This window comes from Loxodonta africana, chromosome 5 (assembly GCF_030014295.1).
Source record: "Loxodonta africana isolate mLoxAfr1 chromosome 5, mLoxAfr1.hap2, whole genome shotgun sequence".
Classification (NCBI taxonomy): Eukaryota; Metazoa; Chordata; class Mammalia; order Proboscidea; family Elephantidae; genus Loxodonta; species Loxodonta africana.
The window spans coordinates 148,784,507-148,856,595 of NC_087346.1; positions in this window are offsets into that span (position 1 = coordinate 148,784,507).

Sequence of the window (72,089 nt, forward strand, 5' to 3'; positions counted from 1 at the left end):
ACTGAAGCTGTCTGAGGAGTCAGAACTATGTCTTATCTACCTGGACATTCTCAGATCCTAGCACAATGCCAAGGAGTCCTTGGGTGGTGCAGCTTCTAACCTGTTCAGCTGCTAACGTGTTCAGCTGCTAACCAAAAGATTGGAAGTTCAAGTTCACCCAGAGGCACCTTTAAAGAAAGCCCTGGTAATCTACTGAAAAAATTAGCCATTGAAAACCCCAAGGAGTACAGTCTGTTTTGACACACATGAGGTCACCATAAGTTCGAGTTGACTCCAACAGCAACTGGTTTAGCACAGTACCTACCTAGAACATGATAGATAAGGAAATAGATATTTGTTTAACGGTTAATCAAGATGGAAGTACAGCAGGGAGCAAGCAACCCCATCTGGCTAAAATGAGCAGAGAAGGCTTTGTCCTGGCAGGAGGACACAAGCTAAGCATCTGGTACAGAATGTCTTCTTGCTGAAAAGTGACACATCCCAGAAAGCAAAGTCTGTGCTAGAGGCAAGAGCTCCTTGTCAGCACGCCTAGTATAGAAGCAAAGACTCAGAGAATCCTATCGAGGGTCAGCCCCAGATACTGGAGGTTGATATAGAAACTCAACCACTGGAACTGGTTCTTCAGCAGACGGATGAGGCAGAAAAGTGGTGGCCTCCAGGGAGAGCCCTACCCAAAACCCAGCGCTGTCGTCGATTCCGACTCAAGCAGCAATTAGGAAAAATAAGGGCAAGTCCTCACTAAGCTCAATTCAGTATTGATTCATTCATTCACTCACCAGTTATACCACAAACATTTATGGAGCATTTTGTGGGCACTGGGCTGGGTCCTAGAATGCAGAATTCAAAGACCAGGCCTCTAATCTAGAGAAACCCATGATCAAGCAAACTGCTATGTGCAAGGTGGAATGCTAAGAAAACAAGGGTGTTGACAACAAAATCCAGCCATAAGCAGCTTTGCTGGATTCTTCCATTTTCTCCTCCAAAGCTTATCACTTTCTTTGTCCATCCTGTTGTGTTCTGGCATGCTGAACCCTTTGGACTACATCATTAGGCTCCTTTGTTCACTGACTTTCAGTTGGGTTTGGCCAGTGGGATGCACCAGCAGCAGACTGGAAGAGAGAAGCGAGTAAAGGTGCAGCATTTATTACCATACCCAAGGGCTCCCATGGCTGGTTATATCAAAGATGTGTTGTTGTTGATCACTGTCATAGAGTCAGCCCTCTACTCATGGTGAAGTCATGTGCAACTGAAGGAAACACTGCCTGGTCCTACACCATCCCCATGATGGTGGCAGATCAGATCATTGGCTGATTTTCAGCAGATCACCAGGCCTTTCTTCCTAGTCCATCTTAGTCTGGAAGATCTGCTGAAATCTGTTCAACATCATAGCAACACACAAGCCTCCACTGACAGGAGGTGGATGTGCTTGAGGTGTATTAGCCAGGAATTGAATCCAGGTCTCCAGCGTGGAAGATGAGACTCCTACCACTGAATCACCAATGCCTCACATGTCAAAGATGAGAGGTCATTCCTTATAGATTTCTCTGTCTCTGGGTTCTCCTTCCTCTCTCAAGCCTTTGAAGCCAACAGGTGGCAACTGAAATTCATTGTTGTTGTTTGGTGCTATCGACTCGGTTCTGACTCATAGCCACCCTATGTACAGTGAAACAAAACACTGGCGGGTCCTGCGCCATCCTCAAAATCATCGTTATGCTTGAGCCCATTGTTGCAGCCACCGTGTCAATCTATCTCGTCGAGGGTTTTCCTCTTTTTTGCTGACCCCCCACTTTACCAAGCATGATGTCCTTCTGCAGGGACTGATCCCTCCTGACAACATGTCCAAAATATGTGAGACGTAGTTCATAGCCCTGTGGTATTGTTCTATTCCTTGCTGTTTCCCTAATCCCTGCTCACAGCTTTGTAAATAGTCCTCTATTAAATTCTTCTCAAATTTTCCTGATATGAGCATGCCATCTGTTTCTTGCTGGGACCCTGCCTGATACGATGAACTCCTAGAGGAGATGTGACAAGAACATTGATAAACAGAGGATGCAATGAGGAATCCCTTTGGATTTGTGAATGAATACATATGGCCCCCCACTGGGAAACAAGAGCCTGGGAAAGAGTCCAAACTAGATGCCTTGGGATTATTTGTATTTGTCCCCGGGAGGCTGGAGTAGTACAGGGGCTGATTGAGGCATGTGAGAGTCTGTTCCTGAAGGATAGACGATTCAAAAGAAGGGTTTGGAAAGGTTTCTTTCTGCCAGAGAAATGCCTCAGGCACAGTGACCTTGAGGTTTGCTGAGAGTTGACATCAGTGTGGGCTTAATGAGCCTGCATAACCCTTCAAGGTCAGTCTCCCATTCCCATGCCACCCTTGGGCCCTAAAATAAAGCAAAGATCAGTGTGGTGAGCCACAAGTACTAAAAGAAAAGGGAAATAAGATTGTCTCCTGAGAGCTGTAGTGTATTTACACAAATAAAAGGCCAAAAGAGAACTCTGCCAAGTCACCTTAAAGAGACAAAACCATTTCCATTCCTATAAAAGTTGACTGCAACTGAGTTATCTAGAGATTATCTAGAAGATGTTCACAATGTGAGTACTACCGCATTAGAAAGATGGATGCATTGGGCTTTCCTAATATGCCTTCAAGCATTCCTATCACACAACTCATACCCCTCTTTTCAATTTCGTCTCCTTAAAAAAACCTTAGGAGTATTATTTGGTTTCCCATGTAGTTTTCCTGATCTGGTATATGGTACCTAACAAGTATATTTCATGGTGAAAATCAATACACTTCACATCAGTTATTATGCATCAGTCTTCTGTAAACATCCCTCAATCTCTTCGTGCCTAATTGGATTGCTTGAGCAAAATTCACAACTTTACCTTTAAACCATTTTCAACATTGTTAGCATGAGTCAGCCTCCCCAAGCCCAGTAAACTATGGGAGCACTTCGTGCACCTGAACTCAAAAGCCCAGGTCAAACCCCTGCCCTGGAAAGAAGGCATAAATGACAGCATTGCCCAGAGACCCCTTGTCAGCCTACCATCCCATTGGCCCCTGGACCTACCAAGAGACACACCGGTACTTTGAGTGGGTCCACTGCAAACTAAAATCTTGGTTGTTTGAACAGCTGTTCCCCCAGGTCTCCCTCATGCTCTTCTTGCCCAGTTGGATTCATTGCTTGACCAAAGTTCACGACTTTACCTTAATCCATTTTCAATTTCATGTGTTGACTTTGGCCCATTGTTCTTGACTAATTCTGTCAGTCACTCTTTTTGCTACATCTGTAAGACTAATCTACAAATTTGACAAGTATGCCTGACTCAAGTGATTGATACCTACCCATTCCTGTCAAGTCGATTCTGACTCATAGTGACCCTATAGGACAGAGTAGAAGTACCCTATAGGGTTTCCAAGAAGCGATTGGTGAATTCAAACTGCTGATCTTTGGTGAGCAGCTGAATTCCTAACCACTGTACCACCAGGGCTCTAAAGTTATTGATAGAAATGTTAAATAGGCTCTTCAACCCCATCCTGGTTACTCTCCTTTTAAAATTCTGATCTGTCATTTTCCCTTTGAAGTATAAAGCCCAGAAATGAAATTTATATTACAGGCGTGATCTGTGTAAAATAGGGCATGACTCTCACCTCCTTCATTTAAATTCTGTGCTTCTATTAATATTGAATATACCATGAACTATCAAAAGAACAAACAAATCTGTCTTGGAAGAAGTACAACCAAAATGCTGCTTAGAAGCAAGGATAGTGAGGCTTTGTCTCACATACTTTGGACATGTTATCAGAAGAGATCAGTCCCTGGAGAAGGACATCATGCTTAGTAAAGTAGAGGATCAGCAAAAAAAAGCAAGACCCTCAACAAGATGGATTGACACAGTGGCTGCAACAATGGGATCAAGCATTACAATGATTGTGAGGATGGCATGGGATGGGGCAGCGTTTCATTCTGTTGTACATAAGGTCACTATAAGTCAGAACTGACTCAACAGCACCTAACGACAACAACAATTAATACTCCAATACCAGTTGCTGTCTTGATTCTGACTCATGGCGACCTCATGTGTTGCAGAGTAGAACTGTGCTCCAAAGGAATTTCAAGGCTGTGAACATTTGGAAGGAGATTGCCAGGCTTTTCTTCAGAGGTGCCTTCAGGTAGATTTGAATCTCCCACCTTTAAGTTAGTAGTTGCACATTTAACCGTTTGCATGTCCCCAGGGAATCCTATTAATAAAGGCTAAGATGAAATATCTTCTTATTATGTAAGTCTTATATTACTGCCAATTAAAGTGCCTCAATCATTATTTATTCTGCCGATGTTAAGTCATGTCACTATCCTGTTGGTTTTCTCTTGGACTCAAATCCAGGATAGTTGATTCCTGTTACAATCTACCTTATGCCCCTCAGACTAGGGGGCATTACTTTTCAGTGGTAGAATCCTTGCCTTCCATGGACAAGAATATGCACAGACCATCACTCACTCCAACCTGCTGAGATCTGTTAGGAATCTGGAACAATGGGTCAGACTCGTAGAACCTCTCATTACTCGACCTTTGTCTGACTGTCTAACACCATCCTGTCCTTACTTTGGTCTCCACGTTTAGTTCCAGAAATATAAATGGCTTCTGGGTATGCCCAAACCCTCTTCTCTCATGTCTCCTGACTTGCACATCTACAACTTCTTTGATACAGGAAAAGTCTCAGATTACACAAAGGTATCATTCCAGGCTCTGGCCTACTTCATGCAGGCACCAATCAACACGAGAGAAGCCTCAGCAGTGAAAGGGCATTCTCTTGAGTCATGTAGCCAGGAGGCAGAGGTGCAAATCCTGGTTCTCACACCTGCAAGGCCATCACGGGGCAGTGGAGATGGCATAAGGGGCAGCAGTGCAAGGATACCCCCAGGAGTCTTTCTGATGCTCTTTAGCTGCGGCAGAGGTTGTTCATGACTCCCCAGCATCCATCCTCCCCTTCTTTTAAGTGCAGGCCCCAGTGTTTAACTGAGCCTATATGACCACCGAAATAAAGTTTGCATTCACGGTCTGGGATAAAGACTACATTTCCAGCTCCCTTGCAAGTAGGAGTGGTCATGGGATAACATTCCAACTAGTGAGATGCAAGGGGACATGTTATGAGGGACTTTCAGGGAGGTTTCTTAAAGGAGGTTTCTTTAAGATGAGTGATCTTCTGTCCTCCCCTGCTTCCACCTGCAGCCTGCCTGGAATGTAAATGCAATGACTGGCTGTCCAGCAGCCATTTTAGCACCATGGACTAAACTTGAGGTTAGAAGCTGCCTGTAAGAATAGTGGAGGAAGAAAAATAGAAGCCTAGCCTTGGAGCCACCAACAGGTCCTAGACTGCCTTCACACTAGCTTGTTTCATGTGACAAGGATATAAGTTTCTATTGGTTTAAACCACATTTCAAGGGTCACTTTCTCCTGTGTTCTGCTGAAGTGCTAATCCTAGCATCTTGACTTTGGAGAAGGTACTGACACTCTGACCCTCAGTTTCTTCAACCTCAAAATAAGACTGACAATATGATATGGAGAGGAAAACACATTTAATAACCCTCTCCCCTTAATTCACCCAGCCCACTTCCTCTGAGCACCTATCACATGCCAGGCATTGGCAAGGCACAGAAACATGAAGATGATGGGGCACTAGAACTCAGTCTGCACGTTTTGTTTTATGACCATCTTCCATAATTCAGTCATTCTCTTTCTTTCTTTTCTTTTTTCTATCTTCCTTGATTTATTCAATGATTTTTTTTAATATAAAAAGTAAGTTTATGTAGACAGGAGAGGCATATTTTACTTCTTCAGTGACATAGGACAAACATACAGTTGAATATAAATTAAAGGCCTGCGTGTACACCAAAGCCAGGTCCTTTGGGTGGTTCAAAGAGGTAAAACCACTAACTGGCTCACAAGAGAAGCATCCACTCCTTGACCCAGGTTTTGGAATTTTGCCAGCCTCCAGCTCATCCATAGTTTCTTCAATATGCTTAGGTGTCAGATCCTCATAGTAGATGTCATTTATTTGAACCATTGATGTGTCTACACAGGCACCTAAACATTCTACCTCGATAAGAATGAAAAGTTGGTCAGGTGTGGTCTTCCCAACATTTATTCCAAGCTTCCTCTAAATGGCCTCCAGCTCCATTTTGCACAGCTGTATCATGCAAATTCCATATGTCTTCCCCACTAGGTGGTGAGGCCACAGTACCACAAAGAAGAAAATGGCAGGCCAAAGCGTTCTTCAACAAATATTTTTTTAAAACCAGTAGTCATCGAGTCAACTTTGACTCATGCAGACCCCATGTGTGTCAGAGTTTTTCCTCCATAGGGTTTTCAATGGGTGTGCTCCATAGGGTTTTCAATAGGTGATTTTTCAGAAGTAGATCAGCAGGACTTTCTTCCAAGGCTCATCTGGGTGGACTTGAACCCTCAGCCTTTCAACTAGCAACCAAGAGCATTAACCATTTGTACTACTCAGGGACTCCATCAAATATTTATTAAGCATCCTAGAGCTAAGCGCCAGTCCTAGAGCTAGTAAAAATACCAAAACCTTTGCCGTCAAGTTGATTCCCATTCATAGTGGCCCTATAGGACAAAGTAGAATTGCTCCATAGGATTTCTAAGGAGTGGCTGATAGATTAGAACTGCTAACCTTTTGATTAACAACCAAGCTCTTAACCACTGTACCACCAGGACTGCTTCCTAGAGCTAACCCAACCCAGTGCCATCGAGTCTATTCCGACTCATAGCGACCCTATAGAACAGAGTAGAACTGCCCTATAGAGTTTCCAAGGAGCACCTGGTGGATTCCAACTGCCGACCCTTTGGTTAGGAGCCATAGCACTTAATCACTACAGCACCAGGGTTTCCCCTACAACCAGGGTGACCTTATTTAGCAAATAAAATTAAAGGGCTATCTTTTTTTTTTTTAAGTTTAATTATGTCCATACTACTATATGGGACATATTTAGTTAAAAAGTTCATTTTCATTGATCTTAAAGTCATATTTAACTGAGCATCCTGTATTTTATTTGACAACCTACCTGGGGCTACCGTGGTGAACAAGACCGACAAGGCCTCATCCTTCCAGGAGCACCTTCCTGGTGGGTGTGACAGTGAGTAAACCACACACAGCTAAATAGCATAATTGAAGCTATGGATGAATGGCACGAAGAAAATCAGGCAGCTACCATGTGGCTGGAGAGGTAGCTCTTTAGGTTGTCAAGGAAGTCCCTGTGGAGTTGCACCAGATATCTGGGTGTTGAAATGGAGCCAGGGAAGCCAGAGTGGATCAGTGCAGGAAGAGGGGTCAGGAAGCATCAAGACCCTTAAGGGGGACACATCTGAATGTTCATGAAGTCCCAGGGGTTGGTGATGAGAAGGGAAAGGTGGGCAGAGGCCAGCTCACGTAGAGCCTGTGGGTGAGAGAAAGACAATGGGTTTTATTTTAAGAGCAGTGAGCATCCATCAGAGGGTTGTCATGAAATTATCTGATTTATTTTTATTGATTTTTTTAGCAACCTCTTTGACTGCTCTGCGGGGTTGAAATAGGCCAGGAGGGGTGAAAGCACACCCAGGAGAAGAGTGAGGAGGCTTTTCAGTGATACAACTGACTGATGGAGGCTTTGCCAGGGAACAGCAGAGGAGCAGGTGAGAGGGGCCTAATCAGGTATATGTGTTGGAGGCAGAGCAGACAGAACTAGGAAACATGTAAATGGTGCTCTTGTGTCCCAAGATGGAGAATAGTATTCCAGGGCAGCTTTGTCTATAGGGTGGGGGTGGGAGATTAAGGAGTCTGTTTTAGCCACATGTCTTCTATTAGGCACACCAAACCAAACTCTTTGCTATTCCGACTCATAGCAATCCTACAGGACAGTATAGAACTGCCACATGGGGTTTCCAAGGGGCAGCTAGTAGATTTGAATGGCCAACCTATGGTGAGCAACCAAGCTCTTAACCACTGCACCACCAGGGCTTCAACTGAGGCCTAGAAAGGTTAAAACAGCTGGACTCAAACCCAATCCTGGCTAGATCCAGTTCCCTTCACTAGATCACATTATCTTAAACCTCTCTACCCTGCAGAGGAGTTTATGGATGGTATAAACAGTTAATGCACTTGGCTGCTAACTGAAAGGTTGGAGGATAGAGTTCACCAAAAGGCATCTCAGAAGAAAGGCCTGGTGATCTACTACCAAAAAACAAGTCCTTGAAAACCCTGTGGATCACAGTTCTTCTCTGATATACATGGGGTCACCATGAGTCAGAATCGAGTTGATGGCAACTGGTTTTGCACCCTGCAGATATGAAGCTTGCATAGGTGAGGCAAGCACCAAATGAGATAGTGGATTTTAAAATATAATGATTATTGTATTTGTTTCCTAGGGCTGCCATAACTAAGAACCACAAACCAGGTGGCTTAAAATAGCAGAAATTTATTCTTTCACAGTGCTTGAGGTTAGAAGGCCAAAATCAAGGCATCAGCAGGGTCCTGCTCTCCTAGAAGGCTCTAAAGGAGGAATTCTTCCTTGTCTCTTGTAGCTTTTGGTGGTCCCAGGTATTCCTGGACCTTGTGGCAGCATAACTCCAACCTCAGCTTCTATCATCACATGGTGTTCTCCCTGTGCATTTGCCTGTCTGTGTCTCTTCTCTTCTTATAGCGATACCAGTCATAAAGAGATTACCACGCACTCAAATGACTAAGGTGCACCTGACCCAAACCATGGTGTTTTCAATGGCCTCATATGCATTCAAAAGCTGGACAATGAATAAGGCAGAACGAAGAACTGACGCCTTTGAATCATGGTGTTGGCTAAGAATATTGAATATACCATGGACTGCCAGAAGAATGAACAAATCTGTCTTGGAAGAAGTACAGCCAGAATGCTCCTTAGAAGCAAGGATGGCAAGACTTCATCTCACATACCTTGAACATGTTATCAGGAGGGACCAGTCCCTGGAGAAGGACATCACGCTTGGTAAAGTACAGAGTCAGTGAAAAAGAGGAAGACCCTCAACAAGATGGATTGACACAGAGGCTGCAACAATGGACTCAAACATAGCAATGATTGTGAGGATGGCACAGGACTGGGCAGTGTTTCGTTCTGTTGTACATAGGGTTGCTGTGAGTTGCAACCAATTCGATGGCACCTAAAACAACAACAACTAGGAGTACCTACATAAACCTGATTTTCAAATAAGGTCACTTTCAGAGATATTGGGAACTAAGACTTGAATATATCTTTTAAGGGAACGTAATTCGACTCACAACAATCATTAATGAGGGGCAAGGTCTGAAGACAGGCCAGGATATGCAGCCCACAGGTTCCAGGGAGGAAGTGAGGCATGCATAACTCTACCCTGGACCTGGGCCCCACTGCACACCAAGGTCCGCTAAATTTCCCCAAGACAGGCTCATTCTAAAGTCGGTTTTTCACCATCACCTCTGAACCATTTACACCACCATTGCTAAATAATTTACCTACGCATAAACAAAATGGGTCCCCAGGCTGCTCAAGAACCATAAAGCTGGTACATAATTTACAGAGTGCTGCTCCACCTCTCCAGGCAGGGAGAAAAATGAGGGTTTGGACACCGGCCAAGGTCTAGGAGAACATCAGCTGGAATGGCAAGGAAAAGTAGTTCTATCAAAGGGCACATCTGAGAAGCAAAGGCTGAATCCTGGATTCCCAAGGCCAAAGCAAGACAGGTAAATGTGGGGGTCAGGCTGCCTCTGTGCAGGAGTTGGAGCTGGGGGAGGGAATACATAGTTAGCATGTGTGTTGGAAGTTGGAGGAAAACATTATTAATGCCACACTCTTCTTTATAGCCAACAACCTGAGATCTAATCTCAAAGCAGCATTGCCTCTGGAGAGACGCATATTTAGCAAATACCCAAGCATTTTAAGGCAGACCAGTGGTAACAATGTGGGTTTGGTACAAGAATAATAAACTCAAAACCAAACCTGTTGCCACTGAGTTGATGCTGATTCTTAGAACCCCTATAGGATAGAGCAGAACTGCCCCATAGTGTTTCCAAGGCTGTAAATCTTTACCGAAGCAGACTGCCACATCTTTCTCCCCTGAAGCAGCTAGTGGGTTCAAACCTCTAACCTTTTGATTAGCAACCAAGCACTTAACCACTGCACCACCAGGACTCCTTTTCTGTGCCTGGAATGCCTGCTTCCCCACCCCTTGTGCTCCTGACAAATTTATGCTCCTTTTTCAAGAGTCATCTCAAGGGTCACTCTCTCCAGGAAGCCTATTCTCATAAACCACTACGTTATAACTCTCATTCCATTGTAAATGTTGGTCTTCGCACTGGACTGTGAGCTCCTTGGGGACAGGGACACTATTTGTTTAAATCTATAGTTACAGTGGAAACCCTGGTGGCGTAGTGGTTAAGTGCTACGGCGGCTAACCAAAGGGTCGGCACCTGGAATCTGCCAGGCTCTCCTTGGAAACTCTATGGGGCAGTTCTCCTGTGTCCTATAGGGTCGCTATGAGTTGGAATCAACTCAACAGCACTGTGTTTGGTTTTGGGTATAGTTACAGTAGGCAGTTCAATCCTAGCATATCAATAAATGTTTGTAGAATTAATGGATGAAACAAACGAGGAACACTTTGCCTTACAAGATCTTTCCCCAGCATTGCTTCTTTAAAGATTACCATTCATACCAGAAGAGGAAGGCAAAATGTGAATGAAAGGATCAAATGCGCCAGAGATTACTCCACATCTGCAAGACTAGTTCTGCAACTTGATCCAAGTGTACTTGTACTTCCCATTTCTGACCACCTGTTGGCTTCAGCCCTTTTAAGTTTGGCATTTGGTTGATGCTATAATGACCTGGCTCTGAATTGGGTAGTTGGCTTCTTGAGTAAGACAAAGATATTTTCAGCTTGAGTTTTTAGCCTTGCCACTTAGAAGCTGTGTGACTTCAGTTAATAATTTAATGCCTTTGAGTTTCAGCTTATTTGTAAAATAAGCATGTTGATGTCACTTTGAGGGCTCAGGTGAGCCTGACCCAAGCCATGGTATTTTCAATTGCCTGATATGCATGCAAAAGCTGGACAATGAATAAGGAAGACAAACAAGATTTGATGCCTTTGAATTATGATACTGGTGAAGAATACTGAATATATCTTGGGCTACCAGAAGAACAAACAAGTCTATCTTGGAAGAAGTAAGCCAGCACACCCCTTAGAAGCAAGGAAGGTGAGATTTCATCTCAGGTACTTTGGGCATATTGTCAGGAATGATCAGACCCTGGAGAAGGACATCATGCTTGGTAAGGTGGAGGGTCAGCAAAAAAGAGGAAGACCCACAATGAGATGAACTGGCACAGTGGCTGAAACAATGGGCTTAAACATAATGATTGAGAGGATGGCACAGGACAGGGTAGTATTTTGTTCTGTTGTACATAGGGTTGCTATGAATCAGAACTGACTTGATGGGACTTAACAACAATAGTATAGGGATATTAATAGTACTACCACATTGTGATAATGTGAATATTAAATTACTTAATGCATGTAAATCTTTCAGCACAGTGCCTGGTACTTAGTATTCATTGAATAAGTGTTGGCTATTATTATTGTTCTTACTTTACTACAAGATGTGTAGTTTATCCCGTCACTGTACCTGCTTTATATTTCCCCTGCTAGCACGAGATGTCTTTAAGATGCCTTGGGACTTGCCATCTTTATACCCAATACCCAGTGAGTAGCCCCTGAATGTGTCTGGCAACCCCAGGCTCCATCCATATAGTGATAAACTATTTCCTGCCCCTACAAATTTCTCAAGCGCAGGAGTAAAGATTTGAATCATCTTAAATTATTTTTGGGTTGCCAATTTGTGCTGCTTTGAACACTACTACCCACAAGAGGCTGGACCACAAAAAGTCTTGACTTATACTTGGGTTACTTCTGCTTGATCCTCCCCACACATCGGTCAGTTTGTCACACCATGGGGGCCTGTGTGTTGCTGTGATGCTGGAAGGTATGCCACCAGTATTCAAATACCAGCACGGTCACCCATAGTGGACAGGTTTTAGTTAAAATGTAAATAGCATCCACTATAAGCCTGGTGCAGTTGTTAAGTGTTTGGCTGCTATCCAAAAGGTTACCAGACACTCCTTGGAAACCCTATAGGGCAGTTCTGTTCTGTCCTATAGGGTCACCACGGGTTGGAGTTGACTCGATGGTAACGAGTTTGGTTTTTTGGTTTTACATGCCTGGCACATTAGTATTTTACATTTAGTCCTCAAAACAACCCATGAGGTACCATTTCACATATGAGGAAATTAAGGCACAGAGAGGTATCCTTTGTATGCAGGTTGGGCTTGGTATGCTGTATTCAGGAGGGTTTCTTGTTGGGGTTATAAAATAAGTTCACACCCTTGGATAAAGAAAGACTTCACCAAGTCTAAAGAGTCAATTTTCCCAGTTTTAGCTGTTGAGGAAAGACAGGTTTTCATATAGAAAACCAAGCCTTCTAAGGCAAAGAGAAAGAATGCTTGTCTTCTTCTGAGCTTCACTTTCTTCAGCATCTATACATGCCTGAAAGAAGGTGGAAAAAAAAAAATTGGCCTTTGCCTGGAGGAAGTGTGTGGTTGGAGGCAAAGCAGAGAGACAGCCTGTAGGGAACCTGAGGTTGGTGCTAGTTAGCGGGTATCTTATAAAACAAACTGTCTAGTGGTACACTGCTCTCTGAGGTTAATTCCTTTCTATTATCTGAGAGCCCTGTTGAACATTCTTGCCTCCCTTTGCTGTACCATAGGGAATGAGTGAGTGGTTATAGGTCTGCCTTAGACACATGTATGAAAGTTTGTTGTTGTTAGTTGCTGCTGAGTTGGCTCCAATTCAAGGTGACCATGTGTATAACAGAACAAAACATTGCCCAGAACTGCGCCATCTTCATGATCGTTGGTATGTTTGAGTCTATTGTTTTGGGTATTATGTCAATCCATCTCATTGAGGGTTTCCGTCATTTTCACCAACCCTGTACTTTACCAAACATGTGTTCTTTTCCAGAGATTGGTATTTACTGATGATGTGTTTAAAGTAATCGAGTCAAGGTCTCATTGTTCTCATTTCTAAGGAGCATTCTGGTTTTACGAAAGTAAGATCCACAATCTCTTAGGTTGGCTTTGTTGGCAATGGCAATAATGAGAGGTCAAGGGGAAGGTGTGTCTCAGGAATGAGAAAGTAGCCTCTCCTACTCATGAGACTTTCTCCATCCATTGCTACCCAAGGTGTACTAGATTCATTAAAGGAGTTGGTACATTTTTTTTACCTGCCCAAAGATGAATGAAGCTCCTAGGAGGATGAAAACAGAGGCCCCTTTTAGCCGAAGCTGGTGGCTGTTCCAGGTCAGGCAGCTGTAGACCCAAGGGAAGAAAGAAAAATAAATTAAACTCCTTCATCTGGAAAATAAATACCAAATGGCAAGTGATAGGGCGCATTGCATGAGTGAGTAAGGGAGGTTTAATTCTCTAATTATTGCCTCTAGTTTCCCCTGTGGAGATAAATAGCAAGTTGGTGGAAAGAGATAATCAGGGCATAAAATACTGTCTTCTTTGCTTTCTCTACTTAATAAAATAATAAAAATATTACCAGTTCCAGTAAAAGGGAGAAAAAAATGTTTGGGATAATATTTTTTTCTAACCTCAGTTTAAAACCAGAGATTCACTGGGTGTCTACTATGATGCTTTGTTTAACACTGGTACCACAGAATTCAATACAATGACTTCTGTTCAGAAAGCACTAACTCTGACCTCCCCTGAAAGTTCCCCATAACACGTACCCACACACTTTGAAGAAAGTTAGAGTTCAAATGGATTTTTAGAAGTTGTCTTTTTTTACAATCTTGACCATGATTTCACTAGTATCACCTATGTTATAATTGAAAGACTGTGTTTATTAAGTAAACTATATTTAAACAATAATTAGTTCAGCTCCCCATTTTGTATTTAAAATTTCCAGTAAGAGTTTGTTTCAAGGATAAACTATGTGCTTATATTGAGTTGATTGAATTCAGTCAAAATATATGCATTCATTCAATAATCATGTATACAGAGTGCTGTTGTATGTCAGGCATTGTTTGGGGTTTTTGAAATATGCAGTGAATAAAACATTAAAAATTCAGATCCTCAAGGAGCATAATTTCTAGTGGGAAAGTAAAGTCAAAATAAACAAATAATAACGCAATAATGAATAAATTATATGGTATATTATAAGTTGATAAATGCTATGGAAAAATGGGAAACAAGGTAAGAGAGGCAGTCATGGAGATAAGGGTGAAGATAGGGAGGGCAAGCTGTATTTTAAAATAGAAAGATCAGAGTAGAACTCATGAAGAAGGTAGTAGTTAAAAGAGGTGAAGGAGCGAGCCATGCAGATATCAAGGCAGTGAGCATTCCAAACAAAGAAATGACCAGAACTTCAGAGTGGCAGAGCTCAAGCTTCAGTCATTATCCTTCAGTGCCTATAAAAAAATTATCAGCTGGCAAAAACACCTTCAGAAAAAAATCAACAAATGCTCCATGCTGGATGAAGAGAGGCTGTAAAGCTGAGCATTATCCTCCCTCAGGAAGAGAAGAGATAAAGAGGAATTGATTGAGGGTGTTTTAGCCCAGTCCTTTCATTTGATCTTGGGAGGACTCAGAGCCTGCAGGAGGGCAGGTTGCCTACAGCTGACATTCTGGCAACAAAATTCCCCTGAGAATGCTTTATCTGAAGGATAAACCCCCCAGGGATGATTTTGAGACCCAAACTGGCTTGTTATTCCTCAGGGGCTTGGGCCTGTTTTCCTCTATGAAATCCCACTGTGAGCCTCCACATTCTCTGCTAGTTATCTCCCTACAAAGTTTCTTCTGGAAGAGTCTCTGGCTCCTCAGCCCCCAACCCCCATCCTTTCTTAGTGTCACAGAAGATATGCACAAGGACCCTTTGCTACCTCTTGTGGGGAAACACATAGGGCACTCACAGCAGACATGGTTCTTCAGAGGACTGAGTTATAGCCTAGGTATCTGCTTCATTATCCAAGTCTTCTGTCTGTGAAGCTGCCAGATGGCCTCTGACCATCTTCTCTTATCCCTGTCATATCCTCTGGGACCTGATCCCCGCTCAACTCAGCATTGTCTTCTCTCTCCACGTCCCCCTCTCCCCTGAGCTCCCATTTTTTCTGAATTCCAAGCAGCTGCCCAAACCTCTCACATTCTCTCATGCATCCTAAAAAAGCTGGTCTCAGACATGTTGCTGTTGTTAGCTACCACCAAATTGGCCTCGGACTCATGGCAATGCCATGAACAGTGGAATGAAATGCTCCCTAGTCCTGTGGCATCACCATGATCAATTGCAGGTGAGACGAATGTGATCCACAGTGTTCTCATTGACTGATTTTTGGAAATAGATCATCAGGTCTTTCTTCCTAGTTTATGTTAGCCTGGAAGCTCCCCTGAAACCTATTCAGCGTCATAGCAATACGCGAGTCTCCACTGACAGAGAGGTGATGGCTGTGATGAGGTGTAATACTAGGAATCAAACCTTTTCATATTTGCAGAACGTTTACCTGCAGAAAAAGCTGAGAGCTGTGGGGAGCAGCCACCTCTTCTGGGAATCCTTCCTTGATCATCACCTCCCCACGTGACCAGTCCTGAGTGAGGTTCTCCTGTCTGGGCTCTCACAGAGCTCTGTCCTTGCTTCTATCAAGTCCTGAGCACACATGATTTAACATCCTGGTGACTTGTCTATCATCCCTACAAGATAAGAATATCCTCAATGATAAGGACAGACATTAGACAAACAACCGAAACAGTGAGAACAGGAAGAATGTTTAATGAACATCTTCTCGAGGAAGAATAGTTACGAATTTTACTCGACCTTCTTTCTTATCTGTGGGCCAAATTGTGTTCCCCAAAAAGATACGTTAAAGTCCTAACTCCCAAACTTGTAAATATGAGCTTATTTGGGAACAGGGTGTTGGCGAATGTAATCAAGTTAAGATGAAGTCATACTGTGTTAGAAAAACCAGTTGCCACCAAGGTGATTCCAACTCATGGCAACCCCGTGTGTGTCAGGGTAGAACTGTGCTCCGTAGGATTTTTAATGGCTGGTTTTTCAGTTTGGCTAGTGTGGTGCAATAGATCACTTTTGTGTGGCCTTTCTAGCCATGGTCTTATAACTCCCACCCAAGTGGTTGGGCAGAACTGTGCAGCTATGGTAATTATGGCCCACCAAAGTGACTGGTCAGTTTTGTCCTCCCACTGGGCTTGAAATGAGCCACCCCAGAGGCAAGAAAGATAAGATCCCACCACCACAGAGGAAGAACACCCAGGAGCCAACACGTTTTTGGACCCAGGATCCCTGCACTGAGAAGCTTCTAGAACCAGGAGATCGAGAGAGATGGAGAGAGAGAAGGAGCAGCAGAGATCCGGCAGCAGGAGAGACCACTCAGTGGGTTTCCAGGCTCACAGATCAAGAAAGCTGAGTAACTTTGGACAGAGGCAGAGGGCCAGGGAGAGGCATGGCTACAAGCACAGCTGGGATGAGGCTGTCCTGATAGAAGAACTATACCCTGAGTGTCCCTGAACCTGAATTGTAATCTGTTACTTCCCTAAAAAAAAAAAAAAAAATCCCTAATAAACCCCATAATTGTGAGTGTGATCTGTGAGTTCTGTGTGGCCATTGCAATGAATTATCAAACTCAGCAGAGAAGTAGAGAGTGCCGTGGGAGGGACAGTTGGTGTCAGAATTGGTAAAGATGGCGGAGAAAGAGACATGTCTGATCTCCACCTCATAGGAATCAGCTTTGGGCTGTTGATCTTGATTCTCCTTCCCCCTTGTGAAGTTAGAGGAGGTCAGACACAGCCCTCTTGCCATTTTTACAGCTAGACTATGATTCTCAGTGATTTCACATGTGTTCCTTCCATAATGTAATTACTTTCCATTTTGCGATCTCATGAGAGCAGCCAACCAGTCAAAAGAGGAATTTTCTTGGGGGTGTGGCTGGCCTCAGATATAAAAACAGATGTTTTGAGAAAGCTCACTTTCTCCCTGTCTCTGGACCCTGAACTCTTATTGTTGCATGACCTCTGGTTCATGGAATATAAGCCTGCAGAAGTCTCCAGACTGCTGCCTGACCTTCAGATTTTGAATTGGCCAGCCCCTGCAGCCCTGTGAGCCAGCAGAGGCCTCTATCCTGCCACCTGATCTGCAGATTGTGGGTTCCTCAGACACCACAGCCATGTGAGCCAGCAGATGTCTTCACCTTACCACCTGACCCACAAATTTGGGACTTACCAACCCCCAAAATTGTGTGAGACTTTTCCGTGAGGTTGTTGTCATTGTTGTTAGGTGCCTTTGAGTCAGTTCCGACTGATAGTGATCCTGTGTACAACAGAATGAAACACTGCCCAGTCCAGTGCCATCCTCATAATCATTGTTATGCTTGAGGCCATTGTTGTAGCCACTCTGTCAATCCATCTCATTGAGGGTCTTCCTCTTTCTCGCTGACCCTCTACTTTACCAAGCATGATGTCCTTCTCCAGGGACTGATCGCTCCTGAAAACATCTCCAAAGTATGTGAGACATGATTTTGCCGTCCTTGCTTCTAAGGCATATTCTGGCTGTACTTCTTCCAAAAAAGATTTGTTCATTATTTGGGCACTAAACCCACTACCCACTGCCGTTGAGTCAATTCGGACTCATAGGCAGTCCATGGTATATTCAATATTCTTCACCAACACCACAATGCAAAGGCTTCAATTCTTCTTCGGTCTTCCTTACTCATTGTCCAGCTTTCACATGCATATGATGTGATTGAAAATACTATGGCTTGAGTCAGGTGCTCCTTAGTCTTCAAGATGACGTCTTTGCTCTTCAACACTTTCAAGAGCTCCTTTGCAGCAGATTTACCTAATGCAATGTGTCTCTTGATATCTTGACTGCTGCTTTCATGGCTGTTGATTGTGGATCCAAGTAAAATGAAATTCTTGACAACTTCAATCATTTCTCCATTTATCATGATGTTGCTTATTGGTCCAGTAGTTAGGATTTTTGTTTTCTTTATATTGAGGTTTAATCCATGTTGAAAGCTGTGGTCTTTGATCTTCATCAGTAAGTGCTTCAAGTCCTCTGCACTTTCAGCAAGCAAAGTAGTGTCATTTGCATAATGAAGGTTGTTAATGAGTCTTCCTCCAATCCTGATGCCCCGTTCTTCTTCATATCTTCCAGCTTCTCGGATTATTTGCTCAGCATACAGATCGAATAAGTGTGGTGAAGGTATAAAACCCTGACGTACACCTTTCTTGACTTTAAACCACACAGTACCCCCTTGTTCTGTTCAAACAACTGCCTGTTAATCTATGTACAGGTTCCTTATGAACACAGTTAGGTGTCCTGGAATTCCCATTCTTTGAAATATTATCCATAGTTTGTTATGATCTACACAGTTGAGTGCCTTTGCACAGTCAATAAAACACAGGTAAACATCTTTCTGGTATTCTCTGCTTTCAGCCAGGATCCATCTGACATCAGCAATGATATCCCTGGTTTCACACCCACTTCTGAATCCAATTTGAATTTCTGGTAGTTCCCTGCCGAAATACTGCTGCAGCCACTTTTGAATGATCTTCAGCAAAATTTTGCTTATATGTGATATTAATGATATTTTCATTATAATTTCCATATTTGGTTGGATCACTTTCCTTGGGAAAGGGCACAAATATGACTCTCTTCCAGTTGGCTGGCCAGGTAGCTGTCTTCCAATTTTCTTGGCATAGACAAATCAGCAATCTCTATATAGGTATTTATATATATGCTTCACTTTTTGCCCCTCTAGAGAACCCAGACTAAGACAATGATTGAATAAGTGAATGGCTTGATGAAAGAAGTGTGTTCAGAAGATGAGCAGGGCAGACAATGTGCCAGATGGGCTTGAGATAGGTGGAAGAAAGAAACCCCATTACGAAGCTATTGTAGTGGTACAGATGAGAGATGACACAGACTTCACCTGAAGCAGAAATGGAGAACAGATGAGAATAATAGTGGTTTTTCTTTGTTATTGTTTCCTAGGGCTGCCATACAAAGCACCAAAACTGACTTAGAACCAGATAAATCATTCTCTCCCTGTTCTGCAGGCTTGAAATCTGAAATCAGGGTATCAACATGGCCATGGTTACTCCCAAACTTCTAGAGAAGAATACTTCCTTGCTTCTTCCGGCTTCTGGTAGCCTCAGGCATTCCTTGGCCTATGGCAGCTTCACTCCAATGTCTGCCTCCATCTTCACAAGGCTGTCATCCCATAGTGTCTGTGTCTTTGCCTTTTGCCTTTATCCTAAAAAGTCACCAGTCATATTGGGCTATGGTCCATCCTAATGACTTAACTTGATTACATCTGCAAAGACCCTATTTCCAAGTAAGGTCACATTCACAGATACCAGAGGTTAGCACTTCAACATATCTTTTTGGTAAACACATTTCAACCCCTAACAGCACCTACTATGCACCAGGTAATGTATATACATTATATAATTTAATCCTCAAAATTATATTTTGTAGGGCTATAGCTTTATTTGATGTTGAGGAAACTGGGGCATAGTTACAAAATCAGTAAATGCCTGAGCTAGCACTTTTGATTACAGAGATTTCTCTCTTAACTACCATGTGGAGATAAAGGTGGTTAGAAAGGAAGAAATGTGGGCACCCGACAGGCTGATCTTCACAGACCTATGCCCACCTATGCACTCCTTCCCATCCCCAAAGAACAATGTGAACTTGAATAACAAATTTGAGGTCCTTTTTATATTACTATTATCTTTGAAGCATCTGCCTGTGATCATTTAATCCAGTCTTTTCAATAGAAAATGCTCTAAAAATGTAAATTCTTTTTTGGCCAACATGCTCAAGGCCATAAACGTGGGTGCACCGTTAACTCTGAGCAGTGGCTTAGATAGGAACAGAGGTTCCAGGTACAAAGCTGCCCAAGAGAGTAAGCTTCTCTCAAGTTAGAGAAACAAAGGGCAGCTCTATTGCCCTTGTCAGATACAGAGTGAGTGAGCTAGAAACTTTGCTCAGAGGTATCCCCAAGGTTGTGTTTCTCAGCCTTGACTGCCCATCAAAATTACCTGAAGAGCTTCTAAAAAAATACCAACATCCAAGTCTCATTCCAAATCAGCTGAATCAGAATTTCTGGAATTTAAGCTCAGAGACTGGTATTTTTAAAAATGTCTTTCTGGGTGATTCTAAGGCAGGGTGAAGTATAAGAGACACTGCCCTTGGGTAATGCTGAGCAAAGTATCTGCTCAGGAACCATTTGGGAGCCCCCATTCAACAGCATTCATTTGACCAAACTGTATTGAGCATGTCTCTCTGCCAGGAGCTGTATTCTGTCTGGAAATGCTGAGAAGAATGGCGTGATGCCTCCCTGAAGGACTTTACCGTGAATAAGAGGCACAGACAATCATAACAGGGCAGTGGAGTCAGCTAAGTGTTAGGGAGAGCTGAGTATGGAGCACAGTCTTGGGAATGAGAAAGAATCTCAAACAGGGGGCGGAGCCAAGATGGCGGACTAGGCAGACGCTACCTCGGATCCCTCTTACAACAAAGACACGGAAAAACAAGTGAATCGATCACATACATAACAATCTACGAACCCTGAACAACAAACACAGATTTAGAGACGGAGAAGGAACTAATACAGGGAAGCAGCGATAGTTTCCAGAGCCTGGAGCCAGCGTACCAGTCAGGTACGGCACAAGCACAGAGACCTGCTCCACCCCCCTGAACTAACCCCGGGAGGGGGACCAGCCGGTTCCACGGGCGGCGTGGGACGCAGCCGGTAGGAGAAGTCCCCGGGAGGCAGTGACTGATCTTGGAGCAGAAAGAGCAGCATCCGAGCCGGGGAACCGTCCCGCAGGGATTTGGACTGCTCGCAGGTACGCCATAAACACGGAGTGTTGCTCCACCCCCTGAACTAACCCCGGGAAGGGGACCAGCCGGGTCGTGCGGGCGGCGTGGGACGCAGCCGGTAGGAGAAGTCCCCGGGAGGCAGCGACTGGTATTGGAGTGGGGAGAACAGCGTTCCAGCCGGGACACTTGGTCGCGGCACAAGCACGGGGAGCTACTCCACCCATCTGAACTAACCCCGGGAGGGGGCCCACCTAGTTCACGGGGGCGGCACGGCCACGCGGCTGGAGGGACGAGAAGTCCCCGGGAGGCAGCGACTGATTTTGGAGTTGAGAGTGCACCGTCCCAGTAGGGGAGCCTTGACGCTGGGCGTGGGGCTGGAAGCGGAGGATCTGACCATGACTCCAGCGGGCCAGACCCCCTGGGGGCAATCTCCACACAGCCAGCACACGTAGGCGACGTGCCCGCGGGAATCTCAGATATAACAGTCATTCCAAGCAAGACAAGCAACTCTGGCTATATTCTGAGGTGCTACTCTCCTATCTCTCTGTTCCCTCCCCCACCCTCCCCAGGCGGCTTCATTAACATCTGAATAGCCTGAGCCAGAGGGAGAACTCTGATAGGGATCTGACTGCAGTTTTTTTTTAGCGGATTTTCTGGAAAAACTAGTTTCCCAGTGATGGCTCGGAGACAACAATCCATCTCAAACCACTTAAAGAAGCAGACCATGACAGCTTCTCCAACCCCCCAAACAAAAGAATCAAAATCTTTCCCAAATGAAGATACAATTTTGGAATTATCAGATACAGAATATAAAAAACTAATTTACAGAATGCTTAATGATATCACAAATGAAATTAGGATATCTGCAGAAAAAGCCAAGGAACACACTGATAAAACTGTTGAAGAACTCAAAAAGATTATTCAAGAACATACTGGTAAAATTAATAAGTTGCAAGAATCCATAGAGAGACAACATGTAGAAATCCAAAAGATTAACAATAAAATAACAGAATTAGACAACACACTAGGAAGTCAGAGGAGCAGACTCGAGCAATTAGAATGCAGACTGGGACATCTGGAGGACCAGGGAATCAACACCAACATAGCTGAAAAAAAATCAGATAAAAGAATTAAAAAAAATGAAGAAACCCTAAGAATTATGTGGGACTCTATCAAGAAGGATAACCTGCGGATGATTGGAGTCCCAGAACAGGGAGGGGGGACAGAAAACACAGAGAAAATAGTTGAAGAACTTCTGACAGAAAACTTCCCTGACATCATGAAAGACGAAAGGATATCTATCCAAGATGCTCATCGAACCCCATTTAAGATTGATCCAAAAAGAAAAACACCAAGACATATTATCATCAAACTCACCAAAACCAAAGATAAACAGAAAATTTTAAAAGCAGCCAGGGAGAAAAGAAAGGTTTCCTTCAAGGGAGAATCAATAAGAATATGTTCTGACTACTCAGCAGAAACCATGCAGGCAAGAAGGGAATGGGACGACATATACAGAACACTGAAGGAGAAAAACTGCCAACCAAGGATCATATATCCAGCAAAACTCTCTCTGAAATATGAAGGCGAAATTAAGATATTTACAGACAAACACAAGTTTAGAGAATTTGCAAAAACCAAACCAAAGCTACAAGAAATACTAAAGGATATTGTTTGGTCACAGAACCAATAATATCAGATATCAGCACAACACAAGGTCACAAAACAGAACGTCCTGATATCAACTCAAATAGGGAAATCACAAAAACAAACAAATTAAGATTAATTAAAAAAAAATACACATAACAGGGAATCATGGAAGTCAATAGGTAAAAGATCACAATAATCAAAAAGAGGGACTAAATACAGGAGGCATTGAACTGCCATATGGAGAGTGATACAAGGCTATATAGAACAATACAAGTTAGGTTTTTACTTAGAAAAATAGGGGTATATAATGAGGTAACCACAAAAAGGCATAACAACTCTATAACTCAAGACAAAAACCAAGAAAAACGTAACGACTCAACTAACATAAAGTCAAACACTATGAAAATGAGAATCTCACAATTTACTAAGAAAAACGCCTCAGCACAAAAAAGTGTGTGGAAAAATGAAATTGTCAACAACACACGTAAAAAGGCATCAAAATGACAGCACTAAAAACTTATTTATCTATAATTACCCTGAATGTAAATGGACTAAATGCACCAATAAAGAGACAGAGAGTCACAGACTGGATAAAGAAACATGATCCATCTATATGCTGCCTACAAGAGACACACCTTAGACTTAGAGACACAAACAAACTAAAACTCAAAGGATGGAAAAAAGTATATCAAGCAAACAATAAGCAAAAAAGAAGAGGAGTAGCAATATTAATTTCTGACAAAATAGACTTTAGACTTAAATCCACCACAAAGGATAAAGAAGGACACTATATAATGATAAAAGGGACAATTGATCAGGAAGACATAACCATATTAAATATTTACGCACCCAATGACAGGGCTGCAAGATACATAAATCAAATTTTAACAGAACTGAAAAGCGAGATAGATACCTCCACAATTATAGTAGGAGACTTCAACACACCACTTTCGGAGAAGGACAGGACATCCAGTAAGAAGCTCAACAGAGACACGGAAGATCTAATTACAACAATCAACCAACTTGACCTCATTGACTTATACAGAACTCTCCACCCAACTGCTGCAAAATATACTTTTTTTTCCAGTGCACATGGAACATTCTCTAGAATAGACCACATATTAGGTCATAAAACAAACCTTTGCAGAGTCCAAAACATCGAAATATTACAAAGCATCTTCTCAGACCACAAGGCAATAAAACTAGAGATCAATAACAGAAAAACGAGGGAAAAGAAATCAAATACTTGGAAAATGAACAATACCCTCCTGAAAAAAGACTGGGTTATAGAAGACATCAAGGAGGGAATAAGGAAATTCATAGAAAGCAACGAGAATGAAAATACTTCCTATCAAAACCTCTGGGACACAGCAAAAGCAGTGCTCAGAGGCCAATTTATATCAATAAATGCACACATACAAAAAGAAGAAAGAGCCAAAATCAGAGAACTGTCCCTACAACTTGAACAAATAGAAACTGAGCAACAAAAGAATCCATCAGGCACCAGAAGAAAACAAATAATAAAAATTAGAGCTGAACTAAATGAATTAGAGAACAGAAAAACAATCGAAAGAATTAACAAAGCCAAAAGCTGGTTCTTTGAAAAAATTAACAAAATTGATAAACCATTGGCTAGACTGACTAAAGAAATACAGGAAAGGAAACAAATAACCCGAATAAGAAATGAGAAGGACCACATCACAACAGAACCAAATGAAATTAAAAGAATCATTTCAGATTATTATGAAAAATTGTACTCTAACAAATTTGAAAACCTAGAAGAAATGGATGAATTCCTGGAAAAACACTACCTACCTAAACTAACACATTCAGAAGTAGAACAACTAAATAGACCCATAACAAAAAAAGAGATTGAAACGGTAATCAAAAAACTCCCAACAAAAAAAAGTCCTGGCCCGGACGGCTTCACTGCAGAGTTCTACCAAATTTTCAGAGAAGAGTTAACACCACTACTACTAAAGGTATTCCAAAGCATAGAAAATGACGGAACACTACCCAACTCATTCTATGAAGCCACCATCTCCCTGATACCAAAACCAGGTAAAGACATTACAAAAAAAGAAAATTATAGACCTATATCCCTCATGAACATTGATGCAAAAATCCTCAACAAAATTCTAGCCAATAGAATCCAACGACACATCAAAAAAATAATTCACCCTGATCAAGTGGGATTTATACCAGGTATGCAAGGCTGGTTTAATATCAGAAAAACCATTAATGTAATCCATCACATAAATAAAACAAAAGACAAAAACCACATGATCTTATCAATTGATGCAGAAAAGGCATTTGACAAAGTCCAACACCCATTCATGATAAAAACTCTCAGCAAAATAGGAATTGAAGGAAAATTCCTCAACATAATAAAGGGCATCTATGCAAAGCCAACAGCCAATATCACTCTAAATGGAGAGAACCTGAAAGCATTTCCCTTGAGAACGGGAACCAGACAAGGATGCCCTTTATCACCACTCTTATTCAACATCGTGTTGGAAGTCTTAGCCAGGGCAATCAGGCTAGACAAAGAAATAAAAGGTATCCGGATTGGCAAGGAAGAAGTAAAGTTATCACTATTTGCAGATGACATGATTATATACACAGAAAACCCTAAGGAATCCTCCAGAAAACTACTGAAACTAATAGAAGAGTTTGGCAGAGTCTCAGGTTATAAAATAAACATACAAAAATCACTTGGATTCCTCTACATCAACAAAAAGAACACCGAAGAGGAAATAACCAAATCAATACCATTCACAGTAGCCCCCAAGAAGATAAGATACTTAGGAATAAATCTTACCAAGGATGTAAAAGACCTATACAAAGAAAACTACAAAGCTCTACTACAAGAAATTCAAAAGGACATACTTAAGTGGAAAAACATACCTTGCTCATGGATAGGAAGACTTAACATAGTAAAAATGTCTATTCTACCAAAAGCCATCTATACATTTAACGCACTTCCGATCCAAATTCCAATGTCATATTTTAAGGGGATAGAGAAACAAATCACCAATTTCATATGGAAGGGAAAGAAGCCCCGGATAAGCAAAGCACTACTGAAAAAGAAGAAGAAAGTGGGAGGCCTCACCTTACCTGACTTCAGAACCTATTATACAGCCACAGTAGTCAAAACAGCCTGGTATTGGTACAACAACAGACACATAGACCAATGGAACAGAATTGAGAACCCAGACATAGATCCATCCACGTATGAGCAGCTGATATTTGACAAAGGACCAGTTTCAATTAACTGGGGAAAAGATAGCCTTTTTAACAAATGGTGCTGGCATAACTGGATATCCATTTGCAAAAAAATGAAACAGGACCCATACCTCACACCATGCACAAAAACTAACTCCAAGTGGATCAAAGACCTAAACATAAAGACTAAAACGATAAAGATCATGGAAGAAAAAATTGGGACAACCCTAGGAGCCCTAATACAAGGTATAAACAGAATACAAAACATTACCAAAAATGATGAAGAGAAACCCGATAACTGGGAGCTCCTAAAAATCAAACACCTATGCTCATCTAAAGACTTCACCAAAAGAGTAAAAAGACCACCTACAGATTGGGAAAGAATTTTCAGCTATGACATCTCCGACCAGCGCCTGATCTCTAAAATCTACATGATTCTGTCAAAACTCAACCACAAAAAGACAAACAACCCAATCAAGAAGTGGGCAAAGGATATGAACACACATTTCTCTAAAGAAGATATTCAGGCAGCCAACAGATACATGAGAAAATGCTCTCGATCATTAGCCATTAGAGAAATGCAAATTAAAACTATGATGAGATTCCATCTCACACCAGCAAGGCTGGCATTAATCCAAAAAACACAAAATAATAAATGTTGGAGAGGCTGCGGAGAGATTGGAACTCTCATACACTGCTGGTGGGAATGTGAAATGGTACAACCACTTTGGAAATCTATCTGGCGTTATCTTAAACAGTTAGAAATAGAACTACCATACAAGCCAGAAATCCCACTCCTAGGAATATACCCTAGAGATACAAGAGCCTTCATACAAACAGATATATGCACACCCATGTTTATTGCTGCACTGTTTACAATAGCAAAAAGTTGGAAGCAACCAAGGTGTCCATCAACGGATGAATGGGTAAATAAATTGTGGTATATTCACACAATGGAATACTACGCATCGATAAAGAACAGTGACGAATCTCTGAAACATTTCATAACATGGAGGAACCTGGAAGGCATTATGCTGAGCGAAATTAGTCAGAGGCAAAAGGACAAATATTGTATAAGACCACTATTATAAGATCTTGAGAAATAGTAAACCTGAGAAGAACACATACTTTTGTGGTTACGAGGGGGGGAGGGAGGGAGGGTGGGAGAGGGTTTTTTTATTGATTAATCAGTAGATAAGAACAGCTTTAGGTGAAGGGAAAGACAACACTCAATACATGGAAGGTCAGCTCAATTGGACTGGACCAAAAGCAAAGAAGTTTCCGGGATAAAATGAATGCTTCAAAGGTCAGCGGAGCAAGCGCGGGGGTCTGGGGAGCATGGTTTGCGGGGACTTCTAAGTCAATTGGCAAAATAATTCTATTATGAAATCATTTTGCATCCCACTTTGAAATGTGGCGTCTGGGGTCTTAAATGCTAACAAGCAGCCATCTAAGATGCAGCAATTGGTCTCAACCCACCTGGAGCAAAGGAAAATGAAGAACACCAAGCCCACATGACAACTAAGAGCCCAAGAGACAGAAAGGGCCACATGAACCAGAGACCTTCATCATACTGAGACCAGAAGAACTAGTTGGTGCCCGGCCACAATTGATGACTGCCCTGACAGGGAGCTCAGCAGAGGACCCCTGAGGGAGCAGGAGATCAGTGGGATGCAGACCCCAAATTCTCATAAGAAGACCAAACTTAATGGTCTGACTGAGACTGGAGGAATCCCGGCGGCCATACTCCCCAGACCTTCAGTTGACACAGGACAGGAACCATCCCTGAAGACAACTCATCAGAAATGAAAGGGACTGGTCAGCGGGTGGGAGAGAGATGCTGATGAAGAGTGAGCTAATTATATCAGGTGGACACTTGAGATTGTGTTGGCAACTCTTGTCTGGAGGGGGGATGGGAGGATAGAGAGAGAGGGAAGCCGGCAAAATTGTCAAGAAAGGAGAGACTGAAAGGGCTGACTCAAGACGGGGAGAGTAAGTGGGAGTAGGGAATGAGATGTATGTAAACTTATATGTGACAGACTGATTGGATTTGTAAACGTTCACTTGAAGCTTAATAAAAGTTATTATAAAAAAAAAAAAAAAACTTAAATAAAAAAAAAAAAAAGAATCTCAAACAGGAGTCAAAACTTGAACTGAGTATTGAAAGAGGAATAAAAGTAAGCCTGGTGAATGCAAGATTGGGGAAGTATTCATGGCTGATGGAACAGCTTGTGCAAAAGAAGAGAGATAGGAGGTACAACACAGAGTACCGCAGAACTTCAAGAAGTTCAAGCCACTAAGAGCACCTGATGCATTTGAGAGAAGGACCACTATTGAGACTAAGGAGGGCAGTGTAGATCCCAGAGGGCCTGGGGTGCCATGAAAAGGGTACTGAATTTTTGCTGGAGGTGGGAGAGAACCTTTTAAAAGTGTCCTGGGGTCAAAAAATGAGTGTAAACAAAACATTAAGAGATTCATAAATGTGAAGTATTTATATTGGGTATTATGTACCTGTTAATTATATCAATAACTAGCAATGATTGATGCTTATTATGTGTCAGATCTTGTTCTAAACACTTCACTTCATTCACTCATTCAACAATATTTATTGGCCATCTACCGCCATGGGCCAAGCATCATTGCAGATGCAGAGAATACAACAAAGACCAGCCAAAAACCTCTTCTCGTGGTGTTTACGTACTAGTGGGGGAGAAAGACAAATGGCAAAATAGGTAAAACAACAAATTATACGGCAATATGTGCTATGGAAAAAATCAAACAGGGAAAGAGAAAAGGGAACATTAGGAGTGTGAGGGCCTTTTGATAATTCAATGTGACTAAGGTACAGCCCCCAGTTATTCAATCAAGCACTAATCTAGGTGTTGTAGATGTGGCTTAAGTTCATAATCAGTTGACTGTAAGGAAGGGATATTACCCTAAATAATCTGAGTGGGCCTGCTTCAGTCAGTTGAAAGACCTTAAGAGCAGAGCTGAGGATTCCCTGAGGAAGAAGAAATTTCAACTAACTTCTGTGGACAGAAGCTACAGCTCACAAAGGAGAGTTCCAGCCTGCCCTTCCTGACACCCTGCCCTGTGGATTTTGGACTTGCCTAACCAGCCCCTACGACTGTGAAAACAATTCCTAGCAATAAGTCTTAATACATGTCCCATACTGATTCTGCTTCTCTGGTTGAACGAGGACTGATAGAGGGGAGAAGTGGCCATTTAAAATAGGGGAGTCCAGGCAGACCTCATTAGGAAGGTAACAACTGAAAACCTGAAGGACATGAGCAAGTGAGCCACCTGGATATCCAGGGGAAAGCATTCTGACAAAGCCACAGCAAGTACACAGGCATGTGTACCGTTCCATGTAATTCTCACAACAACATTACGAAGTAGGAACAAATATTATTGCCCAGAACTGTGAAGGGTCTGAGATTTTTATCTTCTTGCACACTAACAAATTAATCTGCCACACATAGATGCTAGCAGAAGATATGAGACTCCTGGGTCAGAGACAAAGGACTCAAAGCACAGCAGACAGTATGAGCTTCACATTCATATCACTTTTTGCTCCCTGGCTTCCAGGGGGATAAAAAAGGTGAGCCCAGGTGGAGGCTGTGCATGCTGTGGACTTCTGTCATAACTGAGGAACCTTGAGTTTAAGAAATTCCCAATCATCTAAGGAGGATACTGGCAAATCTGCCTAAGTTTTGTTTCAGAAGGAGATATTATCTTTATTACATTGGTCAGGAAACATGCTTTCTCCACTGGAGGGGAACATTATGTCTTCTAAAGCTGTTTGCTATGCAATCATACTTGAAAAGATGGTGCAGAATGAAAGCTGTTCACAAGAGATGCAAAAACAAGACAGAAATATCAAGAATTGTCTCCCATTTTACAGATGAGAAAATTAAGGCACAGTTAGGTTGAGGAAACTGCCTGAAATCACACAGCCGGTAAATGTAGGAGCAGGGATGTGAACCCAGGCAATTTGAAGCCAGAGGGCCCATCACCACCACCAAATCATATCTATTGCCTTCAAATTGATTCCAATTTATAGTGACCATACAGGACAGAGTAGAAAATGGGTTACCATGGCTGTAAATCTTTACAGAAGTAGACTGCCACATCTTTCTCCCATGGAGCAGCTGGTGGGTTTGAACTGCTGACCATTTGCTTGGCAGCCAACCGCCTAACCACCATGCCATCAAGGCTCTGAAGCCAGAGCACACACTCTTAACTGCTAAGTCATGTTGCCACCATACACATAGACCTTTATTATCTCTATTGAATTATTCAAACTAGTTCATTATTATAATAATTTGGTGGCAAGAAATAGAACTTCACTCAAATTTGTTTAAACTTGAGCAAAAATCTCTCCGTGTATATTTATAGATACGCTCCACTCAGCAGGTAATGGGTCTTTTTTGTGTGTTCTTTCTAGCCATGGTCTTATAACTCTCACCCAAGAGATTAGGAGGGACTATGGAGATATGGTAATTGTGGCCCACCAAAGGGATTGGTCAGTATGCCATTCTGTTGGACTTGAGGTGAGCCACCCCAGAGGCAGGGAAGAGAAGAGCCTACCACCACCAAGGAAGAACAGCCAGAAGCCAGCATGCCCTTTGGACTCAGGATCCCTGAGCTGAAAAGCTCATGGACTGAGGAGACAGAAAGTGAAGGCGGTAAAAAGCGATGACAAGAGAGACTCGGCAGGAGAGACCTGGCAGCAAAGACCCAGCAGCAGGTGACCGCACAGTGGGCATCCTGGCCCACAGAGAGAAAGCTAAGTGCCTTTGGTCAGAGGCCTAGGGAGAGGCATGCCTGCAAGCATGGTTGTCCTGATGGAAGAACTGTATCCTGAGTGTTCCTGAGCCTGAATTGTAGCCTGTTGTTATTGTTGTTAGGTGCCGTCAAGTTGGTTCCAACTTATAGTTATCCCATGTGCAACAGAAGGAAATATTGCTCGGTCTTGGGCCATCCTCACAATTGCTGTTATGCTTGATCCCATTGTCGGACCCACTGTGTCAACCCATCTTGTTGAGGGTCTTCCTCTTTTTTTGTTGACCCTCTACTCTACCAAGCATCATGTCCTGCTCCAGGCACTTGTCCCTCCTGATAACATGCCCTAAGTATGTGAGACAAGTCCTGCCATCCTCACTTCTAATGAGCATTCTGTCTGTACTTCTTCCAAGACAGATTTGTTCATTCTTCTAGCAGTCCATGCCATATTCAGTGTTCTTCACCAACACCATAATTCAAAGGCATCGATTCTTCTTTGATCTTTGTTATTCATTGTGCATCTTTCGCATGCGTATGAAGCAATTGAAAATACCATGGCTTGGGTCAGTCACACCTTAGCCCTTGGAGTGACATCTTTGCTTTTTAACACTTTAAAGATATCTTTTGCATCAGATTTGCCCAATGCAATGCATCATCTGATTTCTTGACTGCTGTTTCCATGGGTATTAATTGTGGACCCAAGTAAAATGAAATCCTTTACAACTTCAATATTTTCTGTTTATCATTATGCGCTTATGGGTCCAACTTCCACCACCACTCCCTCCAGTCATACTTCTGTCTTACCTCCAGGTCTTTAAATTTGTTGTTCTTTTTTCTAGAATGGTTTTCCCACCCATACTTGCTTGGTTCCCTCCCTTGACTCCTGTAGGTCTTTCCTCAAACATTTCCTAGCTGGGAGGTTCTCCCTGACCACCTAAAATAAAAGAAAAAAACCAGTCCCAGCAACCATCTCCTCCTTACCCCTTTTTATTTTCTCCCTTGCACTTATTACAGTCACAAATATTTCATATTTCTTTGTGTTTATCAACAGTCTTCCCCTACTAGAATGAAGCACACTTGGCAGAGCTTTTTTTTTTTTTTGTAAGCTGTTATATACGCACAGTTGAGAAAAGTGTGTGACACTTAATTTGACACTCAAGGAATAGATGCAAAAGGAATGGATAAGTATTTGTAGGTGTTCAAATACAACAGAGAATGGGGGAAGAATGTTCCTTGCTTACATGAAGCTTGGAGTTCAGATAGAAAGTCAGGCATCAGACAAATATTTAAATAATTCACCTCATAATTACAATTGTGATAAGAGCTACAAAGAAGAGCATCAAATAGTGTGTGTGTGTGTGTGTGTGTGTGTAAACAGAAGCATATTCACATATCCTTAGGCATCTTAGTTTAGGGAGGAGATGAAATCAGTTATATAATTTGATCAAGGAAGCAAAAAAATGAAACAGGCACAAATGCCAGTGAGCATTGGCGCAAGCTTGGTGCCATCACACTTATTTTCTTACTTATTTTTCACCACAACTTTGTAATGTAAACTCACTTGTAAAGTGGACATTATCTCTGTTTCAAATAGACAGAAAATGAGGTTTAAAGAAAAAAGTCTTGGTGCTTTGCATTCATAAGCAGATAGACATATGCATATGCTCAAAGTGATAGAATTGCAGGTGTGAGAGGCAAAGGCTTCTGAACCCCTTCAGTTTAAAAAATTTCTGCCTCCCACAATGCCTGAATTTTCTGAAAGGAAAGAAAGTTTCTGTTATTCACCCTGAAGAATATGGTTTAAACTATAAGTGGCCGTTTTTATATCACTCTCCCTTAAATTTATTCATAGGAACACACAAATGACAGGGTTTTTTTTTTTTTTGTTTATTTGTTTGTTTTGTTTTTCCAATCTAAGAGCAGCAGAGCACTTGAAGACCAAAAATCCGTGTAGAATAAGAAGCTGAATTGGGCCCACTCACAGTTATACCGGATGTAAAAGCTATTTACATTGCTTGAAAACTAGCAAGCTCTGTCATCTCAGCAAGTCATTTCACTTCTCTGAACCTCCATCTCTTCATTTTCCAAAGAAAAAAATTGGATTAGATGACCTCTAAGCTCCCTCCCAGTTCTATTACTCTGTCACAAATAACAGAAAGCCCTTGAAAATCTTATGTGTCAACATTTGTTAACTATTCTACTTTTTCCCCAATATTCCTTTGGGATCCATATAAGATAATACATTTTATACCAGGTAAAAGCAAAGGGGCTTCTGTTTTTCTAGCATCTATGTTCTGAATTTTTCAGAGTGGTTTGGCCTTTGTAACACAAAGAGATGTTCAACTCTAGAACAGCCTGGAAAAATGATTGGTAATGAATTCAAGAGTCAGTGATGAGGGAGGTGACATCAAAAAGAGAGGCACATAGGGTCTTGTAAATTTTGATAAAAGTGTTGGATATTATGGTAAGCACCATTGGAGGCCCAACTGAAAGGAGGATGTTGAGTTGGGGAACGGCACAACCACTTTGCATTTTTGGAATATCACTTTTTTCCTGTGTGGAGTTTGGAAACAAGCACAGCCAAACTTCGGTTCCAGCTGCTGTCGAGTCAGTTTCGACTTGTGGTGACCCCTTGCATGTCAGGGTAGAATTGTGTTCCAAAGAGTTTTCAACAGCTGATTTTATGGAAGAGAATTGTCAAATCTTTCTATAAAGGCACCACCTCTAGGTAGACTCAAACCTCCAACATTTTGGTTACCAGCCAAGTGTGTTAACAGTTTGTACCACCCAGGGACTCCACAACAGAACTTGTTGTTGTTGTTAGGTGCTGTCTAGGCAGTTCTGACTCCTAGCGACTCTATGTACAACACAACAAAACACTGCCGGGTCCTAAGCTATCCTCACAATCTTTGTTATGCTTGAGCCCATTATTGCGGCCACTTTGTCAATCCATCTCGTTCATGGTCTTCCACTTTTTCACTGAACCTTTACTTTACCAGGCATGATGTTCTTCTCCAGGGACTGATCCCTCCTGATAACATGTCCAAAGTTTGTGAGAAGTCTCACCATCCTCACTCCTAAGGAGCATTCTGGCTGAACTGCTTCTAACACAGAATTGTTCATTCCTCTGGCAGTCCATGGTATATTCAATATTTTCCGCCAACCATAGTTTGAAGGCATCCATCCTTCTTCAGCCTAACTTATTCATTGACTAGCTATCACAAGCATATGAGGTGAATGAAAACACCATGGCTTGGGTCAGGCACACCATAGTTCTCAGAGTGACGTCTTTGCTTTTTAGCACTTTGAAGAGGTCTTCTGCAGCAGCTTTGCCCAATGCAATGCATTCTTTGATTTCTTGATTGCTGCTTTCATGGGTATTGATTGTGGATCCAAGTAAAATGAAATCCTTTACAACTCTGATGTTTTCTCCATTTGTTATGATGTTGTTTACTGGTCCAGTTGTGAGGATTTTTGTTTTCTTCACGTTGAGGCGTAATCCATTCTGAAGGCTGTGGTCTTTGATCTTCATCAGTAAGTGCTTCAAGTATTTTTCACTTTCAGCAGGGAAGGTTGTGTCATCTGCATATCACAGGTTGTTAATGAGTCTTCCTCCAATCCTGATAACCCATTCTTCTTCATATAGTCCACCTTCTTGGATTGTTTGCTCAGCATACATATTGAATAGGTATGGTGAAAGGATACAACCCTGATGCACACCTTTCTTGACTTGAAACCATGCAATATCACTTTGTTCTGTTTCAAAAACTGCCTCTTGGTCTAATTACAGGTTCCTCATGAGCACCACGAGTTATTCTAGAATTTGCATTCTTCACAATATTATCCATAATTTGTAATGATCCACACAGCTGAATGTCTTTGCATAGTCAATAAAACAGAAGTAAGCATCTTTCTGGTACTCTCTGCTTTCAGCAATGATATCCCTTGTTCCATGTCCTCTCCTAAATCCAGTTGAACTTCTGGAAGTTCTGTGTTGATGTACTTCTGCAGCTGCTTTTGAATAATCTTAAGCAAAATTTTACTGGTGCGTTATATTAATGATATTGTTTGATAATTTCCTCATTCTATTCTATTCTATTTCTATTCTAATTCTGTTCTATTCTATCCTATTCCTATTCTTATTCCTATTCCTATTCTCTGGAATGGGTACAAATATGGATCTCTTCCTGTCACTTGGCCAGGTAGCTGTTTTCTGAATTTCTTGGCATAGACAAGTGAGTGCTTCCAGCACTGCATCTGTTTGTTGAAACATCTCAGGTATTATTCCGTCAGTTCCTGGAGATTTGTTTTTCACCAATGCCTTCAGTGTAGCTTGGACCTCTTCCTTCAGTACCACTGGTTCCTAATCATATGCTGCCTCCTGAAATTGTTGAAAGTTGACAAATTCTTTTTAGTACAGTAAATCTGTGTATTCCTTCCATCTGCTTTTAATGCTTTCTGCATTGTTTAATATTTTCCCCATAGAAGCCTTCAACAGCACAACTCATGGTCTAAATAATTTTTCTTCAGTTCTTTAAGCTTGAGATGCCAAGGGTTTTCTTTCCTTTTGATTTTCTATCTCCAGGTCTTTGCACATTTCATTATAATATTTTCCTTTGTCTTTTCAAGCTACTCTTCGAAATCTTCTGTTCAGCTCTTTCGCTTCGTCATTTCTTCCTTTTGCTTTAGCTATTCAATATTCAAGAACAAGTTTCAGAGTCTCTTCTGACATCCATTTCAGTCTTTTTTTTTTTTTTCTTTCCTGGCCATTTAATGGCATCTTGCTTTCTTCATGTATGATGTCATTTCACCACTCCTATGGTCTTTTTTTTTTTTTTTATGGTCTTAGGTCATTAGTGTTCAATGAATCAAATCTATTCTTGAGATGGTCTCTAAATTCAGGTGGGATATACTCAAGTTCATATTTTAGCTCTAATTTTTTTCAACTTCAACTTGAACTTGCATGTGAGCAATTGATGGTCAACAGAACTAGAAGTGGAAAAACCGGTTCAGAAATCAACACCATAGTGCAAGTGAGAAATGATAGTGATTTGGACTAGGGTGACAGTAGTGGACCTAAAGGGGAGTGGACAGGCTCAAAAACATTTTGGAAAATGAATTAACAGGACAAGGTGTTAATTTTAATGCAACGAGTGAGATAAAAGGAGATGTCAGGAATAAGTTTCAGGTTTTATACTTGAGCAACTGGTCATTTACTGAGCTGGGGAAGCCTGGGAGAGAAGTATATTTGGTGGAGGAAAATCACAGTTGTCATTTTGAACATGTTCAGTTTGAGATGCAAGTAGGACTGCTGATACAGCATTAAAATGTGAGCCTGGATCCAAAACAAGAGAGAGAATTTGTGAGGGGTAAATTCAGGAGTCTTTGAAATATAGGAGGTTTCTGATGTCACGTGAGTGGATAGAATTACCTAGGGGGAGAATGTAGAGAAGAGAAAGGGCCCAGAACTGTTCCCAAAGATGTTCCAATGTGCGAAGATTAGAAGGAGGAGAAGGAACCATTTAAAAAAAAGACTTGGAAGATGATCCCAGAGAGCTAGCAAGAACACCTGGAGAGTTTGAAGTCAAAGAAGCTACAAGAGAATATTTCAAGAAGGAGGGGGTGGCCAACTGTGTTGAAAGCAGAAAGGTGCAGAAAGATAGACTAACACTGACCATTGGTTTCTGAACTATGGAAGCCATCTCGTGAACTTGTGAAAAACAATGTTAAGGTGGGTAGTTTGGATGTGGGAAAGGTTGGAAACCGTGTTGGAATGGCTTGAGGAGAGATCTGGAGATGAATAAATGAAGGCAAATTGTGTAGGCAGATCTTCCAAGAATTCTGAGTGGGAAATGGAGAAGAGAGCCAGGTGGTAAATAGAGGGTAACTAGAGGGTCAAGAGACATTTGAAGGTTCCCAGGAAGGATCCAAAGAAGAGGAACAGATTGAAGGAATAGAGGAGAGCATAAATAAACAGTAGAATGAAACCCAACAGGAGATAAGATCTGCAGCACTCGTGGGAAGATTTCCCTGTGATAGGAGGAGCTACACAGGATAGAAGCTACACAGGATAGTGAGAGAAAGGGTGTATACAAATGGAGATAGGGATTATGAGTCACCCTACATTACGGGATTAAAGCCAGAACCAAATCACTTGAAGTTGAGTTGATTCCAACTCATGGTGACTCCATGTATTGCAGAATATAACTGTTCCTTAGAGTTTTCAAGGGTGTGACCTTTTGGAAACAGATCATCAGACTTTTCTTTTGAGGTACATGTGGGTGGGTTCAAAACACCAACCTTTCAGTTAGTAGACAACTGCTTTCACAGTTTGTGCCACCCAGGGACTCATTAAGGGATTAGATGTAGTCACAATGCATATATTAACAATCTATTTGTTTGCCCTACAAGTTGATGGAATACCAATTGAGATGTTTCAACAAATATATGCAACATTAGAAGTGTTGACTAGTCTATGCCAAGAAAGTTGGAAAACACCTACCTGGCCAACCGACTGAAAATGGTCCATATACTTACCTATTCCAAAGAAAGGTGATCCAACAGAATGTAGAATTTATCAAACAATAGCATAATATCGCATGCAAATAAAATTATACTGCTGAAGATCATACAAAAATGGTTGTAAAGGTACATCTAGGGAACTGCCAGAAATTCAAACTGGATTCAGAAGAAGACATGGAATTAGGTATAGCATTGCTGATGTCAGATGGATCTTGTCAGAAAGCAGAAAATGTCAGAAAGATGATTACCTGTGTTTTATTGACTATGCAAAGGCATTCATAGCAGATTATGGATAACATTGCAAAGAATGGGAATTCCAGAAGACATAATTGTGTGCATGCAGAACCTGTACATAGACAAAGAGACGGTTGTTTGAACAGAACAAGGGGACACTGTGTGGTTCAAAATCAGGAAAGATGTGTGTCAGGATTATATCTTTTCAGCAGACTTATTCAATTTGTATGCCAAGCAAATAATCTGAGAAGTTGGATTACATGAAGAAGAACCTGGCATCAGGTTTGGAGGGAGGTTCATTAACAACCTGCGATATGCAGATGACACAACCTTGCTTGTTCAAAGTGAAGAGGGCTTGAAGCACTTACTAATGAAGACCAAAGACCACTACAGCCTTCAGTATGGATTATACCTCAACATAAAGAAAACAAAAATCCTCACAACTAGACCAATAAGCAACATCACCATAAACAGTGAAAACATTGACGTTGTCAAGGATTTCATTTAACTTGGATCCACAATCAATGCCCATGGAAGTAGCAGTCAAGAAATCAAAGGACGGTATTTTTATTGCATTGAGAAAATCTGCAGGAAAAGACCTCTTTGAAGTCTAAAAGGCAAAGATGTTACCTTGATGACTAAGGTGCACCTGACCCAAGCCAAAGTATTTTCAATGGTCTCATATGCATGTGAAACCTGGACAATGACTAAGAAAGGCTGAGTAAGAACTGATGTCTTTCAATTATGGTATTGGTGAAGAATATTGAATATAACATGGACTGCCAGAACAGCTAACAAATCTGTCTTGAAGAAGTACAACCAGAATGCTCCTTAAAAGCAAGGATGACAAGACTTTGTTTCAGGTACTTTGGACATGCTATCAGGAGGGATCAGTCCCTGGAGAAGGATAACATGCTTAGTAAAGTAGAGGGTCAGCAAAAAAGAGGAAGACCCTCAATAAGATAGATTGACACAGTGGCTGTAGCAATGGCCTTAAGCATAACAAAAATTGTGAGGATGGCGCAGAACCAGGCAGTGTTTCTTTCTGTTGTACATAGTGTCACTATGAGTCAGAACTGGCTTGATTGCACCTAATAAGAACGATTAACATCTGCAAACTGGTTCACATTCACCACTTCAATTAGTCCTACACTGTAAAACCTGGAATCCTTATTCCCATTATACATATAAGGTAACTGAGGTCCAGGCTGGTTCAAGTGATCTGCGTGAGATCTTATAAAATATTAGCAGCAGAGCCAGGATTCAAATCTAAGTGTTTGGTCTCCATATGAGAGCTACATCCTTGTATGCTATATTCACAAAACAAGAAGAAAAAGAGAGGAAATACCCACTAGCCTCCAAGTAATTTTCACTTAACATAGTTTCTTTCTCTGTGTCTCTTTGCATCTCTCTCTCTCTTCCTCCCTCATCTCAATATTTCTCAATCTGTATCTCTCTGACTCTGTCTTCCTGTCTCCATTTCTTATTCTCAGACTCCGTCTTTCCCTTTCTTTCTTCCTGCTCTGTTCCCCACCATTTATCTTTTGAATTCCAGTCAGTTCCTTTAGCAAAATCAATCCTGGAATTAGTGCACTGAAACCTTTTGGTACACACTTCTCAGCCTGGATTTTACATGCTATCAAAGGACAGATTCGCCAGTAGATTAAAGCTGTCTGAAGCCTTCTCAAGTTTTACGCCTCAGTTGTTTGGAGTTAGGGATTGCTCAAGTTCTGGTTTTTAAAATGAGCTTTCTTTTTTTCTTTTCAATTTTGTTGACAGTTTCCAGTAGAGCCCTGTTATCCCTCTGGATTGCTCCAGCATAAACACTTTAGAGGTTAAAGAATGCATTTGCCAAGGTTGGAAGCAGACTGGAGCCTCCTGAGTTCAATGCTTCACCATATATTTCAAATGTGTTTATGGTTCAGATTCATTTACACTTGGCAACACATTCTATTTCAAAATCAACACATTCTATATCTAAGAAAGGTCTCTTTAAATGGCCTTTAAGAAAATGGCCAGAAGCAGTGCACATCAAGTAATTTGTCCAAATATTTTTCATTTGAGTAATAGTGTAAATGAATCAGAATTTTACATTGTACTTGAAATCCACCAGAAAATAAAGCAAAGGTTTAAAGACTCAGATTTCATAGATTCTAAATAAACTGTGTTCCAGTGACTTCATTAGTATAAAATAATACATTAGCCCAATTTACTTAGGATGCTCAAGTGGAAAACTTTGGTACAAATAAATTATTGGTATGAAAAGAAAGCCACTTCATTGCACTAAATGGTACTCTGGTGGCCCAAAGCATTAATAATGCTCTCAGACGCTCATAGTGACTTGCACTAAAATCACACTGTTGCTTAAATAAAGGTAGAGGACTGTTACCAGTGCTGGGAATTGCACGGTGGAGGGGAAAGAGCACGCAGAGTCTTAAGAGTTACAGGCAAGCCTGTTCCAATCCTGCATCTGCCATATTCTACCTGTGTGATTTGGGCATGCTGTTTGACCTCAATGAGTCTTTCATTTTTTAAGTAAAAATAATAAAAACACACTCTATCTCAGGATTCTTCTAAGGGTTACTTATATGAAAAGGGACAGCATAATAGTGATTGACATCTATTTCAAAAAAAAAAAAACCATTGCTGTCAAGTCAGTCCCGACTCAGAGGATCCTACAGGACAGAATAGAACTGCCCCGTAGAGTTTCCAAGGAGTTGGATTTGAACTGCGGACCTTTTGGTTAGTAGCCAATTTCTTAACCGTTGCACCACCAGGACTCCTGACATCTATCAAGTACTAGAAATTATTTCCCCCAATGCCTTAGCTTTCTACACTGCTATATTGCTGATCAATCAACTTTGAACTCTTAGCTGGTTTTAAAAGTGAAGCAGGTGACCCATTGTATGTCCTTTGGTTATGCCCAATTCCCTTTTCTAAATGTCTGTATTTGAATTACAGAATCTTATACAACAGGGAGATAGAGAACTGAGATCACATTGTCTGCCCTCCTCCCGATTTTTGTTTTGTTTTGTTTTCTTACAGAAGAGCAAACTGGATCCAGATGGGGGAAGTAACTATTGTGATTTTCCTTGGCTAATTCGCAAAATTTCTTACCACCATATTTCCATAAATAAATATGAGGTGAAGGGGACTATTGTGAAATCCATAGCACATCCTCTAATAATTTAGGCAAGTTCACAGGAGCAGACCAGGAAATGATTAGAGAGCTCATGTGGTGGAAAACAGCCAATATCTGGTCATCATCCAATGCTTACTCAATTTCCCTCTAGCACAACCCACTGCTGGAAGTGCTGAACAGAGTTGGCTTAAAATAAACATGTCATAAGTCTTGGAGACCTGACAAGTGTTTAATAACTAAAATACCAGTGAGAATATATGATGCAGCAAAGTCAACATGACCTACCTGAAGAAACAAATTAGAATGTTACAGTATATTGCATACCTGTTTTCTTTAAAAACGAGAGAAGAATTTTTAATTGTCAACTAAACAAGTATTTATGTACACTTAGTTCTATACAGAGTGCTGTAGGAAAATAGAAGAAAAATAAAGTTATATATCATTTTCAGTGACTCCAAGAACTTTATGATTAGTTGAAAAGATAAAATATAGCCCTGAAAGCTAGTTCACAATGCAGTAGATACTAAATAGATGGCTGTTAAACTGAACTGAAAGAGAGGCTGCATGGGTTATTTGACCAACAAACAATATATTTTTTAGCTGCTTCATGCAAGGCACTGTAGTAAGCCCTGGAAACATAAAAAATTAAAAACATTACTTTTGCCTTCAACATGATTATAATATGTGTTTATTCTGCCTCGTCATCACCTCATTGGTAAGGGAGGGAGCCTTGCCAAAGGGTTCTGAGGATGACCAAACACACAACACCCACCACTGGAAAGATGAGATTGACAGTAGTTTATCGGTCGCATATACTCACAGCCCAAAGCAGAACACTGCATACCATTCATGGCTCATGGTGGTTGCACTCTGGAGTAGAGTGAACGTGCGAGGCAGACTTTGTAGTAAAGAGAGGGTGGGGTGCTGCTTGGCTTGTTTGAATAATTCACAGGCTGGCATGGAAGTGAAACCTATTAGGCTGAAGATTGGGTGGAATGCAGCTGGTCAAAATGATAAGAGAATTAGCCAGGTGGGGACCATTACTCACTAGGTGGGAAGTGTATGTGCCAACAGCAGGGGAACTTAAAGTTCAGCCTCTGGGGCCCTGGAGGCTCAAATATGTGAAGACAGCACATAAAATATTAGGCCTTATACTACGTTGTGCTTGGGATTTGCCAAGGAAATTATAATAGAATACACGGCTCCAATGATAGGAATATGCTAAAGGTATTATGGGAGTGCAGATAAGGGACACCTACCACCATAACGGAAGGCCTCATGGAAGAGGTAGCATACTAAATGCTGAGTATTAATATTTTGAGAGATCTCAGCCAGGAGCAAGAACTTTCTACATGCATGAGCCTCATGGGAAAGGACAGGGCCTACGACAAAAGACAGAATGTGGAAAGCCACTCTTCCAAGGAGAAAAAAACTGGGGGGGTTGGTTGGTTAGTTATGTTCATGGGAATTTCTGAAGCTTGTCTTTGAGTATCTAATAAAAAAAAAAAAAACTCGGTAACACAGAGCGTAGAACTTATACCACAAATCATAGAGTACGAAAAAACAATGACTGAAAAGCTTTTTTCCCACCAAAGGAGATAAAAATCTGATCAGCTGGTGAGAGGAGAAAGATATATCATGTGCAGACCTTGCAATCAGAATTAAGAACAGAATCACAGACATCAGCAACAAACATAGCCACTAAAACAATGAGGCAGATGAGATGAGGCACAGGGAACAACATATGCCCACCCTCATTGCAAAAAAGACATCATTCCCCTGGCAACTTCAATTATCCTGGAGAAGAGAGTAGGAGGAAGAGTATTAAATTGACCTAGTTGTCATTCTGAATTGACCATGTTTAAATCCAGAAATGACTGAGTGACATTGCCATGAAATAACAACATAATTTTTTCCACCATGAGCAGAAATGAGGGTTCCTGAGAAAAACAGTAGTTTTTGTTAGGTACCATAAAGTCAGCTCCTATTCATAACAACCTTATGTATAACAGAATGAAACGTTACCCAGTCTCGCACCATCCTCAAAATAGTAGGTATGTTTGAGCCCATTATTGCAGCCAGTGGGTCAATCCATCTCATCGGAGTCTTCGTTTCTTTTTCTGACCCTCTACTTTTTACCAAACATGATGTCCTTATCCAGGAATTGGTCCTTCCTGATAACATGTCCAAAGCAAGCGAGACAGTCTCACTATTCTCAGTTCTATGGAGCATTTGGAATGTACATCCTCCAAGACAGATTTGTTTGTACTTCTGGCAGCCCATATTTAATATTCCTCACCAACACCGTAACCCAAAGGTGCCAATTCTTCTTAGGTCTCCCATTTTGATCTCCCAGCTTTTGCATGTATATGAGGTGAAACCCTGGTGGCATAGTGGTTAAGAGCTACAGCTGCTAACCAAAAGGTCGGCAATTCGAATTCACCAGGTGCTTCTTGAAAACTCTATGGAGCAGTTCTACTCTGTTCTATACGGTTGCTAGGAGTCGGAATCGACTCAACAGCAAAGGGTTTCGGGTCAGGTACCTCTTAGTCCTCAAAGTGACATCTTTGCTTTTCAACACTTTAAAGAGGTCTTTTGCAGCCCAATGCAATGTGTCCTTTGATTTCTCAGCTGCTGCTTCCATGGGCATTGATTGTGGATCCAAGTAAAATGAAATCCTTTACAACTTCAATATTTTCTCCATTTATCATGATGTTGCTTATTGGTCCAGTTGTGAGGATTTTTGTTTTCTTTAGATAGAGGTGTAATATCTACTGAAGGCTGTAGTCTTTGATCTTCATCAATAAGTACTTCAAGTCCTCTTCACTTTTATAAAGCGAGGTTGTGCATTTGCATACCACAGGTTTTTAATGAGTCTTCCTCCAATCCTGATGCCGAGTACTTCCTCATATAGTCTAGCTTCTCAGGTTATTTGCTCATCATACAGATTGAATAAGTACGGTGAAAGGATGCAGCCCTGGTGCACACCTTTCCTGTTTTTAAACCCCTTGTTCTATTCAAACGACTGCCTCTAGAATAACATCGTAAGCATATTTATGGTTTCCTGTGTGATAGTTAGGGAGCCCTGGTGGGTCTGGTTTGGAGTTTTATGTATGTGTGCGTCATATTTGGAAAGCCAGAGGTTCCCCAATAACTAAATGAAATGCACCCCACCATATTTTCAGCAATCAAGATTCACTGGGAGAGATGGTTGCCTAACAATCAACAAGCTTGAGAAAGCAAAAGTACAGAGGTAACCATGTAGTCCCACATAATATTCCTCAAAATCAATTTTAATAACCAAAAACTAAATGCACCTCATGACTCAGCAAAATTCTATTAATGAAAACACATGGCAAGAAAAAAAATTCAAAGCAGAAAATAATAGGGTCGCAAAAGTGTTAAGTGTTCTGGAATTCCCATTCTTCTCACTGTTATCCATAATTTATGATCCGCCCAGTCAAATGCCTTTGCATAGTCAATAAAATGCAGGTAAACATCTTTCTTGTTTTCTCGGGTTTCGGTCAAGATCCATCTGACATCAGCAATGATATCCCTGGTTTCCTGTCCTCTTCTGAATCCAGCTTGAATTTCTGGCAGTTCCCTGTTGATGTACTCCTGCAACCGCTTTTGAATGATCTTCAGCAAAATTTTACTTGCATATGTGTTAATCAATGGCAGTGGTTTGGTTTGTATGTGTTTATAATATTGTTCAATAATTTCCATATTCTATTGGATCACATTTCTTTGCCATGGGCACAAATACGGATCTCTTCCAGTTGATAGGCCAGGTAGCTGTTTTCCAAATTTCTTGGCATAGACGAGTGAGTACTTCCAGCACTGCATCTGTTTGTTGAAACATCTCAACTGGTATTCCGTTAGTTCCTGGAAACTCGTTTTTCACCATTGTTTTCAATGAAGCCTGGAATTCTTCCTTCAGTATCATCGGTTTTTGATCACATGCTTCCTCCTGAAATGGTTGAACATCAACAAACTCTTTTTGTTACAGTGACTTTGTATATTCCTTCCAATTTCTTTTGATGCTTCCTGCGTCAGTCAATATTTTGTTCACTGAATCCTTCAAAATTGCAAATCAAGGCTTGAATTTTTAATTTAGTTCTTTCAGTTTGAGAAATATGGTGTGTGTTCTCCCTTTTGGTTTTCTGACTGCAGGTCTTTGCACATTTCATCATAATATTTTATTTGTCTTCTTGAGCCACCCTTTGAAATCGTCTGTTCAGCTTTTTTACTTCACCGTTTCTTCCATTCACTTTAGCCGTTCTAAGTTCAAGAGCAAGTTTAAGAGTCTTTTCTGACATCCATGTTGGTCTTTTCTTTCTTTCCTGCCTTCTAACAATCTTTTGCTTTCTTCATGTATGATGTCCTTGATGTCATCCCACAAGTCGTCTGGTCTTTGTTCGTTAGTATTCAAAGAGTCAAGTCTATTCTTGAGATGGTCTTTAAATTCAGGTAGGATATACTCAAGGTTGTACTTTGGCTGTCATGGATTTGTTCTAATTTTCTTCAGCTTCAACTTGAACTTGCATATGAGTAATTGATGGTCTGTTCTGCAATTTCCCCTGGCCTTATTAATTATATATATTATTATATAATTACTATTCGTAATAGTGTCAGACACCAGACTTTCTAAGAAGTTATTAGTGTCTGCCATTACATTTCTCCTTCAGTTTTCTCTTCCTGTAAGATTCTCCCAGAAGTCACTGCAGATACATCACCACCTCTCTGCTAATCATATTGCATTTACACATCCTTCCTGCCTTTTACTACACTGCAATGTGCTGCTGCTGAATTTATTAAGGTCCTGGGCAGACATTTTCTCCTCAGCCCACAGGAACATCCTGAATCAAAATTTGAATAATCCTGATGAGGTATTCTGGCCTAAAGTTGATGGCCACTGCCCTTTTTTTTGTATCTCATTTTCTTAGGGTCAGTTCTGCATAGTTATTGCTTTTTTTTTTTTTTTAATCAAACCACCAGCACATGGATAATAACACTTACCTAGTGCTTTTCATCTCCAAAGTAATTTAAAGACCTTCAAGTCCATCTGTCCATTCAGTGAATTTTCCATCCTTAATAAAAACAAGTTTCAGGAATCCAACTTCAAAAGCTGACACAGGCAAACCTGCCTCCTAGGGAGCAGGTGCGCTCCATGCATATTAATGTACAAAAATCTGAACTATGAGGCAAGAGGAGACTTCAAAGGCACAGGATGTGGAGCCAGAAATAAAGGTTCCCTTTAGAGATTTCTGATCATGAGGCAATTTATTTAACCTGAGTCTCAGCAGCCCCATATGTAAAATGGGGATGATGATTATGACTCACACATATCACATTTTGTTACAAGAATTATGTGAGATGATGATTGCCAAAATGAATTATAAGCTACAAAATACTCTGTGGATGGTATATATTCACGATTGTGTCACAAAAGTTACTCTTAAGCAATATTTTGAGCTGATATAAGTAAATCCAGAAGTTTACCTCTTCTTCCTGCTGAGCAAAATATTTCAAGGTCCCTTCTACTCCATTACCCATCTGTCAGTTTGTTGTAGTGTGGTGGCATGTGTGTTGCAATGATGCTAGAAGCTATGCCACTGGTATATCAAATATCAGCAGGGTCACCCATAGTGGACAGGTTTCAGCAAAGCTTCCAGACTAAAACATAGTAGAATGAAAGACCTGGTGGTCTACTTCCATCAGTTAGGCAATGAAAACCATATGGTTCACAACAGATCATTGCTCAACTCCCTTGTTTGAGACATCATCAGGAGGAAGCAATCACTAGAAGAGAATATCATGTTTGGTGAAATAAAGGGCCAGCTAGGGTGAGGGAGACCCTCAGTGAGATGGATTGGCCCAATAGCCACAAAGATAGACTCAAACATGGCAGTGATCATGAGGATGATGCAGGACCAGGCAAGTTTCTTTCTGTTGTATATAAGCTAAGCATGGGTCAGAGTCAACACAATGGCATGTAACAAAGAGAAAGGAAAAGGAAAACTATTTTGTTGTACACTCATTAGGCATTCATGGTAGCTAGCATTTATTGAGAATTTACTGCATAGTATACATTATTGTAAAGAACTTCTATAATCTTCAGAGCAGCCCTTTGAGATAGGTAGTATTATTGTACCCTTTTACAGATGAGGGAACTAATACATGGATGGGTCTTGGCCAAGGTGGAAGAACTTGTGTTCTTAATCAGCAGTCATCAACATCTGGTCTGGGGACCCCCAGAGATACTTTCAGGGGGAATTTGTGACGTCAAAGCTATTTTCTTACTAATGCTAAATCACTGTTTGCCGTTTTCATTCTCATTCTCTCACAAATGTACATTGGAGTTGTCCAGAGCCTGCATGGTATTTAATAACACAACATATTGAATGCAGGAAGACATGGGAAAATCCTGCTCTCTTCTGTTAATCTAGAAGAAATTGGGAAAAATGTAAAACAATGTCACATTTTTCATTTTTTTTTGTTTGAAAGTATGATTAGTTTTAACTTAATGTAAATTATTTTAACTCACAATGAGTTTTAATTTTATTTTAAAGTTGTTGTTGTTGTTAGGTGCCCTTGAGTCAGTTCCTACTCATAGCGACCCTACGTACAACAGAAAGAAACACTGCCCGGTTCTGCGCCATCCCCACAATCATTGTTATGCTTGAGCGCATTGTTGCAGCCAATGTGTCAATCCACTTGGTTGAGATCTTCCTTTTTTTTGCTGACCCTGTACATTACCAAGCATAATGTCCCACTCCAGAGACTGATCCTTCTGGATAACATGTTCAAAGTATGTGAGACGAAGTCTTCCCATCTTTGCTTCTAGGGAGGATTCTGGCTGTACCTCTTCCAAGATAGATTTTTCATTCTTTTGGCAGTCCATGGTGTATGCAATATTCTTCACCAACACCACAATTTAAAGGCATCAATTCTTCCTCCATCTTGCTTATTCACTGTCCAGCTTTAGCATGCATATGAGGCAACTGAAAACACCATGGCTTGGGTCAAGCACACCTTAGTCTTCAAGGTGAAGTCTTTGCTTTTTAACACTTTAAAGAGGCCTTTTGCAGCAGATTTGCCCAATGCAATGAGTCCTTTGATTTCTCGACTGCTGCTTCCATGGGTGTTGATTGTGGATCCAAGTCAAATGAAATCCTTGACAACTTCAATCTTTTCTCTGTTTATCACAATGTTGCTTATTGGTCCACTGGTGAGGATTTTTGTTTTCTTTATGTTGAGGTATAAGCCATACTGAAGGCTGTGGTCTTTCATCTTCATTAGTATGTGTTTCAAGTCCTCTTCACTTTCAGAAACGAAGGTTGTGTCATATGCGTAAAAAAAAAGCAGGTTGTTAATAAGTCTTCCTCCAATTCTGATGCCACATTCTGCTTCATGTAGTCCAGCTTCTTGGATTGTTTGCTCAGCATACAGATTGAATAAGTATGGTGAAAGGATACAACCCTGATGCACACCTTTCCTGACTTAAGCCATGCAGTACCTGCTTGTTCTGTTCTAATGAATGCCTCTTGATCTGTGTACAGGTACCTCATGAACACAATTAAGTATTCTGGAATTCCCATCCTTCACAGTGTTATCCATAGTCTGTTATGATCCACACAGTCAAATGCCTTTGCATAGTGAATAAAATACTGGTAAACATCTTTCTGGTATTCTCTGCTTTCAGCCAAGATCCATCTGACATCAGCAGCAATATCCCTGGTTTCATATCCTCTTCTGAATCTGGCTTGAATTTCTGGCAGTTTCATGTGGATGTACTGCTGCAACCACTTATGATCTTTAGCAAAAATTTACTTGCATGTGATACTAATGGTATTGTTTGATAATTTCCACATTTGGTGGAGTCACCCTTCTTTGGAATGGGCATAAACATGAACCTCTTCCTCTCAGTTGGCCAAGTAGCTGTCTTCCAAATTTCTTGGCATAGATGAGTGAGCACTTTCAGCACTCCATCAATTTGTCAAAACATCTCAATTGGTAGCTCATAGACTTCTGGAGCCTTGCTTTTTGCCAATGCCTTTAGGGTAGATTGGACCTCTTCCTTCAGTACCATTGGTTCCTGATCATATGCTACCTCCTGAAATGTTGAATGTCGACCAATTCTTTTTGATATAGTGACTCTGTGTATTCCTTCCCTCTTCTTTTGGTGCTTCCTGCATCCTTTCATATTTTCCCTGCAGGATCCTTCTATATTGCACCTCGAAGCTAGAATTTTCTCTTCTGTTCTTTCAGCTTGAGAAAGGCTGAGTGTGTTCTTCCCTTTTGGTTTTCTAACTCTAGCTCTTTGCATGTGTAATTATAATACTTTATTTTATCTTCTCGAGCCTCCCTTTGAAATCTTTTCAGCTCTTTTACCGCTTCCTTTTGCTCTAGCTACTCGACGTTCAGAAGCAAGTTTCGGAGTCTCTTCTGACATCCATATTGATCTTTTCTTTGTTTCTTGCCTTTTTAATGACCTTTTGCTTCCCTCATGTTTGATGACCTTGATGTCATCCCACAAGTCGTCTGGTCTTTGTTTATTAGTGTTTAAAGAGTCAAATTTATTCTTCAGTTGGCCTTTATATTCAGGTGAATATACTCAAGATCATACTTTGGACTTGTTCTAATTTTCTTCAGCTTCAACTTGAACTTGCATATGAGCAATTGATGGTCTGTTCCACAGTTGGCCCCTGGCCTTGTTCTGGCTGATTATATTGAGCTTTTCCATCATTTCTTTCCACAAATGCAGTCGACTTGATTCCTGTGTATTCACCTGGTGAGGTCCAAGTGTATAGTCACCACTTATGTTGTTGAAAAAAGATATTTGCAATAAAGAAGTTGGTGGTCTTGCAAAATTCTATCATGCAATCTCTGGTATCATTTCTATCACCAAGGCTGTATTTTCCAACTACTGATTCTTCTTGTTTCCAACTATTGCATTTCAGTTACTGGTAATTATCAAAGCATCCCGATTGCACGTTCAATCAATTTCAGACTGCAGAAGTTGGTGAAAATCTTCATTTTCTTCATATTTGACCTTAGTGGTTGGTGTGTAAATTGGAGTAAAAGTCAAATTAACTGGTCTTCCTTTTACGCGTATGGATATTATCCTACTATTGACAGCATTGTACTTCAAGATAGACCTTGAACTTTTCTTTTTCACGATGATTGCAATGCCATTCCTCTTCAAGCTGTCATTCCTGGCATAGTAGACCATGTCACTGTGTGATTCAAAATGGCCAACACCATCCCATTTCAGCTCACTAATGCCTAGGATATTGATATTTATGCATTCCTTCCCATTTTTAACAATTTCCAATTTTCCCAGATTCATACTTTGTACATTTCACATTCTAATTATTAATGGATGTTTGCAGCTGTTTCTTCTAATTTACAGTCATTCCACATCAGCAAATGAATGTCCTGAAAGCTTGACTCCATCCACATCCTTATGGTTGACTCTACTCTGAGGAGGCAGCTTTTCCCCAGCTGTCTTTTGAATGCCTTACAGCCTGAGGGGTTCATCTTCCAACACATTATCAGACAATGTTCTGCTGCTACTCATAAGATTTTTTGCTGGCTAATTCTTTTCAGAAGTAGACTGGCAGGTCCTCCATCCTAGTCAGTTTTAGTCTAGAAGCTCAGCTGAAACCTGTCCACCATGGGTGACCCTGGTGGAATTTGAAACACTAGTGGCATAGCTTCCAACATCACAGCAACACACAAGCCCCTACAGTATGAAAAACTGACAGAGGAGTACTATTTTAAAGTGTATAATTAAATGTATATTATTAAAAATTCTCAGTTTCTATTTTTAATAGGGTAAATGTCAATACCTTTAACAAATGTAAGCAAAAGATATTGGAGTCATCAATAAATTTTAAGGGCATAAAGTGACACTGATACCTAAATCTTTGATAACTACTATTCTTTTTTTCTTTTTTAAAGTCTTCAAGTGGTCAATTCCTTTATTCGGATAATAGTGATTTCCTTCTGTTATGGATTGACTTTCCTTCCCAGGGAAATTGACTAAAGCAAAAATGAGAACATAAGGGGACAGGGAAACTAGAGTACTGGAAACGGTAAACCAGAATGCAATGAATGAGAATGATGACAGATTGAGGAAAATGTAACCAATATCACTGAATAATTTACGTAGCAATTGTTAAATGGGAACCTAATGTGCTGTGTAAATGTTCACCTTAAGCACAATAAAAAATACTATTAAAAAACACACACAAGGAAATTGAGCAAATCTTTGCATTGGTGTAACCAAATTTAGTTGGACTTTCGGCTTGAGTCTTAACAGGGTCCACGAGAAGACAATTTCTATGAAGGACTGAGGAATCTTCTAGGACTCAGGTTATCAGATTTAGCAAATAAAAAATCCAGAATGTACAGTTAAACTTGAATTTCAGATAAACAACAAATTATTTTTTGATATAAGTATGTCCCATGAAATACTTATATTTTATCGAGCAGCTCTATCTGAGAGAGAAGTATCCCAGCTTTATGGAAGAGCTTGATCCTGCTCTTAACTAGGTACAGTATCTTTCTTAACCCCACAACTACTGTAATGTGATCTGTAGTTTAGATGAAGAAATTACGACTTAGAGAAGTTAAGTAGGTTATCCAAGGTCACACAACTCACAATAAAAGTTTTCAAGAAGCAAGAGTTCACCAGCATTGTCAGTGACTTATGCTCTCATTTTTTTTTTTCTTTTTCAATTTACTTTAACTCCCCTATTCTTGTGAAGGCAGTGGTGATTCAGTGGTACAATTCTCACCTTCCATGTAGGAGACCCAGCCAAAGCACCTCAAGAGCAGTCAACACTTGTCTATCAGTGAAGGCTTGCATGTTGCTATGAGTCTGAACAGGTGTCAGGGGAGCTTCCAGACTAAGAAAAACTAGGAAGAAAGGACTGGTGATCTACTTTCAAAAGTAAGCCAATGAAAACCCTATAGATCACAACACTCCAATCCAAAACCAATCATGGGAATGACACAGGACTGGGCAGAGTTTTTCCATTGTACATGGGGTCACCATGAGTCAAAGTCTTACTCAACAATAGCCAATGACAACAGCAATCCTTATGAGTCACTAAACACTTCAGCTGGTATAAAATACAGCAGCTTAGCTGCCTCTATGTGTTTTAAAATACCACAGAACCTAAATAATTCCCAAAAGTCTTTCAATTTTCTTCTGAATCTCTAATTGAGATCTAGATAATCAGAATACAACTGCAATGCCTGAGATTTACAGTTTTCTTAAAACAATGAAGTGACCAACATAATAACTAAAAATTTCACAGTATTCTTGATATTACTTAGCACTTGAGTCAGAACCAGGAATTACTTAACTCCAGAAATTTAAGGAGACAAATAATCCTCTGTGTCTTTAAGTTACTCTTAGTCTATTATTCTTTTAAACCAGTTGCCATCAAGTCAATTCTGACTCATGTCAACACGTTTGTCAGAGTGAAACTATGCTCCGCAGAATTTTCAGTGGCTGATTTTTCAGAAGTAGATAGCCAAGTCTTTCTTCTGAGGTGCCCCTGAGTGGGCATGAACTTCCAAACTTTTGGTTAGCGGCCAAGTACTTTAACCATTTGTTCTGTTCAGGGACTCCAACTTTCCAGTTACATTGGAGCCGATTCCAACTCATGGCAACCCGACATGTGTCAGAGTAGAACTGTGCTTCACAGGATTTTAAATGGCTGATTTTTCAGAAGTAGATTGCTAGGCCTGTCTTTGAATGTGCCCCTGGGAGGACTTGAATAACCAACATTTCTGTTAGCAGTTAAGCACTTAACTGTTTGTGCGTCCCAGAGATTCTTTTACTACTTGAAGTCAAATTCACTAACAACTGATACACAGAAGTTTTCAGCAAATTGCAGGATATTTTAATACACAGAAATCTTTTTGCCTACACCAGCCTAGTATATCAGACAATTTAAAAAATAAAATACTTGGCTACCTTCACAGAGATGCCTGAAATACTAAGGGTGGTGACCGTGGAATTAGTTTTTGCACAGGCATCCACAGTTTGAAACCCAGCTTTACCATTGCTATTTGAGTGACCTTCGAAAAATTATTCCCCTAAGCTTCAGATACACTACCTTAACAAATACTAACAGGAATCTCTGCACAAAACCATACAAAAAAACTCTAGATGTTTTAGAGAATTAAATTTTAAACTTACACCTGAAGAAAATTTTTAAAAGTCCACAATAGTAAAAATATGACTTTGAGTATATCCTACCTGAATTTGGAGACCGTCTTAAGAATACACTTGACATATTGAACACTAATAACCAAAGAATGCATGAGTTGTGGGATGACATTAAGAACATCATACATGAAGAAAGAAAAATGTTATTAAAAAGACAGGAAAAAATATATGACAAAAATGTATGTCAGAGAAGACTACGAAACTTGCTCTTTAACATAGAGTAGCTAAAGTGAATGAGAGAAACAATGAAGTAAAAGAGCTGAACAGAAGATTTCAAAGGGCAGCTCAAGAAGACAAAGTATTATAATGATGTGTGCAAAGGCCTGGAGATAGAAAACCAAAAGAGAAGAATATGCTTGGCATTTCTCAAACTGAACAAACTGAAGAAAAATTCAAGCCTCGAGTTACAATTTTGAAGGATTCTATGAGCAAATTATTAAACAACGCAGGAAACATCAGAAGAAGATGGAAGGAAAACAGAGTCACTATACCGAAAAGAATTGGTCAATGTTCAACCATTTCAAGAGGTAGCATATCATCAAGAACCGATGGCACTGAAGAAAGAAGTTCAAGCTGCACTGAAAGCATTGGTGAAAAGCAAGCCTCCAGGAATTGAAGGAATACCAGTTGAGATGTTTTAACAAACAGATGCAGCACTGGAGATGTTTAGTCATCCATGCCAAGAAAGTTGTAAGACAGCTACCTAGCCAGACAACTGGAAGAGATCCATATTTGTGCCCATTCTGAAGAAAACCAGTCCGACAGAATGCAAAAATTATCAAACAATAACATTAATATCATGCACAAGTAAAATTTTGCTGATGATAATTCAAAAATGGTTACAGCAGTACATCGACAGGGAACTGCCAGAAAGTCAAGCCACATTCAGAAGAGGAAGTGGGATGAGGGAAACCATTGCTGATGTCAGATGGATCTTGGCTGAAAGCAGAGAACACCAGAAAGATGTTTACTTGTGTTTTATTGACTATGCAAAGGCATTTGACTGTATGGATCATAATAAATTATGGATAACGTTTCAAAGAATGGGAATTCCAGAACACTTAATTGTGCTCATGAGGAATGTGTACATAGACCAAGAGGCAGCCATTCGAACAGAACAAGGGGACATGGTGTGGTTTAAGATCAGGGAAGGTGTGTGCCAGGGTGTATGTACCCTTTCACCGTAATTATTCAGTCTGTATGCTGAGCAAATAATCTGACAAGCTGGACTATATGAAGAAGAACAAGGCATCAGGTTTGGAGAAAAACTCATTAGCTACCTGTGATATCCAGGTGACACAACCTTGCTTGCTGAAAGTGAAGAAGACTTGAAGCATTTACTGATGAAGATCAAAGACTACAGCCTTCAATATGAATTACACCTCAACATAAAGAAAACAAAAATTCTCACAACTGGACCAATAAGCCACATCATGATAAATGGAGAAAAGATTGAAGCTGTCAAGGATTTCATTTTACTTGGATCCACAATCAACACCCACGGAAGCAGCAGTCAAGAAGTCAAATGACATATTCCATTTGGCAAATCTGCTGCAAAAGACCTTGCACCTTGTATGCACGTGAAGGCTGGACAATGAATAAGAAAGACCAAAGAAGAATTGATGCCTTTGAATTATGGTATTGGAGAAGAATATCAAATATGCCACAGGCTTCCAGAAGAACAAACAAATCTGTCTCGGAAGAAGTACAGCCAGAATGCTCCTTAGAAGCAAGGTTGGCAGGACTTCTTCTCACATACTTTGGACACGTTAGCAGAAGGGACCAGTGCCTGGAGAAGGATATCATGCTTGCTAAGGTAGAGGGTCAGCAAAAAAGAGGAAAATCCTCAATGAGATGGATTCGCACAATGGCTGCAACAATGGGCTCAAACACAGCAATGATCGTGAGGATGGTACAGGACTGGGCAGTGTTGCATTCTGTTGTACATAGGGTCACTATGAGCCAGAACTGACTCAATGGAACCTAACAACAATATGTAAATATTTGGAAAAAATAAAAGGTTATCTTTATAATCTTGGGATAAAAAAAATGGTATCTTAAATAAGATGCAAAAACACGAAACATGAAAGTAAAAATTTTAATTAATTTTTTTTTAAATATTTTATTTCTGACCATGATGGAATAGCTGAGATCAGACTTGTCCTTGAACACTGGAAGCAGACTGTGATCCTTAAGAGCAGATGTGCCCCATGGTTGTCTTGGCTTTCTGCCTAGAAGTACTTTCTAGACTAAGCTTCAGGGAGAAAAAAACAAGCAGAGCACAAATAGTTCACTCAGATGACAAGTCGAAGATCAAAATTCAGGGAGGCTAAGGCTTTTTTTTTTTAAGGTGGTTAGAATTTGCATGACAGAGTACTGGATAAGAGAAGGAGCTCAAGAAATCTGCATCGAATATCCTTGAGTCTGTTGCTGAATACTAAGTCTCACATGCTTAACATGAAACTCCACAGAATGGGAATAGAACGAATGAACATGGGAGAGGGTCCATAAGCTGAAAAATTGTGAAGTTCCCATTGGACTAGGAAACATTCAAGTGCCAACCAAACAGAGTGGCGAATCCTCACTGAGCACCTGGAGCATTCAATATAGACATTAAGGATAATGCCTTAAGCTACTTCTAAATGTTGCTCTTGTTCTTGTTGCTGTTGTGTGCTGTCAAGTCAATTCTGACTCATAGTGGCCCTAAAGGACAGAATAGAATTGCCCCATAAAGTTCCCTAGGCTGTAATCTTTATGGAAGCCGATTGCCAGGCCTTTTACCCCATAGTATGGCTGGGTGGGCTCGAGGTGCCGATCTTTTGGTTAGCAGCCAAGCACTTAACCATTGTTCCACCATTCAGAGTCACAAAAAGGGAGAGTTGGAACAGAAAAAAATTATTTAAAGAAATAATGGCTGGAATTTTTTCGAATTTGATGAAAACTATAAATACACATGGTCAAAAAGTTTAACAAACACCAAGCAAAATAAAAAGAAAGAAAACTATACCTGAGTACATCATATTCAAGTTGCTATAAACCAGTGAGAAAGGGGGAGATCTTAAAAGGAGCCAAAGGTAAAAATGGCATGATTCAGAGATACAAATATAAGAATGACTGCAGATTTCACATCACAAACAATGCCAGACAAAATACAATAAGGCATCTTTAAAGTGCTGAAAGGAAAAAAAATTGTCAACCTAGCATTTTATATTCAGTGAAACATCTTTCTAAAATGAAGAGTAATTTAAAAAGTTTTCAGATAAGTAAAAAGTAAAAGAATTTTTTGTGAGCAGTTTCTACCACAAGAAATGTTAAAAAAAAAAAAAAAAAAAAGTTCTTTGGACAAAAATAAAATGATACCATACAAAAACTTGGATCTACTCATAAGAATTAAAAACAGTGGAAATGATAACTTTCTGCACACAGGGGGGAAAAGCAATTTTCATCCTTTTTTTATTCTTTAAAAGATAATTCTTTAAAGAAAAAATTATAGCAATGTATTATAGAGTTCATAACATGTAAAAGTTAATTGTATTTAATAATTGTATAAAAAGCCCAGGGGTGAATGTAAGTAGACTCTTGTAAGATTTTCACGTTATAAAAGGATAGAAAATTATTTACAAGGCAAATGCTAATCATAAGAAAGCCGCAGTAGCTATATTAATATCAAACAAAATAGACTTCGAGGAAAGTAATACTGCCAGTGATAAAGAAGGGTGTTTTATAATAACAAAAGGATTGATTTTATCAAGGATATATAACAATCCTAAATATGTGGCACTTAAGGACAGAGTTTCAAAATACATGAAGAAAAACTGATAGAATTGAAAGGATAGAAATGAGAAAATTTCCAATTACATTTAGAGATTTCAACACTCCTCCTCTAGTAGTTGATACATAAACCAGACCGAAAATCAATAGAATCATAGAAGACTTAAACAACACTTACTACCGACTTGATCTAATTGATATTTATAGCACAAACAAACAAACCACAATAGAATACAGAGAGTTTTCAGGAACACAGGGAGAATTCATTAAGATACATCATATGCTAGGCCAGAAAACAAGTCTCAAAGCATTTCAAAGGATGGAAATCATGTAAACTATTTTTTCTGAATATAACAGAATTAAACTAAAAATCAACAACAGAAAGATAAATAAAAAATCTCCAAATATCTGGAAAGGCAACATAGCCCACTTTTCAAAGAAAAATTCCTGAGGGAAATTAGAAAATATTCAAAATGTTAAAACATATTATATCACAACTTTTAAGATGCAGTTCTTAGAGGAAATTTTATAGCATTAAATGCTTATTTTGCAAAATTTTATAGAAGTCCAAAATTATTAATCAAAACCTTAAGAAGCTAAAAACTAAAAACTGAAATTCAAAGTAAGTACAAAGAAGGAAGTAATACATAAATCAATAAAATGAAAAGGAAACAATAGAGAAAATTGATGGAACCATAAGTGGCTTGCATAAAAAGATCAATCCAAATGATAAACCTCTAGCTAGACCGATCAAGAATAAAAAAACACAAATTTCTGATATCAAAAATAAAAGAATGTCACTGCACATTCTATGGAAATTAAATGAATAATAATAGAATGTTACAAATAACTTTATGCCACTACATTTGACAACTTTGATGAAGTGGACACATTCATCAGAAGACATAAATTATAAAATCTGACAGAATAATAAAGATAAAAATCTTAATAACTATGTTTTTTAAAGGCATTGAACTTTCAGTTAAAAACTCTACACAAAGAAAGCTCCAAACTCAGATGGCTTCACTGAAGAAGGCTATCAAACCTTTACAAAAGAAATAATACCCATCTTACACAAACACTTTCAGAAAATATAGCAGTAGGGAATACTTCCCAATTTATTTTATGAGGTCAGCATTACCCTAACAATTTAAAATTATGGTTTCATATACCCCATGAACAGAGAGAAATAATTCTTAACAAATTAGGAACACATTGCCTTACTAACCCCTTAGTACCTGTAGAGTATGGATTGATGTTACCTATCTCATTCTGCTGTTGGAAATGTGTATCTTCTCTCTTTTTTTCTTGATCAATTTGTCTTGAAGCGATCAAGTTTAGTGATTTTTTCAAAGAATCTGCTTTCTATTCCACTGATTTTTTTCTATTGTTTTTCTATTTTATTAATTTCTGCTCTTATAAAATAATTTCCTTTATTCTGCTTACTTTGGTTTTAATTTTCTCTCCTTTTCCTAGTTTCTTAAGGTGAAAACCGAGGTCATTGATTTAAGACCTTTCTTCTTTTCTTATATAGGCATTTTGTGCTGTAATACCAACCCTTTACAAACTCTTCCAAAATATAGAAGAGAACTTCTCAACTTATTTTGTGAGGTTAATCTTACCATAATACCAAAAACAGAAAAAAGACATCAAAAGAATATAAAGCTATATGCAAGCATGTGTATATTGTGTGAAAATAGATGAAAAATCCCCAACAAAAAACTAGCTAACCAAATTTAACAGCATATAAAGGGTTATATACCATAACCAAGTGAGATTTATCCCAGAAATGCAGAATTGGTTAGACATGTAAATACATAATGTTAATATAAAAAAAAAAAAACATTGCCATCAAGTCAATTCCAACTCATAGTGACCCTATAGGACAGAATAGAACTTCCCTATAGAGTTTCCAAGGAGTACCTGGTGGATTTGAACTGCCGACCTTTTGGTTAACAGCCATAGCACTTAGCCGTTAAGGCCACCAGGGTTTCCTCATGTTCATATAACCAAAACCAAAACCCACTGCCGTCGAGTCAATTCTGACTCATAGCGACCCTATAGGACAGAGTAGAACTGCCCCATAGAGTTTCCGAGGAGCGCCTGGTAGATTTGAACTGCACTTAACTACTATGCCACCAGGGTTTCCCATGTTCATATAGTAAAGAGAAAAAACTACATGATCATCTCAATAGAAGCAGGAAAAGCATTTGAAAGAATCTAACACCCTTTCATGTTAAAAATCACTCAGTAATAAGGAATAGAAGGGAATTTCCTCAATCTGATAAAGAGAATCTACAAAAAATGTTATAGGCACAGGCAGGGGGGATTCTTTTCAAAGAAGTCTTTACTAATTTTCAACTCCATGGCTGCTCACAAAGAAAAAAAACATTCAAAATTATATTAACTGGTGTCCATATAGCAGTCATACCTGGTAGACTTATCTACAAACCGCAGCCACTAGATATAGAGGTCAACCACTCCTTCAAGACTTTTGTGAGAAGAGAATGGGACGAAAGAATGCAGTCTGGGATTCATGAGTTCACACCATCAGGACTGATGTAGCCGATGTTTATAGAAGTCTGCAATTGGGTGGCTTCTGCTTGAAGAAAAATAACCCCAGAAACAATAGCTTCAGAAAGGCTGGGGCTGTGTACCAGCAGAATACCAATGATGAGAAGATGAAGACAACGAAGGCAGTGATGATGATGACATCAGGCCAGAAGTCACAGAAGAATGTCTGCAGGCAGCTCTGAGACATTTCAATGAGGATAGTGATGAGGGATCAGACTTTAAAGGGTTGCAGGAGTCAAATGATGATGACAAGGAGGAGAGGGAGGATGATAACGAATGAATAAAGTAAAATGGCCTATTTTAAGATGAAAACACAATTTCTTCTGGTGACTTTTATTAGTTGTTTTCAAAGACACTGATAATCAAAAAATATGTCTCAGTTTAAGATTTATGAAAGGAATAAAATATAAACAACATCTTGTTCTTATTAATTTCTAGCTCTTCATTTATTCATATTTTTTGGTTTCAACATGGTGTCCCATTTCCATCCTGAGTCAATTCCGTTTACCATTGGTTGCACTTGGTTTAGGGAAATTCCAACCTTAAATGAAGTTTCTATGAGATCGGTTTTATCCCAGTAACATTAAATCTGTTGGGCAGGAAAAAAAAATGAAATTAGCAACATGTAAAAAAACAGTGGTATAGTGGGTTTATAAAAATAATGCATGGGGGGGTTTCACGGTTTGCAAAAATGTGTAATACATGTATTATTTGCATAAAATTACAGTATTCCCTTCATCATCGTGATTTATAAATGACACTAGCTTTGTAGTAGGAAGGAAATATACATATATATGTATATATGTGTGTGTATATATGTGTGTGTATATATATATATATAATACTCATAACCCACTTAATTCCCTTTATAGGTTGCTGCCTATCAGTGTGCACAGTGATGTACTCAATTCTAAAATCAGTTGACGTTGAATCAATTCCAGCTCATGGTGACTCCATGTGTGTCAGAGTAGAACTATGCTCCATACGGATTCCAATGGCTAATTTCTTGGATATAGATTTCCAGGCCTTTCTACCTAGATACCTCTTGGTGGACCTGCCATCCAGTATTTCAGTTAGCAGAGGAGCTAGTTAACCATTGCACCACCCAGGGACTCCAGCCCTCATTCTAAAGCATGTATTATCAACAGGGGCAATATTGCCCCCAAAGGTGTAAAAATTGTCTCTTAGGAGGCAAAAAAACTTAGATATTATGATGTTTTGTGGACATCCAGAGGATCACAGTAAATACTCATATACAGTATTATCTGTGGTTTTCAAATTCCATGGAATGGGGAGGAAACAGTTTTTTTTTTAATGTCTGAAAAGGCTTCTTAGGATGTGATAGTGAAAAATCGTTGAGAAACACTGTTTTAGAGCATGGACTCAGTTACTCTGGATAAGTCATTTTTTTTGTCTTTACAAAGTCCCAGGTTAAAGAATTCCCGTGTGTATTTCTATATAGAAAGAATTGGGTAGATAGAATTTTCCAAGCTATTAGAGTCAAAATTCTGGTCCCAGAGTAGGCAAAACCCAGTGAATTTTTTTTTTTTTTTTTGCTTACCTTCACAAAATGAAACCATAATGTGGCTGACTTCTGACCAAGTGATAAAAGTACTCCGTATGGAGTCTGACACTCAGCAGGCAGCCTGTGAAGCTTCTTTTCCCTATACTTAAGAATTGGCAGAACCAGTGAACATGATGATCTGAGAGCTACCAAAAAGCAGCTACCCAAAACGTGTCTCCAAACAGCCTGGCGTTCCACCATTCCTGTTGTCATCCTTTGTGATTAAGTTTTGTTCCACTAAATGAAAATACTCCTGGGAGAGGTGATGATTTAATGTTACAAAGTCCTGGCTTTTATCTCTTTCCCTGCAATATCCTTCTCTCCAAAGCCACATTTTATCTTCCTAAAATACAGCTTTCTTCTGATCATAGCTGATCAATGGCTCCCCACTGCCTACAGAACAAGAAGCTAATAAGAAGTACAAAGTGAAAAAATGCCATAGCATCCAGCCAAAATGTTGTTAATTAGGACTTATTTTTTTCTTGTGTTGACAAAAATTAAACTATAGAGAAAGAAAGAGAGAATCCTATCTCCTGGATCTTCTCCAGCAACAAAGTTCATTGACTTTATGAACATATACAGAAGGCTGTGATGCACGGAAATACTGTTTAACCTTCAGCAAATTGTTTAATCACAGTATTCCTCTGCATCTCCTTCAGTAAAATGGAGATAATATTACCCGCTTCCCTGACTTAGATATATTCAACAAGACAATATATGCAGAAATGCCGAATGCAGTGCCTGATACATAATAAAATTTTAAGAATGTTGGCTCCATCTTTCCTTCCACTTTTAGCTCGAACGTTTTGATCGAAGATTCTATAGAAGAATCCTGATCAAAATGGGGGTAGAATACGGGATAGAATTTCAAGCTCTCAATGGAATCCAGACTTTCTGGGGCCATTAAGTCTGGACAAACTCTCAAAACTATTGTGCTGAGATAGTCTTTAAACTTTAATCCTTAAACCAAAACTATCCCCTAAAGACTTCTTTGAACTAAAAAGTTTATCTTAATTAGTAAAGTATGTCTGCTTTGAGCACTGTGTTTTTTTAAATAATTATCTATGTGAGATCTAATTGACAACAGCAACTCAAAAATTTGAATGGGAAGCTTAGGTGGCAGTGAGTTTAAGACAATGGTGGTAGAATAATTTAGAAAAAGAAAGAAAGAATGGCACTGCAAGTTAAAAAAGGTAACCAATGCCACTGAATTGTATATGTAAAAATGGCTGAAAGACCAGAATTTTGGCTGTGTATACTTTCAAAAAAAAATTTTTTAAAAATCACCAACAGATGATCGTTAATAACAATCCTTTTATGAAATAAAAACATCCTGGCATAGTTGGATTATCTGCCATTCATATGTCAGACTGAAATAAGCAAATCTAAACAGTTTCTTAATATCTAGTTGAGCTTAGCCAGGAACAAGAGTGGATATTATAGCGTCAATCCTACCTTCTTTCACCTGCTCCTGCCCCCATATAACCCCCATTTAATTTCCAGAATCAATCTTAATTTAGGATTAATCACCATAAATCCCTCCAATTGAGAAGAATGGAGAGTGCCAAAAGTGAAGTAAGGAGGAAGACATAGGCTGGACCATCACAAGTTTAGAGCCCTGCTAGCACAAATGTTTAAGAAAGTGCTCAGCTGCTAACCAAAAGATTCTCAATTCAAACATACCCAGTGGCTCTGCGAGAGAAAGATCTAGTGATTTGCTTCATAAGATTACAGCCAAGAAAATCCTATGGGGCAGTTCTACTCTGTCATTGTTGTTCTTAGGTGCCATCAACCAACCCTGTGTACAACAGAACAAAACACTGCCTGGTCCTACACCATCCTCACAGTTATTGTTATGCTTAAGCCCATTGTTGCAGCCACTGTGTTAATCCATCTCATTGAAGGTCTTCCTCATTTTCACTGGCCCTCTACTTTACCAAGAATGATGTCCTTTTCTTTCTGTCATATGGTGTCACTATGAGTCAGAATTGACTCCATGGCAACTAACAACAACAACAACCCTTTAAATTATATTCACTACACTATCTTCAGTTTCAAAGAAATTGAAGATTTTTACCAACTTCTGCTGTCTAAAATTGATCGAACATACAATCAGGATGCATTGATAATTACTGGTGATTGGAATGCGAAAGTTGGAAACAAAGAAGGATTGGTACTTGGAAAATATGGCCTTGGTGACAGAAAGGATGCCAGAAATCGCATGATAGAACTTTACAAGACCAAGGACTTCTTTATTGTAAACACCATTTGAACATCATAAACAGCGACCTCACCAGATAGAATACACAGAAATCAAATTGACTACATCTGTGGAAACAAAAGATGGAAATGATGGAAAAGCTCAATATCATCAGTCGGAACAAGGCCAGGGGCAGACTGTGAAACAGACCATCAATTGCTCATATGCAAGTTCAAGTTGGAACTGAAGAAAACTAGGACAAGTCCATGGGAGCCAAAGTACAACCTTGAGTACATCTCACCTGAATTTAGAGACCTTCTCAAGAACAGATTTGACACATGGAACTCTAAATGACCAAAGACCAGATGAGTTGTGGAATGACATCAAGGATATCATACATGAAGAAAGCAAGAGTTCATTAAAAAGACAGGAAAGACCAAAATGAATATCAGAAGAAATTCTGCAACTTGCTCTTGAACCCTGAGTAGCTAAAGCAAACAGAAGACATGATGAAGTAAAAGACTGAACAGAAGATTTCAAAAGGCAGCTGGCTCGAGAAGACAAAGTAAAGTATTATAACAACACGTGCAAAGACCTGGAATTAGAAAACAGAAAGGGAAAATCACACCCAGTATTTCTCAGGATGAAATAACTAAAGAAAAAATTCAAGCCTCTCGTTCCAATTTTAAAGGATACTGAGGGCACTCTTTATTCCCTGGGGGAAGAATAAGACTTCTTCATTTCACTATGCATGCACATGTGCACAATTAATTTTTAAAAAGAAATTTTTTAAATAGAAATACCTGTGACACAGAAACCCTGGTTGCATAGTGGTTAAGAGCTACGGCTGCTAATCAAAAGGCCAGCCGCAAATCCACCAGGTACTCCTTGGAAATCCTGTGGGGCATTTCTACTCTGTCCTATAGGGTAACTATGAGTCCAATCTATGACATGGTCCAAAGGAAAAACAGAGCCTCCAGATCACACAAAGGACCCAGAAGGATAGAAGATGGCATTGTTGAGGAAAGAAAGAAGAATTGTACTGAAAACTATCGGATCTCTTCACTCTGTTTCCTGCCAGCACTGCCAGACCCTATGAGAAGGATTCTGTAATGTTTTCTTTCTTCACTAAGATCCAAAGTGCTGGACAAGAGTAGAGTGGAGTCAGGGGTAGGAAGGGGCACAGGGGGCTCTTCAAGCTGACCTCCAATAAAAATTGTACACTCAAGGAGCACACAGGGTCTTTTCTCTCATATGGTCTAGCCCAGCTCACAGAGGGGTTGGGGCCAATAAGTGTGTGTTTTACTGGGATGCACCCTGTGTCCAAGTGCCACATGGGAGAGATGAGAAAGGTATGGTAGGCAATGGGTCAAGGATTCAGAGATTCAAGATCTTAGCCATGTCTTCTGGGGTAGGTACATCAACCAAAAATCCTTTGCTTCAGTATTTGTGACAAGGAGCCTCTTCCCATTTCCCTGGCCTCACCCATGGGATGAAGATTAAAATAATTTTCTGACCCATGGTGTCCCTGATCCTCAAAAATTAGCCAGCCCCGAGGGAGGCAGAGCCAAGATGGCAGAATAGGTGCTTCCGGCAAGTCCTCTTTACAACAAAGGCCTGAAAAAAACAAGTGAAACGAGTATATTTATGACAAGTCAGCAGCCCTGACCTTCAAAGGCAAGCTTAGACAATGAACTGAGGGGCAGGGGAAGGAAGAGACCGTTCAGAAGTGGAGAAGAGTTACCGGACCTGAATCGCAGGTAGCCCTCAGGCACCATTTCTGGAGCAGCGGCAGTGGCGGGCTGGTACTGGCGTTCAACTGCAGTTTCCTCAGGGAGAAGCAGCCAGCCACACAGCCTACTCACACCTCTGGAACCTGAGAAGAAAAGTGCTCTTGGCAAAAGCTAAGTACTTGTGTATATTTTACCATGCCCCCCACCCCTCCACCCCCAGCCAGCTTCAGGGGCTGAATTCCCTGGGCCTGAAATAGACACTCTTGAGCACCTAGAGCCATCCCCCCAGCCTTGGGGAAGGAAAAAATTTAAAATTGGGGGAAAAGATAATTTGCTAGCTCCACTAACTGGGGGAGCTCAGGATAGAAGTGGCTACTGTCCAGGCAGAAACCGTCCATGGACTTTGAGCACCTTTCCCTTCTGCATGGACTTGTGTGGGCCTATTTTGGGAGAATTGGCACTTGTTGGCGGACTCCAACTATTTCAGCTGTGCGGTGGAGAGGTGGGTGTTTGATGTTTGACATTACTTTGCCTATTAAACAAGTTCCTCACCTACCCACGTCAGGGACCTAAGGTCTGGTACCTCCACTCAGGTCACCCAGCCACCCACGACAGGAGTCCAAAGATAACTGGTACCTCCCAGTCCTTACAACCAAAAACTTTGGGTGTCCATGGTCCATCTGCAGAGCCCACCCACCTGCATGCTCTAGGGAACAGGGACCCACTTTCCTCAGAGACACTAGGGGCTTAGTTCTCAGCCCCTGCCTTGTTCAGAGCGTGACCCCCTGTTGCAATCAGATACCAGTATATACACGCCAATCACCGCTGCCCCTCTAAGACTGTAGGACAGAGCCTGTACCACACACTTCATATCAGCTAGCTGGAAACCTGAGCTGAATTCATACAAGAAAACTGAATGGACTTCTAGACTGATATACCTGATAATAGCTCTAGCCAGCTGGGGACAGGACGTCAGAGCTCCAAAGCTCACTCAAGCAACCCACAGGGGTATACCAAAACAAAACAAAGCAAGAAGCTATGACACAGTAAGCAAGCATAAACTAATACAATAACTTACAGATGACTCGGAGACAACAGTCAATATCAAGTCACATAAAGAAACAGACCATGATCACCTCAACAGGCTCTCAAAACAAACAATCCAGGGACCTTCTAGATAAAAGTGCATTCCTGGAATTACCAGAGCCAGAATACAAAATTTAATATACAGAACCCTCCAAGACATCAGGAAGGAAATGAGGCAATACTCAGAACAAGCCAAGGAACACACAGATGAAGCAATTGAAGAAATTAGAAAGATTATTCAGGAACATAATGAAAAGTTTAATAAGCTGGAATAATCCATAGACAGCAATAAGAAATTCAGAAGATTAACAATAAAATTACACAATTAGATAACTCAACAGAAAGTCAGAGGAGCAGAATTGAGCAAGTAGAAGCTAGAATTTCTGAACTTGAAGATAAATCACTTGGCACTGATATATTTGAAGAAAAATCAGATAAAAAAATTTTTTTAAATGAAGAAAACTTAATCATGTGGGACTCTATCAAGAGAAAAAACCTATGAGTGATTGGAGTATCAGAACAGGGAGAGATAACAGAAAATACAGAGAGAATTGTTGAAGATTTGTTGGCAGAAAACTTCCCTGATATCAAGAAAGATGAGAAGATATCTATCCAAGGTGCTCATCCAGCTCCACATGAGGTAGATCTTAAAAGAAAGTCACCAAGACATATTATAATCAAACATCCCAAAACCAAAGATAAAGAGAGAATTATAAGAGCAGCGAGGGATAAACGAAAAGTCAGCTACAAAGGAGAGCCAATAAGAATAAGCCTGGACTACTCAGCAGAAACCATGCAGGCAAGAAGGCAAGTGGATGAAGTATTTAAAAAATTGAAGGAAAAAAAGTTGCCTGCCAAGAATCATATATCCATCAAAACTGTCTCTTAAATAAAAAAAAATAGGAAGGTGAAATTAAGACATTTCCAGATAAACACAAGCTTAGGGAATTTGTGAAAACCAAACCAAAACTACAAGAAATACTACAGGGAGTTCTTTGGTTAGAAAATCAATAATATCAGTTATCAATCCAAGACTAGAACACTGAGCAGAGCAACCGGAAATCCAAAAAAACAAAGCAAGATTATATATATATAAAAAAAAAAAAGCTAAAACAGGGTAACAGTGATGTTATTATATAAAAGAAGACAACATTAAAATAATAAGGAGGGACTAAGAAATGTAATCATACACCTTCCATATGGAGAGGAAGATATGGTGATACAAAGAAATAAAAGTTAGGTTTAAATTTAGAAAAATAGGGGTAAATAATAAGGTAACCACAAAGGAGACAAACTATCCCACTCATCAAAATAAAATACAAGGGAAAAATACAGACTCAGCAGAAACAAAATCAACAACAAATATGAGGAAAGGGCAATATATAAAGGTAATCTACTCAGCATATAAAATTAAGAGTGAAAAAGAAACTGTCAACAACACACAAAAAAAGACATCAAAATGATAGCACTTAATTCATACCTATCCATAATTATCCTGAATGCAAATGGACTAAATGCACCAATAAAGAGACAGAGAGTGGCAGAATGGGTTAAAAAACAAGGTCTGTCTATATGCTGCCTACAAGAGACACACCTTAATCTTAGAGACACAAACAAACTAAAACTCAAAGGATGGAAAAAATATATCAAGCAAAAATTAGCCAGCCCTCCTAGGTCCCACATCTAGAGGCATGTATTCCTCAGACAGAATTCAGACCTCAGCAGTTCATATCTTGAGCTCTGGGGTCAGACAGACATGAGTGTCAATTCAGGTGGCTCTTCACATTCCAACCATGAGATTGTACAGGTTATCCAACCTCTCTCTACCTCAATTTCCTCACGTAAAAAATGGACAGGATGGTAGAATCTGCCTCACAAGTGGTTTTGAGGAGTGCGCAGTGGTTGGCAAATAATTGTTGTTGTTAGGTGCTGTTTTAATCATCTAGCACTGCTTTAACAGAAATACCACAAGTGGATGGCTTTAACCAAGAGATATTTATTCTCTCACAGCCTAGTAGGTTACAAGTCCAAAATCAGGGTGTCAGCTCCAGGGGAAGGCTTTCTTTCTTTGTCAGCTCTGGAGGAAGATTCCTTGTCAGCAATCTTCCCCTGGTCAATGAACTTCTCAGGCACAGGGACCTGGCTCTGCTCCTGGTGCTACTTCCTTCCATTTCCTTTTATCTCTTGAGAGATAAAGGTGGTGCAGGCCACACCCCAGGAAAACTCCCTTTATCTTGGATCAGGGAGGTGACCTGAGTAAGAGTGGTGTTACAATCCCACCCTAATCCTCTCAACATAAAATTACAATCACAAAATGGAGGACAACACACAACGTTAGGAATCATGGCCTAACCAAGTTGATACACACATTTTGGGGGGACATAATTCAATCTATGACATTCCACCCTTTGGCCTCCAAAAAATCACATCCTTGCAACGTGCAAAACATATTCATCCCATATCATAGCAACAGTCTTAACTCCAAGTCCAAAATCCAAAAATCCCTCTTCATCTGTGAAATCTAGAATACAAACTATCTGCTTCCAAAGGTACAATGGCAGAACAGGCACATGCTAGACTTTTCCATCACAAATGGGAGAAATTGGAGAGAAAGAAGGCATAATAGGCACCAAGCAAGTCAGCAGAACACATTACAATAGCCCTCAAGTCTTGAAAATAATCCTCTATTCTCTGTGACTATTTACACAAGAGCCCTGCCCTCCAGACTCTAGGTACTGGCCACACTCTCCAAACTCTGAGTGGAGGCCCCTCAGCCCTGGGCTTCAGCTTCACCTTCCAGGCCCACTGGGACAGCAACTCTGCTCCCTCGGCTTTAGGTGCACCATTCTTCTCAACCAGCTGAGTGGCAACTCCACCCTTAGAAACACCAGAGGCTATAGCCCCACCCTTTGAAGCCACTGAAGTCATGGTCATACCTTTTGAGACTGAGGTAGCTCGGCTTCTTGTGTTGTCTCTTCAGCTTCTGCTTCCTGGTTTCTTGGCCTCTTGGCTCGTTGGGCCTCATGGGTGCATCTGCCCTGCTGGGGAAAGTATTCCAAAGCTCTGTAGCTCTGCTGATAAGTGCCTGGAGGTACTGCACTCCACCAGGAAGCCTCCTGAGCTCAGACATTCAGCTCTCTTACTCCATGGGTTGGCGTCAGCTCTGTATGGCACTGGTCCCCTGGTTCTGCTGCTGCTGGTTCTCTGTCATTGCCATCTCTCTGCCACTGCTGGCCTGCTGTCACTGCCACTCCACTATTCATTCACAGTTTTAAAAACTCTTCCATATTTTAGGTATCTGTTAGAGCAGCACCCCACTCTCTCAGTACCAAATTTTCTCTTAGTCATCTAGTGCTGCTTTAACAGAAATACCACAAATGGATGGCTTTAACAAAGAGAAATTTATTTTCTCACAGTCTAGTAGGTTACAAGCCCAAATTCAGGATGTCAGCTCCAGGGGAAGGCTTTCTCTCTCTGTCAGCCCTGGGGGAAGATTCCTTGTCAGCAGTCTTCCCTGGTCAAGGAGCTTCTCAGGCACAGGGACCCCAGGTCTAAAGGATGTGGTCTTCTCTTGGTGCCGCTTTCTTGGTGGTATGAAGTCCCTAAATCTCTGCTTGCTTCCCTTTCCTTTTATCTCTTGAGAGATAAAGGTGGTGCAGGCCACATCCCAGAGAAACTCCCTTTATCTTGGATCAGGAAGATGGCCTGAGTAAGGGTGGTGTTACAATCTTACTCTAATCCTTTCTATATAGAATTACAATCACAAAATGGAGGATAACCACACAATACTGGAAATCATGGCCTAACCAAGTTGATACACACATTTTTGGGGGGACATAATTCAATCCGTGACAGGTGCCATCCAGTCAATTCCAACTCATAGCGACCCCATTTGAAAGAGTAGAGCTGCCCCATAGGGTTTTCTAGGCTGTAATCTCTATGAAAGCAGATCACCACGTCTTTCTCCCACAGAGCTCCTGAGTGAGTTCGAACTGCCAACCTTTCAGATAGCAGTCAAGCACTTAATTGTTTGAGCCACCAGGGCTCCTTGACACATAATTAGTGTTCATTAAATGTTTCTTTAGCAAATGTCTCAGGGGTGTATTTGTTCTGCATAATTACTCAGGATTCCTCCCTCTTGTTCTCATCTCCCCAATTTAACAGTGTGGTTCAGTACCAGTTTTAGGATTTGGTTTTAACAACTTTATTTAGAAAAATCTTTGGTCTGCTCTTCTGATTCTGAATTTAGGACTTCCATGCTGTTTCTTCCTGCTTGTTCCTTCTGAGGTTTTGGCTTTTCCTACTGTTTACCACCCATCTGTCAGTTTGTCCTACTGTGGTGGCTTGCATGTTGCTATAATACTGGAAGCTATGCCGCCAGTATTTCAAATATCAGCAGTGTCACCGCAGTGGACAGACTTCAGCAGAGCTTCCAGACTAAGAGAGATGTCTTAGTTATCTAGTACTGCTATAACGGAAATACCACAAGTGGATGGCCTTAACAAACAGAAATATATTCTCTCACAGTCTAGGAAGCTAGAAGTCAGAATTCAGGGCACCAGTTCCAAGGGAAGACTTTCTGTCTCTGTCAGTTCTGGGGAAGATCCTTGTCACCAATCTTCTCCTGGTCTAGGAGCTTCTCAGCATAGGGACCCTGGGTCCAAAGGATGAGCTCTGCTTCCTGTGCTTCTGTCTTGGTGGCATGAGATTCTACTCCTCTCTGCTCACTTCTCTTTTATATCTCAAAAGAGATCGACTCAAGATATAATCTAATCCTGTAGATGGAGTCCTTGCACGTTAACATAACTGCCTATAACTCTGTCCCATTAACAACATTGAGGTTAGGATTTACAGGACATAGGATAATCACATCAGATTACAAAATGGTGGACAACCATATAATACTTGGAATCATGGCCTAATTGATACAAACCAAACTGATACACATTTGGCAGGGGGAAGGGGGAGAGGGAGCACAATTCAATCCATAACAACAGATTAGGAAGAAAGTAGTGTTCTAATTCTGAAAATTAGCCAGTGAAAACTCTATGGATCATAACAGAATGTTGTCTGATACAGTGCTGGAAGATGAGCCTTCTAGGTTGGAAGGCAGGCATTCAACAGTGGACTCAAACATACCTACTATCATGAAGGTGGCGCAGAACCAGGCAACATTTCATTTTTTGCACGTAGATAGCCATGAGTCAGAGCCAACTGGACAGCAGCTAACACCAGCAACATTATCCAGTCCCAGCCTCAAACTCTTCGCCTGCCAGACCTATCCTGCGCCCACCGTCAAAAGTTCTGAGGGAGGTATAATAGGTATACCTCCCAGACCTACTCTGGAAAGCCTAGTCACTATGGAAGATGCCTTTAAGAAGTTACATAAGAGTTTTCTTTGGAGGTGGCCCCAGAAAATAAAAAGATGAATAGGTGCACACACTGATAGCCTTGTAGCAAATGGAATATATAATCAATTTCACTACGCAATCTAAGGTTCAGAACTTCTGACGCTGGTCAGAACAACACAGGCCTTGGATCAAAGTGTCCCAATTGTCATGCTTTAACAAGCACAATGTAGAGCTGTAGTTGTGCACCCACATGCTTTGATGAGTCTGACACTGTACCTCCCTCCAACACACTCGGCCTTGTCAGAACAGATAACCAAATGACTCCCACAGACAGGGACTGCATGAGTCACCTTGGGGAAATCAAGACCCCAGCTGCTGAGATGAACAATTTCAAAGCTGTTTGAGTTTGCTGGAGATAATTTTGTGCACATCAGAGAGAATTTCTGCTGGCTTCAGCTCAGATTCTTTGGAGCAGCAAACCAATGCCTTGCATGAGCATGCAAATAACAGTGATTCTCTTCTCAGCTGGGAGTGCTTTTGCTCCACAGGGGCAATTTGGGAATGTCTGGGCATATTTTTCATTGTCACAACTGGGGAGGATGTGCTACTGGCATCTAGGCAGTGGGTAGAGGCCAGGGATGCTGCTAAATATCCTAAAGTGCACAAACCGCCCCCCCCGCCCGCTGCCATCGAAGTGCACAAAATAGCCCAACACAATAAAATGTATCCAACCCAAAATGTCAACAGTGCCATGGATGAGAAACCCTGCCTAAATACTACTAGGAAGAACCAGTGTTATTTCCGTGGCTGACATGGGTCATTGTGCTCCTGATTTCCCATAATCTGTCCCCAATCTGGCTGACCAGCCTCACTGCTGATGATTACCATTGGTTAATGGGTGCATTGGTGGTTCAGTGGTACTATTCTTGCCTTCCATGTGGCAGATCCAGGTTCCATTCTTGGCCAAAGCACCTCATACACAGCCACCACTTGTCTGTCAGTGGAGGTTTGTTATGATGCTAAACACGTTCCAGCAGAGCTTTCAAGCTAAGATGG